Source organism: Neovison vison, chromosome 11 (assembly GCF_020171115.1).
Source record: "Neovison vison isolate M4711 chromosome 11, ASM_NN_V1, whole genome shotgun sequence".
Taxonomy (NCBI): Eukaryota; Metazoa; Chordata; class Mammalia; order Carnivora; family Mustelidae; genus Neogale; species Neogale vison.
In genome coordinates, this window is record NC_058101.1 from 179,031,785 (window position 1) to 179,103,873 (window position 72,089).

A 72,089-nucleotide genomic window follows, 5' to 3' on the forward strand; every position below is an offset into this window, starting at 1 on the left:
CACTTGGTTTTAAGTTTGCTTAATTTTTTATTGTGAGGTTGGGAGTGATGATTTCTGGCTCTCTACCCTCATTCAAAATTTACCACTACATCAAAAGCAAGGTCACTAGAAGAATTTGAAGCTTCTAGAAAGGACAACTACAACAAATATTAAGCATAGCTCACAAAGCCAGATTAACATAAAACACTATACAAAAAGTCTATTTACCTAAGTTTCTATTACCTGATACATCATGTCAGGCTTTCAACAAAAAATTAGAAATAATGCTAAAAGAAAAGCAAAAGTACAATGTGAAGAGGCAAAACAAGCCTCAGAACCAGACTCAGATATGGCATATATTTTGAAATTATCAAACAGGGAATTTAAAATACATATCATTAATATGTTAAGGGTTTAATGGAAAAAATAGACATATGCAAATATAAATAGGTAACATATAAGTGGATAAAGGAAAACTGTTAAGAAAACTCAAAAGGAAATGCTGCAAATCAAAAATTCAGTAATAGAAATGAAGAATGCCTTTCCTGGGCACCTCAGTAAAGAGACACATTCAAGGAGAGAATCAATGAGCCTGGTTATGTCAATAGAAACTTACCAAGCTGAAATGCAAAGAGAAAAGAAATGAAGAAAAGAAAAAAACAACATTCACGAGTTGGGATAAAATCAAAAGTATAACTTCCACATTATTGGAATATAAGAAGATGAGAATGGAACAGAAGAAATATCTTCAATAATAATAGAATTTTCAGAATTAATGACAACTATCAAACTGCAGATTGCAAAAGCTCAGAGCATATCTTATACCATGGATAAATAGGAAAAAATCTATACCTAAGCATATGATATTCAAAGAGAAAATAAACCAAAAATAACAAAAGAAGTCAGAGAAAAATACCTTATCTATTGAAGAACAAGAATAAGAATCATAGCAAATGTTTCAGAAATGATGCAAAAATCATAAATCTAGAATTTTATATTCATCAAGATTACTCTTGAAAGCAAAGGAGAAATAAAGACTTTTTTGGACAAATAAGAACTGAAGGAATTCATTACCAGCAGAATGGTCCTGTAAGAAATGTTACAAGAAATCCAGTAGAAGAGAAATAATATGTCAGAAACTGAAATCCATATAAAGAAAGTGGGAGCATCAGAGACGGATTAAAAGAAGGTAAAAAAACCTTTTATTTTTCCTATTTTAATTGCTCTAAAAGACAACTTTGTCTAAAATAATAATAGTTAACATGTATTCGGTGATTATAGCATATGGATAGTGAAATAATCAGCAGTATAATAACTGATGAGAGGGAAGAACTTGGAATACTTTGTTTTAGGGTACTTGACCATGTGCAGTGTTTTTGAAAGTGAACATTGCTTATTTGTAAATATATAGATCAAATGCAAGAGAAAGCACTAAAGATTTTAAAAAAGAACTATAACTGATATGCTAAGAGAAAATAAAATGGAATCACATAAAATGCTCAATTAAAACCGAAGAAGGGGGAAAGTGAAGGGGAAAAGAAAACAAACAAGTGCAACAAACAGAAAAGTTACAACTATGATAGATATTAATACAATTACAGCAACAATTCATATGTGAATTGTCTAAATATCCCAATTAAAGGATAGAGATTTTCAGAATTGGGGAGGGAGGAAGACCCAACTGTATATTGTTTGCAAGAAACCTATTTTAAATATAAAGACTCCATTTAAAAGTAAGTGGTAAATCCCCCAAATATGAAGCAATTGAACCACACACTTCTGAACAGCACATAACTCAAAGAAGAAATTTAAAGAGAAGTTCCAAAACAGTTTGAATTAAAGAAAATGGAGCACAGTTTTTCAAAATTAGTGGTATTCAGCAAAAGCAGTTATTAGAAGAAAATTTGTGTAATTGAATGCATATATCAGAGAAGAATGAAATCTAAGATCAATAACATAAATTCCCATGTGAGGAAATTACAAAAAAAAAAGGCAATATGAATCCAAACTAAACAAAAGAAAAGAAATAATGAGAATTAAAGCAAAAATCAATGAAATTGAAAATAGGAAATTAATATGAATAAGTCAACAAAACCAAAAGCTGGTCCTTTGGAAAAGATCTATGAAATTGACATGTCTGTGGCCAGGCTAAGTACAAAAGAGAGGTTGGGATGCCTGGCTGGCTTAATTAGCAGAGCTTGGGACTCTTTGTTTTGTTCTTGGGTTGTGAGTTCAAGCCCCACATTGGGCATGGAGCCTACTTTAAAAAGAAAAAAAAAAAAAAAAAAAAGAGTTAGGACAGAAATTACTACTGTCAGAAATGAAAAAGTAGACATCACAACAGATTTCATGGGCATTAAAAATGTAATAAAGGAATACTGTAGATGACTCAATCCCCACAAATATGAAAACTTAGTTGAAATGTATCAATTTTTGACAGATACAATCTGTCAACTCCTCATACAACAAACAGTCTGAATAGGCCTACACCTATTAAGTTTTTAAAAAATTGAATCAATAATTAATAGCCTTCCAAAGCAGAAAGCAGCAGGTCCAGATGAGTTTACTAGTAGATTCTACCAAATATTTAAGGAAAGAAATTAGAGCAATTCTTTACAATCTCTATGAGAGGATAGAAACAGAGGGGATATTTTCTAAGTCATTCTGTAAGGCCAGCATTTCCCTGGTACCAAAACCAGGCAGACATTAAAAGAAAATTAGAGGCCAATATTTCTCATGAGCATAGATGCAAAAATGCTCAACAAATGTTAGCAGTAGATATCTGATAATGTATAAAAAGAATTATACACCACATTTCCCCCAGTTATTCCAGGCTGGTTCAACATTTGACCATCAGGTACTATAATCCATCACATCAACAACAGAAAAGAAGAAAAAAAACTTGATATATCAATAGATGCTGAAAAAACATTTGGCAAAATTCAACACTGATTTGTGTTAAAAATGCTCAGCACTAGGAATAGAGGGAAATTTTAACTTGATAAAGAATCTCTACAAAAACCCTGTAGCTAACATCATCCTTAATGCTGAGAAACTTGTTGCTTTCCTTCCAAGATTAGGAACAAGACAAAGATGTTTCCTCCCATAACTCTTTTTCTAGTTCCTACTGGAGTCCTATTTAATGCAATAAAACAAAAAAATAAGAGTTACAGAGATTGGAAAAGAAGAAATAAAATGTCCACAGATGACATGAAAATCCCATGTATGTAGAAAATCCCAAAGAACTGACCAAAAACAAAAAACAAAAAACAAAAAAACCCCAAACCCTTCCTGAAACAAATAACTGAAGATAACAAGTTTACAGGATACAAGATCAATATTTAAAAATCAATTGCTTTTCTGTACACCAGCAATAAACACCTTGGATTTAAAATTAAAAACATACAATTTATTATGGTCCCCCCAAGTTGAAGCAAGATAAACCTCACAAAACAAACACAGAATTTAAATGTGAGAAACTACAAACTCTGGTGAGAGAACTCAAGAAGACTTAAATCAATGCAGAGATAGTCCATGTTCATGAACTAGAAAACTCAGTGTTGTTATCAGTTCTTCCCAACTTGATCCATAAGTTCAACCCAATTTCAATCAAAACCTCAGCAAATTATTTTGTAGATAGCAACAAACTGAGTCTGAAGACTATATGGAAAGCAAAAGACCAAGAATACCCAGAATAATACTGCAGCAACAGAACAAAGTTGGACACTCACTCACTCACTCACTCAGTTTCAAGACAATTGGCAAGCTACCGTAATTAAGATGCCACAGTATTGGCCAAGAATAGATACACTGAACAATGGAACAGAATTCAGAGCCTAGAAGTAGGACCATAAAATATAGTCAAGTTATGGTTGAAAAAGGAACAGTGGCAATTCAATGGAGAAAGAATAGCCTTTTCAACAATGATTATGGAACTATTGTCAAAAAAAAGAACCTAAACACAGACATTTACAAGTATCTCAAAATTAATTCAAAATGGATAGTAGACCTAAATTTAAAATGAAAACCTGTACAACTTCTTAAAGAAAATGTTGGAGAAGATCTAGCTGACCCTGGGTATAGTGATGAGTTTTTTAACAAACCCCCAAGGCATAATCTATGCATGAGAAAAATAATAAGATTGATAAATTGGGCTTTAGTAAAATTAAAAACTTCTGTACTCCAAGAGACAAAGTGTCTCTTTCTTGGTGATGGGAGGTGCCAGATTCAGTGTCTCTTACTTTTTTTATATCTCAGCACACACAGACCATAAAACCCTAATAACATTAGTAATGTGGTAGGGATTCAGAGTGTTTGTAGAGACTGTCTTCCTTCTTCTGAAACACACACTTACCAAGGTCTCCAATGTCAATGGCATTTTTTGCTCATTTTGAGAAATAGTGTTTTATCTATAGGATGGACCAATGTAGTATTCTGTTAAAAGGCCAGATAGTCCGAGGACATTTGGAGGGTGGAAGAGATTACAGGTGTGACTGTAAATGCATTCTGTTGTCATCGCCAGGTGAGCAAAAACTGCTTGGGAATCTCTTTTCTGAGAGAGAGGGGAAAAGAAAACATTTACCATGTTATCAAACATAAATGCTCTCTGGAGGAAGCCACAGGCCTCATTCTTTAAGGAGGCAGAAATCTTAGGTGTGGCAGTTCCTTAGACCAAGGGCAATGCCTTTAGAGGAACACAGGTGAGAGCAGTCAGAAGTAACACTCCCTCTGGCAGCTGCTGGGTTGAGTAATGAGTCCTGCCAAGGAGATGTGAGTGGAGACCATGGGAGCCATTACGGTAAGTAATGCCCATAATCTTATAGAGAATTAAACTATGTGAGGTATATGCAAACCAGAAAGCATTAGTAATATTTTAGTAGTATATTTAGTTACTGGAGTCGAAGGAGAAGGAATTTATTAAGTTACATATGTTTTGGGAAGTTCTGGTATTACTCTCAGTGGCTTTTTCCTTACGAAGTGGATTATGGAACTCATAATCCATAAAAGAGTTTAGCAAGTTCTTCATGTGATGTGTGTGTGTGTGTGTGTTCCTTCCCAGTTACTCTATGCTCTCAATGTGTCTGTGTTAAGTTAATTTGACTTTGTCGCTTCAAGAGGGTTTTCACTTGGCTCCCAGAATCAATTTATAGATGTGGATAGCCTTGTTCATACACAGAATACTGACACTTTCCAGAGGGGGGGAAGACTATTACAGTAAGAATTCAACACAAGGGACCTGGCAGACTTTTGCAGTTACAATGAGCAGAAACCAGAATTAAGGCTTGTCTATGATAGTGTTCCAGCCAAGACTAAATGCAATAACACACATATTGACTGATTTCGCTCCTTCAGCCTTGCGGTTTGTGTCACAGTATAGGTTAGAAACAATTTTATTTCTTCGTTTCTACCTTCCATAATTCAGACCTGTTCACTTGGCCTTTGGATAGCATGCTTGAGGGGAAAAACAGCTTATCTTAAAGACTTATCCCAGATTTTACCATGTGGTGAAAGAATGAATTCACTGCCCATCGTTCCCACATGCTTGGGATCTAAATGTTAGAGAAGCAACCCACAGCCTCTCTGGGTCTCAGTCCTACTGTTTTAAATTAAAGAGATTGGAATAAGTGATATTTGTGGACACTGCCACTCTGAAATTGCTCTCCATCTTCTGAGATCAACTTTCTGTACTCAGATTACCCTAAAATTAACAAAATGAAGATATTTGAAGATAGACAAAGATTTTAAAAAGTTAACCATTCATAAACTTTCACTGAAAGATATATATATTTTTTAAAGATTTTATTTATTTATTTGGCAGAGAGAGATCACAAGTAGGCAGAGAGGCAGGCAGAGAGAGAGAGGAGGAAGCAGGCTCCCTGCTGAGCAGAGAGCCCGATGCGGGACTCGATCCCAGGACCCTGAGATCATGACCTGAGCCGAAGGCAGCGGCTTAACCCACTGAGCCACCCAGGCGCCTCCACTGAAAGATATTTTTAAAATAAAACTTAAGCATGAAGAAAAGTGAATGCTGAGGAAAAAAGCAGGATGCAAGAGGTAACAGTAGCAGAGGCATTAACAGAATTGAATCATAAATTAACTAGTAAAAATTACTACTTTATTAGAAATTACCAGTGTAATCCCTAAACAACTAAAAAGATACAAGTGAAAGTGTCATTTGATTTAAAGGTCATTGAAGTATGCTCAAGTTCTTACCTTTACAGAGGTTGGCTAGAGATGCTCAGTAACCCTAGACTTTGTTAGGGAAATTATAGTTAATATACATATTAAAATAATATTCACTGTAGAAAATTTGGAAAATAAAAAGTATAGGTGAAGATAGAAATGAAAATCTCACATAGCATCATCCCCAGGGAGATAGCCATTATCAATATTTGATAAAATTCCTTCACGTATATATTTAATTCCTTTATGTATATATGTAAATCCCCTCATATATATATAGCCACACATATGTGTATGTATATATTCACATATATGTACATATTTACATACTCATACACACAATTGTACAATTTTGTTGTGAGCTGTGCCCCATCCTACCACCACTACCACCACCACCCAGATCCATGACACTGGGCCCAAATTCCCAAAGCAGAGCTGATCATCCTTCAGAGACCACTCACTATTTCTGTGCTTTTTGCAGTTTTCTATGTCCCTCTATTTCCCTCTCTTGCTCTCTGTCTGTCTCTGCTTCTGAGCTCTAACATTTTTGCCTTTAGAATTTGTAAGATTTGGCACTTCCGTGAATGCAAAATCAATGAATTACCTGATCTTTTAAATTTTATTTTATTTTATTTTTCAGTGTTCCAAAATTCATTATTTATGCACCATACGCAGTGCAATTACCTGATCTTGTTTAAAAAAAAAAAAAAAAAACTTTCACATGTTGTAATCTTTTATTTTTTTAAGATTTTTTTGTTAACTTATTTGAGAGAGAGAGTGAGTGCACAGTGAGGGCAGGGGCAAAAAGAGAGAGAGTAGGAGAAACAGACTCCCCTAACTCAGGGCTCAATCTCCTGACCCTAAGATTATGACTTGAGAGGAAACCAAGAGTCAGTTGCTCGATCAACTGAGCTACCCAAGTGCCCTAAATTTTGTGGTCCTTTTTTTTTTTTTTTTTTCCACTGTTCCAAGATTCATTGTTTATACACCACACCCAGTGCTCCAATGCAATACTTGCTGTCCTAATACCCCCCACCAGGCTCACTCAACCACCTTGCCTCCCAAACCCTCAGTTTGTTTCTCAGAGTCCACAGTCTCTCATGGTTCATGGTTTGTCTCCCCCTCCGATTTCCCCCAACTCATTTCTTCTCTCCTTCTCCCAATGTCCTCTGTGTTATTCCCTATGCTCCACAAGTAAGTGAAACCATATGATAATTTTGTGGTCTTTCATTGAAGATTGGGGTAGAAGATGATGGTGACGAGACAGTGTAATAATGCAGAATGTCAGACCTTCTCTTGTTTGCTGGCTTGCTTGTGGTTTGCTCCCTCTCAACTCTTCTTTCCCATACCTGACTTACAGTGTTATCCCTCCCTATGTCTCCCCAAGTATGCTGCCACCATCACTCCCATTTCCTCACTACAGATCTTTTCAATGCCAAGACTTGAAAGTATATGTTTCAGCAAAACGATTGACTTTTATACCATATAGTATTTTCTCACTTTGTTACCTTTTTAGTATCCCTCCCAGTACCTATTTTTTAACTTAATATATTAGAAAGAATATTACTTGAAATTGTTATTTTTGTTATTGGCCACATGATAATTGAATCAATATGCTGCATTTGATTTTATCCTTCACCATATACATGGGTCTTACTATAGTTCCTTAGAACATAGGACTTCTGATGCCTCCCTAGAAGAAATGTCAAGAATGTTTATGTTCTGTCACCAATAACCTCACTTCTAAGGCTTCTGCCACATCTCTGATGCTTTCCTTCTCAAGTAAGGATTCGTAGGCATCTAATTTAGAATTTAAACAAATCTCCACTCCTAAAAAGCAGTTAGCCTTATGATAACAGTGATCAGCTCTAACCCTGAGGAAACCATGTATATAAAGAATAAAAGGATAATTAACAAAATCTTCCATGTCCACTTGAGTAATAGTTAGTTTAAGTAGGAGTTCTGTTATCATCCCATATGTCTTAAAAGTCCCCAGGTCATTATTGTCAATGCATACCTGCAAATACACCTAAACTTACGTGCTATCCTAAGTTTATAAGAAATATGAATTCGCCTGGGTGGCTCAGTGGGTTAAGCTGCTGCCTTCGGCTCAGGTCATGATCTCAGGGTCCTGGGATCGAGTCCCGCATCGGGCTCTCTGCTCGGCGGGGAGCCTGCTTCCTCCTCTCTCTCTCTCTGCCTGCCTCTCTGCCTCCTTGTGATCTCTCTCTGTCAAATAAATAAATTAAAAAAAAATCTTTAAAAAAAAAAAAAAGAAATATGAATTCTGTCTCCGAGCAGCTTAATATAAAGGATAAATCTGAAGTAGATTTATCTGGAACCTCACAACTAGTATGTCTACTTCTAGGGGGGAGAAAAATCACAAGATAGTTTTATGAGCCTGTGGCCAAAATTTCATTTTATGATTCATCCAAAAGGAATGATAAACAATCTTGTCAACAAGTTAGTACAAATCACTTCTGAAACTTTATATAAACCTCGATTATATGATGTAGGGGAGCTTTAAAAATTATTCATTCCAAGAAACATTTGGCTTATTATTAATAAACAGATTGGCTTTCCAATATAGGTAATAAATACTAGAGTTGACTACTGTTCTCTGCTTTTTTTCACTCCTAAATCTTCCCCCCTCCCCAATCAGATTACCATGGAAGTTGTAATAAAATTTGTATCTGGTGCTTCATTCACATTTCAATATTATTTTGTTACTATTCAAACCAGTGAATAGAAAACAAATTTACATCATGATAAGAGTACAGGCAGATGCTATCCATAATGTTAACTACTTGTCATATGTGGAGATGTATTTTCTCTCCCTTGGGAATAGGATTTCTCATTTCTCCTTACTGTAGAGCAGTAACATTTATTGTCTCTCAGCAAAAGCTACAAGGCATTCATCGGATGATGTGTTTTCTCAGAATAGAGTTTTACAGTTTATAGTTTCTCTCACTGGTCTCATCTCTGCCTAAGGCTCATGTGACAGAGATTCTCTCTGGCAAGGAGTATGGAGAGGGAAGAGAGGTTAAATCATGCAGCTACAATCTCCTCTTTCCTGTGACAGCCTACAGGGACCCCATATGAAAGCTGTGGGTACCCTTAATAGAATTCCCCAGGGGACAGGGGAGTAAGCTGCTGAAAGTGCCAGAGGCCAAGAGATGGAAAGCACTAGCAAGTGAAGTTTTATCAGTCAAGCCTAATAGAATCCATGTACCTGAACTCTGTTCCCTGAAGTCAAGTTTAAACCTAGATAACAGTTTTTGGCACTTCCTGGAAATGCTCTTGCTGATGGCTTGGGAACTCTCATCCTCTACTCTCCATATTAACTCCCCTTAGTGACTACCAATGAGAGTCAAGAAAACTTTTGTAGAACTAATTAAAATATTGTTAAGGAACTATTGGAGACTAATGTCCATATTCTGTACTCTTTTATAATAGGGCTGACAAAATAGCTTCTTAAGGTTTGCAACCAGGTGAACAAAGTGGTTATGCAAGCACTGTTGACGATGTGGCACTGCTCCCTACTCCTGGCAGGTAGACTGTGAAGCAGTTTAAAAGGGCAGGAACACTGTTGTCCTGGAAAAAAGGACACCTTTGATTTGGTTCTGGCTCAACCATTCACTAGCAAAATAGCCTTGGATGAGCCACACAGCTTCTCTGAAATCTGTAGTTGTCTTACCTGCAAAATGTAAGGGTCAAAGATGCTTTGCTCATTCTAACTATGATTCTTCAGTTCTGTTCTCCCAGTGTGTGGTACATGGGTAGAAGTAGCATGGAGAAGGAGCAAATGAAAGAGAAAGAACACAGACTTCACATCCAGAGAAGTTTATCCTGTTTATTTTCAAATTCTAGTTCTACTACACACAAGTGCAATACATATAATCCCTTCATCTCTCTGTGCCTGTTTCTTCATTTGTAATACAGAAGAGATAGCAATGAATGCCTTCCAAAGTTGCTGGGAATATTAAATATAAAAACCTAAATAAAAAAAAAAAAAGAAAAAGCTTGACCATTTACTGGTACAAAATATGCAAATTAAAATGACAATTTTATTTACTTTTGTGTCCGAGTATTTTCACATAAAAGTCTGAATATCACTTATTTATAGATAACAAAGAAATAAATAGTATACTTTATACTTTTTGAAATAATTCTAGAATAGAATGAAAAATTCTGGATTTAAGTTCTGCTGTGTGGATGACAAGGAAAATATAACATACCAAGACTAGAGGAATGAAAGCTGTTGATAGAGTGCAATTCATGGGATATATATCTTTTAAAAGAAAGATCAATTAACTAAGACTCAAAATCAAAATGTTAGGAAGGGGCAATGTAATAAATACAAAGAAAGTAGAAAAATGAAATAATCAAAGTAAGTAGAAATTAATGAACTAGAAAAGAAATATACAAAAGAAAAAAATCGATAAATAAAATGTTGGTTCTTTACAAATAGTCATAGGATTGCTAAAGTCTTAGCAAGGCAGATCAAGAAGAAAAAAAAAGTACATCACCAATATCAGGAGTAGAAAGAGGGATATCATTACAGAACCTACAGATACTAAAAAATAATAAAATACTGTATGTTAACTATACTAGAATTAAAATTAGAAACTTAATAAAAAATATATCTTTTTAAGAACATAATGCTGACAAATTTAAAAATTTAAATGAAGTGGACAAAAAGCTTAAAAAACACAAAACTTACACTGATTCTTTCAGAGAATAGAATAAAAAGAAAACATCCATATGAAACTTGCATAATTTTGTTACCAAAATCTTGGTACAAAAACATTGTACCAAGGGCAATACTGAAAAAAAAAAAAAAATATATATATATATATATATATATATAGAGAGAGAGAGAGAGAGAGAGATCAGCAAATCATGAACATAGATGCAACATCTTAAATAAAATATTAGCCAACTGTATCTGACTTTATATAAGAATGCTTTTTTAAATTATTTATTTATTTTATTTAAAGATCTTATTTGAGAGAGAGAGAGACAGAGAGCATGGGAAGGGAAGGAGGGAGGTGAGTGGGAAGAGGGAGAAGCAGACTCCCCTCTGAGCAGGGAAACTGACAAGGAGCTTGATCCCAGGACCCAGAGACCATGATCTGAGCCGGAGACAGACATTTAACTGACCTAACCACCTAGGCACTCCAAGACTCTTCTTTTTTTTTTTTAAAGATTTTATTTTATTTATTTGAGAGAGAGAGACAGTGAGAGAGAGCACGAGGGAGGAGAAGGTCAGAGAGCGAAGCAGACTCCCCATGGAGCTGGGAGCCTGATGTGGGACTCGATCCCGGGACTCCAGGATCACGCCCTGAGCCGAAGGCAGTCGTCCAACCAACTGAGCCACCCAGGCGTCCCAAGACTCTTCTTTTTATAACACAACCTAATTGGATTTATTTTGTGATTGCATGTTTGATTTAACATCAAAAAGTCAGTCAATGGAATTCACTACATAAATAGAACAAAAGAAAAAAATAATGTACTAATTTAGAAAGACACAAAAAGAAGTATTTGATAAAAATCTAATTGCCATTCATAATAAAAACTACTCACAAATTAGTGATAGAAGTAAATATTATTCATGTTAAGATAGTATTTATTAAAAAATAATGTAAACAATAATATACATAACAGTGTCTTACTAACAGCTGAAAGTGTGAATGAGATAGGATTTATGCTATTTCTCCTTCTAGTCAATATTTAATAAAACCTCAGACAGTACACAAAGGCCAGAAAAGGAGATGAAATTGTAAGGATTTGGCAAAATTCATTAAATTCTTATTATCCATACAAGGCCTTAAGGTGTGAATAAGATAAACAAAGAAAGCTACAGAAAATTAAAAGAAGTAATAATTTAATGAGGCTACTGGATTCAAGGTTAACATACAAAAATCATTCATATTTCTATATATCATCTAAAATAATTTTTCTTTGAAATTTATTTAAAATTAGTATTTATAGTAGAATAAGTAATATCAACTATTTAGGAATATACATGATAAAATATGGGCAGGATTTCTATACTGAATTCTTCTTGTTGAGATAAATTTTAAAAGACCAAAACTAAAGGAAAGAATTATTATTTCCATAAAATAGAACACCCAATATTTCAAGATGTCAGTTCTTCCACAAATTGTTTTAATTCAAAGCTGTCTCAATCAATATCCCAGAAGGATTTTTGTTTTATTTGGTTTTGTGTTTTGGAAACTGATAATTTGTTTCTAAAATTCATTTTAAAAAGTTTAAGGCCCAAGAAGAGACAAGACAAACTTTAAAAGATTTAAAAAAAAATGTCAAGGACATTCTACAACAGATATTAGAACTTAGCATGAAGCTTCATAATTAAAATAGTGTGTTATTAGTGTGAGGAAAGACAGCAGGATGTCGAAATAAATTAAAGACCTATATGTAGTCACTAGATTTATTTAAAAATTGCCACTGCATAGAAATGGGAGAAAAGTGTTTTTTTCCCCAGTTAAGTGGTGTAAGGTTAATTGGATTTTCATATGGACAAAATGCATCTTAACCCCTACTACACACTCTACACAAAAATCAATTTTAGATGAATTGTACATCTGAATGTGAAAGATAAAATGATTAATCGTTTTGAAGAAAATGTAGGAGAATTATTTCATGATTTTAGGGTAGGCAAAGTTTTCTTAAACAAAACAAAGTGTACTTATTTTAAAAGAATTGATTTATAAAAGGAAACATTAAAAGTAAGAACTTTTATTTATCAAATATATATCTGAAAACAAAAGCACAAGCCACAGAGTAAGAGGAGATATTTGTAATACAAAATTCTATCAAAAGATAAATATCCAGAGTATATAAAAATCCCAGGCAAAGCAATAAGAAAAAAATTAATAGAGGAAAATATGGACATCATTCTTGAAGAGGCAGTTCACAAAAGGGCAATCCATGTGGTTAATAAATAAATCTAAAGGTGTTCAATTTTGTTAGCCATCATGGAGTGCAAATTACAACTACAATGAAGAACGATAGCACACTTTCCATAGTTGCTAAAATGAAATTTTCTAATAAATTGGAAGGGGAGGTGAACCATGAGAGACTATGGACTCCGAAAAACAATCTGAGGGTTTTGAAGTGGCGGGGGGGTGGGAGGTTGGGGTACCGGGTGGTGGGTATTATGGAGGGCACGGATTGCATGGAGCACTGGGTGTGGTGAAAAAATAATGAATACTGTTTTTCTGAAAATAAATAAATTAATTTATTAAAAAAAATAAAGACAATATTACTTGGGGGAATAATTTTACATAACATAAAATTATGCATATTTTATCCAGTCTTATATTTGTACATAGTTTATATGAAGATTTGTAACAAAAATAAGAGTAATTATATATAATATATAAGCAGTTTATATTATTACTTATAAACAAAATCAAATGTAAAAAATTAAAAAAAAATGCATCTTGCACATTTAAAAAAAAGACTGTGTAATAACTGGAACCCTCATATACTGCTGGTGGGAGTATAAAGTACAGCAATCATTTTAGGAAACTGTTTGACAAAGTCTGCTAAAACTGAATGTATGTGTATCTTCATACCTAGGTATATACCCGGTAGATAACACACATGTTCATGATTATTCATAGTAGCACGATATGTAATACCTTTAAACTGCAAAAAACCTAAATGTCTATCTAGAGTAAAACAGATAGATGAGTGGCGTTATATTTATAATATTATGCAACAAGCAGAGTGGACAAGCTATTACACAGACAACACATATGAATTTCACAAATATGATGTTGAGTGAACTAAGCCAGTCACAAAAAGAAACACACTGTATCATTCCTTTAGATGGAGTTCAAAAGCAAGCAAAACCAATGTACAATATTAGTTCTTAGAATAGTAGTTAATTTGTGGAAAAGTACTTAATGAGATGGGACATGGCAAGGCTTCTGGGGTGCACGAAATTTTCTTTTCTTTTCTTTTTTGATATGGGTGGCTGTAGTCACATAGAAGTATTCAATTTGTGAAAGTCTATCCAGCTGGATACATAGGACTCATGGGCACTTCTGTATGCTTGTTATATTTCAATAATGAATTTGCTTATAAAAATACTGGCTCTATGGCCTACTAGCTTTCTGTTCTTTGGAAAATCACTTATAGTCTGTATCTTAGTTCCTCATTTCTAAAAGAGAGGTGAATGAATAAATGTTTGAGATTATATAAAATAGGATTTTTAGGGGGGAGATTCTCTGTTTCTTTTTTAAGTAAGGTGTGGTCTATTGATCAATGTGTTCTCAGTGCAAGGGATAGGATGGTGAGCCAGATGGTTTCCCTGTCTTCAATGAAATTGCTTTTTGTCTATCTGTAGATATAAGGACAAGGATCACATTTGATCCAACCTGAGTTCAATCTTCTCTTTAAAACTCCACACAGAGCATTGCTTTTAAAAGGTGGCAAAAAGTGGTAAAATTCATTCTCGGTGAGGACAAAGATGACATGGATTTCACCTTTTATTCCCTGCTGTTCCTTCCTATTGATCAAGACAGTGGAGAGAGTATGGGTAAGGCAGCCAGGACAAAGTTGAGAGCAGACAATCTTGTCATTTAGTGTATGTAAGAAGCTTAGAAATGTGGATGGCACCAGCTTTCTTCAAGTCTAATCTTTATAGAGTTTTACTTTCTCCCTTTTCTTTCTTTCTCTCTCTCTCTCTCTCTTTCTTTCTTTCTTTCTTTCTTATCATTCAGTGAGGACTTAACTCTCAAATGCAGTCACTTTTACATTCCCACCCAAGACACAGCTTACAACCACTTTGCCACTGACTCTCCTGGCGAGTCCCCAGTGCTCATAATACATGTCTTTTCTTGCTGTGACTCCAACCTAAAGAGAAACTTGTATATTGTTACATTTCCAAGGCCACTTTTTATAGGACTTTGGGGTCTCAACAAGGAATCTGTACATCATGAACGTGAACTAGCTACCTAGCAGTGATAATAGAACACCATGGTGTGGGAGTAAAGAAATGAAAATAAAATACTTTTTTTTAATACCTGGGAAATTGGCATAACTGCCAAAGCATGTGGATTTTTTTTTTTTTTTAAGAGAGAGAACAAGCAGGTGTGGGAGGGGTAGAGGGGAGGGAGAGAGACTCTTAAGCAGACTCCACCCTGAGCACCAGCCAACAAGCACTTGATCTCATGACACTGAGATCACAACCTCAAAACCAAGAGTCAGAGGCTTAACCGACTATGCCACCCAGGTGCTCCCCAAAACATGTGGATTCTGATTAATCTTAGAATGGGGCTAGCTTTACTTCTGGTTCCCTAAGAAACAGTGGAACATTTGGGAGCTTTTGAATTCCATTCAGCATTCAGGGTAGTTAGAAGATGGTTGGCAGAGAACTTAAACTCCTGAGCTCAGTAATGCTGAATTATCGTGTCTCATTAAAGGTTATCAAAAGCCTTTCTTAGGAGAAACAATTTGAACTCTCGAAGAATACATTCTATTTTCTTAATATACCTCTCATATTGTGACATGTGGACATGAGAAAATGTCCTTTGGTTAGAGTTAGCCTTACAGCTTTGCCCTATCAACTTTTTGTCAACTACAACTTTTTGTCAACTCTGTTGTAGTTCAGCAGTGTCATACAAAGGCAATTGCTACAAAACATAACCACAATGAGATACCACCATATACAAGTTAAAATGGCCAAAATTAACAAAACAGGAAACAAGTGTTGGTGAGGTTGTGGAGAAAGGGAAACCCTCCCACACTACTGGTGGGAGTGCAAGCTGGTATAACCACTTTGGAAAACAGTATGGAGGTTCCTCAAAAAGTTAAAAGTAGAGCTACCCTACAACTCAGCGATTACACTACTAGGTATTTACCCCCAAGAAAGAAGGGGCACGTGCACCCCCAATGTTCATAGCAGCAATGTCCACAATAGCCAAACTGTGAAAGGAACCAAGATATCCCATTGACAGATGAATAAATAAAGAAGATGTGGTTCATATATACAATGGACTATTACTCAGACATCAGAAAGGATGAATACCCATCATTTGCATCAACATGGTTGGAACTGGAGAGAATTATACTAAGTGAAATAAGTCAAACAGAGAAAGACAATTATCATACGGTTTCACTCATATATGGAACGTAAGAAATAGACTGGAGGACCATAGGGGAAGGGAGAGAAAACTGAATGGGAAGAAATCAGAGAGGGAGACAAACCATGATAGAGTCCAGACTCCAGGAAACAAACTGAGGGTTACAGAAGGGAGGTCATGGGGAGATGGGGTGATTGGGTGATGGGTATTAAGGAAGGCACATGATGAGATGACCACTGGGTGTAATATGCAACTAATGAATCATTGAACACTGCAACAGAAACTTATGATGTACTATATGCTGGCTAACTGAACATAAAAAAAAAAGATCTTTTCAGATTATACTTAATGCCAGCAGTGATTCTGCAGCATCCCTCTTAATAACAATAATAGTAAGATCTTAATATGTATTGAGTGCTTGCAATGTGTCAGATGCTGTCTGACACATTGTTGGACACATTCATGTCCGAGATCATTTGTTCTTCACAATGTACCTATACGATGCACTTAAAAATATTTTATTTTTTGTTTATTTACTTATTTATTTAAGGGAGAGAGAGAGAGAGGATGAGCAGGGGACCAGCAGAGGAAGAGGGACAAACAAACTCCACACTGAGCGCAGAGCCCAGTTCTGGGCTTGATCTTGCAACCCTGAGATCATGACCTGAACCAAAGATGGTTGGTTAGTTAGATGAGATGCTCAACTGACTGAGACACCCAGGTGCCCCTATACTGTACTTTTTTTTTTTTTTTAATTTCTAAAATGGGTTTCTTTTTTTTCTTTCCCAATTTATTTATTTTCAGAAAAACAGTATTCATTATTTATACTGTACTTTTTAACAAAGTTTTCTTGTGATGTAAGTGACATACAGTAAATTGTACATACTTCAAGGGTATAACTTAATTTTTTATGACATAAATGAACATTCATGAATGCATCATCCCAATCAAAAATTTTAAAAAATTGATCACTTCTAAAAGTTTTCTCAAGTTCTTTGTAGTTCCTCTGTCTTATGTCTCCTACTTTCCATCCCTGTCCAACCACTGATCTGCTTTTCTGTCGCTATAAATCAGTTTGCATTTTCTAGAATTTTATATGAATTCTATAGTTTCACATGAATCATATAACATTTTGGAATGGTCTGGCTTATTTTATGCAGCACAAATATGAAATTCATTCATGTTGTTGTGAGTATTTGCAGATCATTTTTATCACTGGGTAGTGCTCCGTTAACACCTTACTTATGCATGTGTCTATTGATGGATATTTGTGTTGTTTCCAGTTTTGGGTTGTAACAAATCAGGCTGGTATGAACATTTGTGTATAAGTATTTTCATACACATTTATTTCTATTTTTCTTAGGTAAATATCTAGAAGTCAAATTGTTGGGTCATATGGTTTATTTACCATTTTAGAACACCTCCAAATTGTTTTATGAAGTAGGTGTACAGTTTGTTACAGAATTTTACTCTGTATCTGTGTATAATAGCTCTAATCACCCTACATCATTGTTAATACTTATTATTGTCTGTCTGGTTTTGTTTTTGTTTTAGTTTAGCCATTTTGTTAGATAGGTTGTGGTATCTCACTGCGGTTTTAATTTGCATTTTCCTAATGTTTAGTGATATTGGGTATGTTTCCATGTGCTTATTTGGTGAACTGATTACTCACGTCTTTTGATAACTTTTAGGGGGTTGTTCATTGCGTGGAGTGTAAGGTACATAGAGGGCTCTGGAAAATAAGAAAACAAACCCTAGTTATAAACAATAACTTACATTAGAGGTCTTTTACACCAGCCTCCCTTATCCAGGTTAATATATTCTTGTTTTACCCTCTTTCTTCTCCAAATTCAGTAACATTTGACAGATTTCATAATATAGATGACAGCATTTCTTAGTTGCTGTTTCCTTCAGACAAGGTTGAGCCTGGAACTTTTGCTGTAGAAAAATACTGAGTAGAAAGAAAAGCTTTTCTCGTATAGGACTAAGTTCAGGTTTTCGTTCTATTTCATGCTTATTGTGTCACACTTGTCTCTGAGTCTTAGTTCCCTTATCTGGACAAGTGGGGGTGAACACGACGGTGGTAATATTCCCTTCAGAGCTGTCATGAGGATCAAAGGCGTTAGGGAAAAGTAAGCACCCAGGACTATGCTGGACTTAGTTTATATTTCTTTGTCTTTTTTTCACTCTGTAACTTAAGTTAGAGACAGCCAGAAATGTGTATAGAGCTTGAGAAAACAAATATACGACATTCTTTGGTTGTTTCTTTTAAACACTCTTTAAGTAGATGCCTTTATAATTATACACATAAGAGTAAAACTTCTACCACTTAGAACGAAAGGTTAGCAATGAGAAAAAGGTATCTGGCACGTCTATGTGTCAGATTTTGCGTAAGTCAGCACAGGGAATATAGTAATGGAATATCTTCCCTCAAGTGCTTGAAGCCTACCTGGGGACCCAGACTATGTCCCCATAACTCTTCTTTTTTATCATTTTAAGTTATATGAAACATTTACTGGGAAAGAAGTGATCTCGTCTGTCTAATGCTGAGTGATGTTGATGTTTTTATGAAATATGGAGATGAGATTTTTTGCTAGATTTGGATAGGGAGTAGACTGGGAAACTGGGATTTGAGGATCCTCAATAGTGGTGAGTATTTGTAATGCATTTAAATCTATTCCAGAGTACCTTGTGGTAGACTATATTATTGTCTCAAAAGTATTTTTTTATTCCTTAAGCCTTGTTTCTCTATGATTAGAATACCTTTCTGTGCAGTGTTTTCTGACACCAAATATGTCATTTCAGGTCTCTAATTCTTCAACACTGACTGGGTGTCCAACAATTCAATTCAATTCTGACAGTAACAACCCATAATTATTGCTGACCTTGTAGAATTCAGTCCCTCAAAACTCTCTCCATTTCAGATGTCAGAAGCAAATGGGTCCCCAGGCTACCCACACTCCTGGCTGCTAACTACCAATTCAGGGGTTCAAACACTTCCCACCCCAAGTTTTAATAATATGCTAGAATGACTCATAGACCTCAGAAAAGTGCTTCAGTTATATTACTGGTTTATTATAATGATAAAATTCAGGAACAGACCACTGGAAGAGATGTCTAGGTCAAGGTGGGAGTGGGGAGACCCAGGACTTGGTGCCTCATAGCACATCAATGTAATCATCAACACAGAAGCTTTATAAATGCCATCATAAGAATTTTTGTGGAGGTTTCATCATACAGGCACTAATGACTACATTATTGGACATTTGTGATTGGACTCAATCACCAGTCCCTCTTCCCTCGGGAGAATAGGCTGAATGTTCTACCCTGTATTCTCACTGTTGGTTTTTCATGTGACCAAGACCCATCTTGAAATTACCTAGAACTCTCCGCCTCATTAATCCTCTCAGTAGTATACAAAAGACAGTAAATTCTGACAGTTTGAAGACCTCTATAGGAAGAACCAGGAACCAGGACCAATTTTTTTTTTTAATTTATTATACCATATTTTCCATGCCCTATTGACAATGGGTTTGGTCATATGACTTGCTTAGAACAAGGAAATATGGGTAGGAGTGACATTATGCCTGCTCCAAGTGCAGCATTTAAGATGAAATCTGTGTTTCTGCTCATCTCTTCAACTTGTGCCAGAACACCATACCCCAGAGAGTGGTTGCTCCCTGAGTGCTCCTTCTCAGACGTTCCCTGAATACGGGTGGCAGAACAGACTTGAAGCCAAATAGCTGCCTGGAGCAAGCCCAGCTGAGCCCGGCAGAGCCACACTCAGTTCATAGACCTGTGAGTAAGCAATAGATGTTTGTATCATTAATCACTGAGATCTTGAGTTTGCTGCTCTCTCAGCAAAAGCTGGCAAATACATACATCGACATGTGTTACTTCATTTTTATCCTTCACTTACTGTTGGATTTTGAGCACAGTTGTACAACATATTAGAAATAAACCATTTTTCACTAAGTTCGGAATTGATATCCATTTAGATTTTCTTTGTATCTTGGGTTTTAAGCAGAACTTTAGAAGTCTTCTTCATTGTAATTTGCTCCTGTAGATTCAGGCCCTCTTAAATCCACAAAGACCTGGAAATTAAAGGAATAAATAAGTAGTATACCTGTGGGGTAAAGTCCAATGTGGACTTTGCAAAATCCAATATGTCTGAAAAATATGTTCCTTAGGCAGCTCAGTCCAAATGCCACTGCTTCCTCCATCCCTGGTTGATAGTACATTATGTTCAGGACTTATCAAAAATGCATTCAACCTGCAACTCAAACCTGCTCACTTGGAGGCCAGGTTCCCAGTGGGAAATGCCTCACAGAACTTAGTCATCTCCTGACTAACAATGGCTGGCCAGGGATGACAGCTTTAAAAAAGGAAAATGGGATGGATGGTGACATAAATGCTGAAGAAACGTATATAAGAAAGACACAAGAAGACAGCAGACAGGAAAAAAAGGAGAAAAAAAAGATCCTGAGTTAAAAACAACTGAAGTGGGGGCGGGGTACCTGTGTAGCTCAGTTGGTTAAGCCACTGCCTTCGGCTCAGGTCATGATCCCAGAGTCCTGGAATCAAGTCCCACAGCAGGCTGCCAGCTCCATGGGGAGTCCGCTTTTCCCTCTGACCTCCCCTCTCATGCTCTCTCATTCTGTCTCACTCTGTCTCTCTCTCAAATAAATAAATAAAATCTTTAAAAAAAAAAAAACAACAAAAAAAAACCCCAACTGATGTTTGCCCTGCAGAAATTCAACTTGATGTACGTACTTGTGCAGTAAAAGACTTCAAAGCCCAGGGAATCAAAGCTAAGAAGATGTTAGCTTATAGTAAGAGGCGAGCACACAGCTCTACTGCTGTCTCGGTGCTAGTGCGGGTGCGACTTGGACTCCAGAAGGGGGAAAAATAAACTAGAGCTTCTTCTCAAAGCCTTCCCTGGAATTGCCTGCTTAGGCTTTTGTTGTTTTGCTTTCCTCTTGTTTTTTCTTTTCTTTCTTTCTTTCTTTTTTTTTTTTTTTTTGCTTTGTTTTGTTTTGTTTTTGTTTTTCTGGCAACCAGGCCACTGCAAATCAGAGCTTGAAAGCAAACCTGACTCTGTCATGTCGATAGGACAATGAGCAGAGCAAAGCCCATGTCTTTGATTTGTGCTCTCTTTGCCATTGATCTTTTTTCTCCCACAACCATGAAAAAAAAGATCTTACAATATCAAGAACATGAAATAAATTTCCGACCCGGATCATCCTGAATTATGGTTTTTATTAACTCATTTGTGGATCTCTGGGCCTGGGCCTGTGAGTCGTGGGACTTGTTGTTTAGTCTCAAAGGTAAAAGCAAAACTATTGACAAATTCAGGAGACTTGGGTCCATAAATACCCCAGTTTTAATATACCCAGTCTCTTAGTGTTTTCTTCAAAACCCATTTTGTTGTTTAATGTAATACAACATTTTAATTTGTCTTATATCTAGTATCTCTGTGGCTATTGGGTGAAATTGATTTTCACCAGTTTTAACCTGAGCCACTACCATTCAATTTTTTTGTTTTGTTTTGTTTTGTTTTCAATTTTGGAGTTTGGGTCACTGAAATAATTGCTGGAGCTTGGTAGTTTCAGGTGGACTGATTTTTATGATCTATAATATATCTGGTTCTAAGTAAATGGCCACAGTTGGGATGGAGAGACATCCCATTTTTACTGTTGTTTGCCTTTCTGAGTAAATTTTGAAAAATATGCTCTAAGAAAGTAAAGTGTACTTATCATTGGCATTGCATCTATGCATTAAATAAAAAAATTCTTTAGTTACTGGGCATAAGTGAAAGGAGCTTTCTTCCTGAAGGTGAATATACTCCATGTAGAGAGTTCATCATTGCAACACTGGGCTCCTGTTTGTACTTTAGTTTCAAGTTTCTCCCTCTAGAAACTGGGGTTCAGTGAAAGCAGGTTCCAAGGGAGTTTGGATCCTGTTTAAAACACACTATTCTTTAAACATTACCTCCCCATGGACAAGCCAGGAGAGCCTGCATTCTGTAAAACAAGCCCTCCGTTTACACACATGCACTCATCATTGAGGCTCATTCCCCTGAAGATCTCAACCTGAACTCACAAAGGAGCACACAGTGGCTAAGTGTTGGCGCGTCTGTTAAGGAGTGGAATGTACAGGAGATTTTCCTATAGTCTGACAAGTTCCCTAACTGGAGAGAAGGATGACAACGGAAAAGCAGGCCTCGCCTTGCTCCTATGCAACCAGAAGAAAAGAGAAGAAAATGAAAGCTTTCCCTGGGCACTCCCAGACTCCGCTCCCAGCTTCTTCCTCTGGCAGCAAGCACAGATCATTAACATTGGTAATGTCCTTACTAAATCTGCTTGGAGAAAGTGACAAGTCTAATTTGTTACTGACAGACTGACGGCTGGGAATATGTTTAAAATGCATCGCTCTTGCTCTTGGACCCTTTGAACTGCTGTGTGGTTTCTGTCAGGTAAGCTTGGTATTTGGTTAAAGACTATCTGTGATTTCATCAATCTCCCCATCAGCCTCCCCGAGGAAAGGCCCGCTGCTTCAGTTCCCTCCTTCTTTCCTCAGTCCCAGGAACAGCCTCTGCAGCAAGCCCGAAGGTGCTGTGATTCGAAATTCAGAACCTGGGGAGGAATTCCTTAAGCGAGTAATTACCATTAATAGTCAGTGGCTCTCCGGCTGACAAATAATAGTGACAGATCGGGATAAGATTAAATGTGTTCTTTGAGACATAGGGATGTGGCAATGATATGGGCTTTCATTAACTGGGAAACATAAGCAGGGCCCCATTTTGATATGCTGTAGACTGATTTTACATTAAACTAAGTGGAGTTTAAAAACATGATGCAAATGGGGTCTGTGAGGCATGGAGATGAGTTAGCTTCATGAAGGAAAAGTTTAAATCATGGCCTGTGACCTAAAATTATAATACAGTGAATTTTATGTGGAAGAGGATGATAGTCTTATCCCAATCTCAACTAAATTCAGGGCAATGATCATGAATTTTAAATGCCATATGAAATATTTAGACTATACATTAGGAAGATTTCCTCCATAACACAGGTATTTAGCTTGGGCAAGAAGTCATAAAGGGAAATGGGATCAAGAGTAAACCAGCTGTTTACCCCTGTATTATTGGCCTCACTTCTAGATAGAATTAAGGGTAGTGAGTCCTTGAAAAAAACCAATGGAATTCTGAAATTTTCCACCTAAAATAAGTTCTAAAAACATCAAAAGAACAACTATCTGCTATGATAGATGTGAGTCACAATTTAGTTATGTTTTTATTTTGTTCAGTTAGCCACTGTATAATACATCATTAATCCTTGATGCAGTATTCAGTAATTCATTAGTTAAGTGCAACACTCAGTGCTCATCACAGCACGTGCCCTCCTCAGTACCCATCACCCTGTCACTTCCTTCCCCCACCTGCCTCTCCTCTGAAACCCCCAGATTGGTTCTCAGGGTCCATAATTTCTCATGGTTCATCTCCCTCTCTGATTTCGTTCCCTTTCGATTTCCCTCCCTTCCCCTATGGTCCTCCGTGCTATTGTTTATGTTCTACATATGAGTGAAACCATATGAGAATTGTCTTTCTCTGTTTGACTTACTTCACTTAATATAAGCCCTTCCAGTTCCATCCATGTTGATGCAAATGGTGGGTATTCATCATTTCTGCTGGCTTAATAATATTTCATTGTGACCATGAGTGAACTGAGGGTTTTGGAGTGGAGGGGGATGGGGGGTTGGGTGAGCCTGGTGGTGGGTATTAAGGAGGGCACGTGTTGCATGGAGCACTGGGTATGTTGCATAAACAATGAATTTTGGAACACACAAATTTAATTTAATTTAAAAAATATTCCATTGTGTATATGTAGCACATCTTCTTTATCCATTCATCTGTTGAAGGGCATCTCAGCTCCTTCCACAGTTTGGCTATTATGAACATTGCTGCTATGAACATTGGAATGCACATACCCCTTCTTTTCACTACATCTGTACCTTTGGGGTAAATACCCAGTACTGCAATTGCTGGATTATAGGATAGCTCTATTCTTAACATCTTGAGGAACCTCCATATTGTTTTCCAGAGTGGCTGTACCAACTTGCATTCCCACCAACAGTGCAGGAGGGTTCCCCTTTCTCCACATCTTCACCAACATTTACTACTTCCAGTTTTGTTAGTTTGTGCCATTCTAACTGGTGTAAGGTGGTATCTCATTGTGGTTTTGATTTGTATTTCCCTGATGGCTAGTGATGTTGAACATTTTTTCATGTGTCTGTTAGCCATTTGTATATCTTTTTTGGAGAAGTGTCTTTTCATGTCTTTTTGTGGGTCATATTTTAAAACATAAGTAATGTTCTTAGATTTTACATCTATTTTCCTTTTTGTTAATGTCAGTGGTTTTCAAATTTAGTTTTAGAAGCTTAGTCTTTACTATTTAGTAAAACCCCATTTACTATATTCACTAAGAATGGAATATAAACCAATAATGTGCATCTAGGCATTGTATATGATTACCTCATTTAATCTTCTAAACCTATGAGATATCTACATCATCATTTCAATTTTCAATAAAGAAATTGAAGTTCTAAAGATCACATACATTTGGAATTTTAAGAATTTGAGAAGAAAACAAGCGGAAGACAGTATAGGAAAATTAGAGTCCCATAAAAGCAAAGTCCATTGAAGGACCATTTCAATTGGCCCTGATCTGGAAACAGATACAATGAGATATTCATTTATCCATTCTAAATATCAAGGGCACAGAAATATTTAAAATTAAATAAGAAAGAGTCTCCATCTTTAAGACCTGAGTGTTATGGAAATAGCTCGGGGAGGGCATGTTCCCAAAGGGGATAACTGCTGAGCTGGGTCAGGATTTTGGATGGAAGCATACCAAAGCAATTCCACAGGAGAAGCTAGACAAGTTGGAAGAATCAGTTTAGTGTAGAGGGATAACAGGCCAAAGAGGCAGATGTTTCTGCAATGGCAAGAAGCACAGTGTGGCTGGAATACAGATGTTTGGTGAAGAGGTGTAGTGAGGAAAGTTAGGGAGGGGGGTCTACATGGCAGGAAATGAAGCCTGGAAGTTAGGTCAGGTCTTGATACTCAAGGAACTGGTATGTTATGGCATTAGGAGAAACTCCAGGATTGTAGACTTTTAGCAATACAATCTTCACTTTCATCTTTGAGAATGTGTAATCAAAGTCCCCAGGTACTATTTCATTTCATCTTTAAAAGGGTCTAGAAACTCTGGCTTTTGTTGAGTGCAGAAGGTCAGTGATGGTGCAAGACTAAAGTGTTGGTTCATCTACTTATCACCAGAGAAATCCCTTCTGGGCTTCAATACTCAGATCTGTACACTTCTCTTACAGACTTCTTGTCAGTTCTCCCCTAGCCTCTGGAAGCATTATACATACTGCAATGAAGGACTTCTAGCCAAGACTGTGTCTGTGTAAACTGGAAGATGCTGGATTTCCTTCCCTCTCCCCCTCCCAACTGCTGACAGCTCTGCTGATACCTAGCTTGGCAGACAGATGCTTTTGTACAAAGAATGCTCCTTCCTCTAGGTAGACACAATCACTTCCAGAGTGCAGGACTACTATATTTGCCTTGCTGCTCTTTTTGCTCAGCAGGACATTGTTGTACACATCAAAATGGTTGCATAAACAACTATAACTTTGTAATTTCTGATCACCAATTTCCAGAGAAACAGCACAATGGGGTGGAACACACTGCTTCAGAATACAGCAAACTTCTGCCCCTGGGAGTTCTAGGACAAAAGCTGAATCAACTGTTAGTAATATTGCTGGGAAGATTTCTGCAATGGGTAGGACACTGGAATCGATGGCCTCTCAGATCCTTCCTGACCCAGAAGTTCTGTCCCTGCCTTTTGACTTCCCAGAGCACTGGGCAGACCAGTGGCCCGTTACCGTAGACGTAAGCCCTGTGAGTATGTGGAGTTGGGTGTGAACAGCTTTTGGAGCAGATGGAAAGGACAGATTTCTTAATGGTAATTGGCCCCCTGGATATTAATACTCACTTTCTGCCTCATTTTTTGAAGGTCAGTGTGCCAGTGTAAGAAAAAAAAAAAAAAAAAAGGATTTTTCAGGTATGAATTATTTTGCAGCTTCATTAATTGACTATAAGTTGAGTATCTTTAATACTTACCTATGCTCCACATACCAAACATGTAGAGGCAGGAAATTCAGAGGTTTGGATAAGGTCCTGGCTTTGCCATTGACTACTTGTGTGATCCTAAGTAAACCACACTGCTTTTCTGTATCTCCAATTGCACATCTGTAAAATGAAGATATTTTAGGACATTGCCTCAGTTTTCCATCACTGTTCCCTACCACATTGTGAGGATAGGCATGAGTGTTCTCCTCAATTGCCAAAGGTCTTCTCCTGCAGAACACTGGACTCCAAGGCCACTCATAAATGTTCTTGGCTCCTTTTCTGCTAGGAGAGGTAGCATGCTGGGACTCTGACCATTTAGCTTTTTTTCTCAGCAAGTGGCAGATCGAGCTGCAAAAAGAAGTTCTGCCTTAAAAGATTATTTAAATTGTTATGGCTTTACTCTGATTTAAAACTAAAACTAAAAATCAGTTATAGCCCTCTGGAGGTTTGGATAGTGACTCGTTCAAATCATTGGCTCCTAAGACTGTTATCCATTAGCTTTTCACACATTGCCCTGTATAATAACACAACAAGATGTTTCCCACTCTGTAGACTTTTACTGCAGAGAACTCCCATCACTCATGTTGCTACATGCTTAATATTGTCTCCATCACAAATGTCTTTTTTTAGTACATTCTGCATACTCAGCATTCAGCTACAGATTATGCACATCACTCTAGTTTTGGTTGCGTCAATTGCTGTTTATTTTGGAGAATAAGTACAAATGTAGGTACACTATGTGGAGAATGTATTTATATTCACAGGGCAAATTTGTGTGACTGTGCATATTAATTACGGCATTATTCAAGTGGTGCTTGTAGAGATGGGGAACTACACTGTATACAAGTCATTTAAAGTTCATTTGAGTGGAAAATATTTAGATAAACCAAAAGCAGCATTCCAGTAAATGCAACATTGACTCTTAAATTTTTCTAGTATTTACTTTACGTTTTGAGCTTGGTAGCTCTCAACATGAAAACTGTACTGTAAATTGCTAAGCAAGAAAAATTGAACAAAAGACATTCAATTTGTATGGACAAGAGTCAGTATTAGATTCTCAACCTTGATCTTTTGTGAATGATATGATAGGGGCAAGAGTCAGGCAAGAGGCCGCTCTTATCCAGAAGGAAGCAAATATTCTGTATTGGAGTACAGCAGTATAAACTTCTCTAAAGTCTAAACCAGATGCTTTGTCTCTTTATTCCTAATTTTTGCTCTTAAGTAATTCCTGGATATCTAAACCACATTTGAAATTTACTGTTTTAATTGGGTGCCAAATTTTTCTGTGGAAAGCAGGAAACAGGAAGCAGGGGATAGGGTGTTTTTTGGGTGAAAGGGGAAAGGGTAGAGCTCAGATAATGACAATATGTGCCACATCAGATGGAATTTGGGGCAAGTCACTGAGCTTTAATTTTCTCACTAGTAGAACTGGTAGAAGATACGAAGGAAAATGGGGCTAATATCTGTCATAAGTCCTTCCCAGTGGGGACTTTAGGCTGAATGAACTTCTGTTGTGAAGAGATATTGTAGTGCAGTTGTTGAAAACAAGTCTTTTGGTAAGAGTGAGAGAGAGGCTACAGTCCCAGAGGGGCTGGGAGATTGGCAGTTTACCAGGACTGGGACTCAGTTATCAGAACTTAAGACCAAGGAAGGCAAAGAGGCTAATTGGATGTTGTTGTTGTTTTTTCCACTCTTAACCTAGAGTTCATTAAATTCTCTCTGTTGGGGAGAGGATATGTTCTGGTGTCTACAAGAACTGAAGCCTCCTGATGAGGTCAGGCTAAGGCTAGAGCTGGTGCTCTATGGCTCTAATCCTTGACGAGGCACCCTTGCAATCCTTCTTGGATTGGTTCCCCTGAACTAAATACTTAGAGACGCATCAATAAGTAAGAATTTAAGGGAGTTTGAAAAATACAATCCACAATGAAAGAAAAATGACTAAAGACCAGAGCCAATGAATATTCTGAATCATGCCTTCTCTCAATGACTTAAACTTAACACCTTTTGAAAACTAATCCTATTCAAGAGTAGTTAAGATACTAGCTGTATTCAAGCTTCTTACAATAAATAATGTCTGAAGTCTAATTGCATTTTAAATATAAAACAAGCTGGACTGAGACAATTAGAAAGAGTAGCACCGAGAATCTTATGATGGGTCCATTCTTCTGAGATCCATAATTAAAAATTACAAAATAGTAATACCAAGATGTAAAATAAAAGTAAGGAAGTCCATTAAGATGGAATATTTTCCCCAAAGAGGCTTGTTTAATGCTTTTCTGGAGAGATGTCATTATTAAACGTAAAACTCTTTCAAACATCTTTTTGATGATCCTGCCTTGCAGAGTGCCCTAAGCATATGCTTTTTCTGCCTGTTGGGATGTTCAGAACTGACTGAACACAGCATAGGATGTCTCCAGGGCAGCAGCATCTCTCTTGTATTCTAGACTGGGGAAAAGAATGAAGGTTCAGATTCAACAAACACTTGGAGCAAAAGAACAGAGGTAGGACTCCTACAGCAGAAAGGGTTAGTCAGGGACAAATGTTGCTGCCACCACACCTCTGTGTAAGAAAACCTCCAAAGAGCTTCTCTGGAGTTCTGTGGCTGCACCATCACTGAGCAGTGTGTCTGTAGGTAATGATAAGATTAGTAGCTTTTCCTTTTTTAAGGATGGTGGAAATGAAAGAACAGATATATTCATTCCCTCCCAGTTATTAAGTGTGATGAATCAGCAGCAAGTTTAAAAGGAACAAAATTGATAATATACTTCTAACCCTTCATGGAAATAGATACAGCCTGGCCTTTTTGTCTCCCTTCTCATTTTTGGCTGTGGCAGTATGTTGGCTGGGTAAGACCTCCCAGCATCTGGTCCGGGGTGGAAAAGCCATACATGATCACTTTCACATCTTTCCCTTGAACTCCCTTTTTTGGTCTCAAGATCAAAAGCCAGAAGGGTTTGTTGATGCCGGGATTCTTGGAGGTGGGTATCTCTGGAGAGCAGTGGGGACATGATTGCCCCTGAGGCATGAAAAAGGGATAGGTCTAAAGGATAGCGACGGGAAAAAATAAATAAATTATAAAAATGAAATAGGAAGGGATGGAAAAATAGTAGATGAATAATTAGAGAAGAAAAGAGGGGAAACAGTTATGGGCTGATTTGTGTCCTTTCAATATCATACATTGAAATCCTAGCCCCAAGCGCCTCAGAAATGTGACCATATTTGGAGATAAGGCCTTTAAAGTGGTGATTAAGGTAAAATGAGGTCACATGGATAAATCCTGGTTCAGTATAACTGGTATCTTCATAAGAATAAAAGATTAGGGCACAGACACACACAGAAGGAACAGCATGTGAAGATACAGAGAGAAGACAAGCTTCCAAAGAAACCAACCCTGCTGACACCTTATCTCAAATTTCTAGCCTCCAGAACAGTGAGGAAAATAAAATTCTGTTGTTTAAGGCATTCAGTCTGTCAGAACCAAAAAAATAAAATAAAATAAAATCCTCCAAGGCTACATAGAAAGAATAGAGAAAAGTAGCAGATAGCTAGAAATCTACAAGAAAATAAGATGAAAATAAATGAGTAACAGCATGCAGATAAGAAAGGAAGAGGGGAAATGGGGAGGGGAAAATCAAAGGATATGGTGGCCTTTGCAGCTGAATTTGTGTGGAGAAGAGAAAATGAGGCCTAGAAGACTAATAGGTATGGAATGAGGGAAGACAATAGGAGAAAGTAAACATTAGGTGTTGTGTGTGCATGATTAAGGTAAAATGTGAGCGTTCAGTTAAACTTCCTTACCTTTTGAAACACTGACCCCAGGGAGAGACTGCAGTTCTTTCCAGGAAGCTTCCATTATTTGGGAAAATAAATATGTGAATGAAGTAATCTTGATTGTATGTAAGAAACAATTTCAAATGAAGAATGACAGTGGGGAAAATACCACCAGATTATTATTTCTGAAAGAACAGATTTATCCATAGGTTGAGCAGGTAATTAAGATTCTGTTAATGATGATGTTAATCTGGCTAATTTTCTATTCATATTGGCACTCTCCAAAACAGAAGTGTTGCTGATGGTTTGCTCAATAATATGTCACAGAAACTATGGAAGAATGTCTGACATGTGAGGCTTGAAGTCAAGTACTGAGAAGGGGAAAAATGTGTTCCAGATTTTTTGCAGATGTTCTCAAATCAAATTATGGTGTTGAAAAATTGTATAGTGTGTTCAGTGGAGCATCCAAGATGAAAAGACAGTTCATTGGCTTTGTAATCTAGATTAAAAAATAAAAAAAGAATCCTGGAGCCATGCTTATGTAAGGTGTAATTCACAAATTCAGAGCTGTCAATGGCAGAAGTAATGACAAGGAAGCTAAAGAATCTGACTTTTTAAATCACTTTCACATAAATTTCCCATAAAAACTTTTATATAAAAGCCCAGATAACAGAACTTCCTGATTCCTTATTTTCCATATTTATGGAGCAAGTGTTCTATTTTTCCAGATTTTTTAATGAACCAGTGTATTTTCTATACACACAAAATGCTTAAAACATTGGATAGAAGAAAAAAAATACCATAGAAATCACAGGAAGAATCATAGAATTTCAGAGTATGGAACAAAACCAAGCATCATTTAGTTTATGTTCTTTAATTTTCATCTGCATAAAACCAAAGTTCCGAGAATCTAAATGATTTGGACAAGGTCACCCTGCTGGAGGCCATGATGGATCAAGACTAGGACACAAATCACTGCAACTTTTGACGTTCCTGGACTTTTGAGATCTTTGAAAAAATGTGTTGAATGTTCCAAACAGGATTTTTATTATTGTTTGAAAAAGAAAATAAACCTCTTAGTAGACAGTATCCCTTATGAGAAGTTCTATTTATATAAATTTGGGACGTTATAGGATATACCAAAAGTGTTTCAAACTTATGTTTCGGAGATGTCATGCTCTCATTCATTCAACAAATACTTATGGAGCATCCGCTATGGGCCAGGCACTGTTCTAGGCTACTGGGGATATAGCAGCGAGCAAAACATTCAAAACTCTCTGCCCTTCTGGAATTTACATGTTAGTGTGGGGAGACACAAAAAACAAGAAACATGTATAGAAAATTAGGTGTAATCGTGCTATTGAGAAATAGCATTCAAGAATGAGATAGGCAGTGCAGTTGTAGGTTAAAATGAGCGGATCGGAGGAAGCCTCACAGATAAAGCAATGTTTGTGCAAAGCTCTGAAAGAGAAAAGGGAATGAGTTGTGCAGGCCTGGGGGAGGAGCATCCCAGAAAGGCTGTGCAGCTGTGGAGCTGTTCCCAGTATCTCGTCATTTTGGAGGCTGAACAACCAAGATGACTTGCCAGTATTTATGAAATGAAAGGAGTGATTGGGGTAAGTGCCACTTAACCTCTTCACTGTGTAAGGTGAACATCTTCTTGGGCTTCCCAGCTGGCCTGGGGAAGTGGGCACATGCAATGAGCCAGCTGGGTGAAGGTGGTGGAAGAGACTCTTTGTTAAATTCAGTCAAGAGCTCATTGGATTCTTCTGTGTCAGCGTTTATCTGCAGACACAGTGTGATTGTTCGGTTTAAGGAGGCTCAATTGGAATACTACTTTCTGATGAAAATATGATGGATTTGTGCAGTGTGCCACAGCCAGAAGCAAACCCTTGGAAGGAAATGAACAATGTGGCATTTCCAGGCCACAAGAGACTGTGAATTCCACCCCTTCCACCTCTGAAGATGATACTTCAGGCATGTTTCCTATAAATGCAAATCTTACCAAAGAGTAGCTTGTCAGCAGGATTTGGAATGACTCTTTTCCTTAAAAAGCAATCCTAAGAATTGATCTTTCCCAAACATTCAATTATTCTGCTATGCCAACCTTTACAACAATTTGATATATGAAAAATTAAAAATCTAGTGCAGACACACTTGAAAGAGGAAAAAAAAAAGTCTGCATTTTTAAAAAATTTATTTATTTATTTATTTATTTATTTTTAGGATTTTACTTATTCACTTCAGAGAGGGAGAGAGAGAGCAAGCATGAGTGGGGAGAGGGGCAGATGGAGAAGCATCTCTGCAGAGCAGAGAGCCTGATGTGGGGCTTGATCCCAGGACCTTGGGATCAAGACCTGAGGCAAAGGCTGACGCTTAACTGACTGAACCACATAGGTACCCCGAGTCTCTGCTTTTTATCCATACATTTACATCTTGGTTTCTGTACATTAAAATACATATTGGCATATATCCAATTTCCATGTCATTTATTAAATACTCAGCGGCTGAAAATAGTGAAGTCTTTGATATTGAAGAGGATGCACACCAATGTATTAAAGTCATCAGGGACCTCTCACAGGTTCACTGTGGAATGGAAACAGATTAGGGATGAGGGCAGCTGGCAGAGCAGTAGCTGATGGTCCCTGGAAATGTTTTTGAGCACTTAAGTATGAGAAAACAGAAATTTGAACAAATAACTCTGTTTTTGAATATGACTGGAAGTAGGATCCACAATGAGACCAACACCAAAAGATGTTTTTTCTTCTGGTTACAATACAGTAACTCAGCTTTGTAAACATTTTCTCTATTTGCTGAAGAAAGAGCTTCAGTTTCAAATCCAGGGGTGTCTTGTGTAGAGAAATTCTGGGCGAGCAAGCTATGACATCAGATGTAGGGATTCAAATCTGAACTCTTGGACTCACTTGCTATGGGATTTGACCTCTTTACCCAGTTCTTCTCAGTTTCCCCTTAGGATTGCACTAAACCAAAATGAAATAACACACATAAAGTGCTTAGAACAGTGTTTGAGACAGGGGAAAGGCTCAAATATATTAGGTAACCCTGTTCGGTTTCAGTGGCTTCTGGAATAAAAGGTTAGGATTTATAAATGACTACCAGACTCATTGCTTCAGATTCATTCTACTATGATGTGAAAACCTTGGGCTTTGTAGATCTGGCCCCACCTCTTACTAGACCATGTGGCAAAGTAAATTTATCTTCTTCCAGTTCCTGTTTCCTCATCTGTAAAGTGAAGGTACCTATGCCTTGCTGGCAAGGATGTGACAAAGTTACAAGGATTAAATGCTAATGCTCAGTAGGAATGGCCTTCCTCATATTTACCTTATGGTTATATAATTCATTTTATCTTATTATATATCCACTTAACAAAAGTTTATTGAATGCTTACCATGTGCCAAACACTGAGTAACATATGGAGAAGAGAAAGAGCATAGAGACATTATTCAAGCATGGAGACATTACTCAATTATTTGGTTATTATAAGGTATGTAGACAATGTTTACTGAAATTGTTTGTTTGTTTGTTTGTTTCTGTCTTGCTTCAAGATCAGAAAGGAAATTAGGTGAAGCTCTGAGAGAGGTTACTCCCAGTGTTCATATTCTGTGGCTTTCTTTTGTTCCTGATTATTACTGGTGAAAGGTGAATTAAGCTTCTCTTCAAATGAGTACATTGGTTAGATACCAGGTAGGATTTCTCATTAGATAAATGTATCAAGCCATAGCATCATTGCTTGTGGGAACCATTAGAAACCTTATCTGTGGAGTCCTATTTATTTATTTATTTATTTGACAGCTCACAAGTAGGCAGAGAGGCAGGCAGAGAGAGAGGAGGAAGCAGGCTCCCCACCGAGCAGAGAGCCGGATGCAGGACTCAGTCCCAGGACCCTGAGATCATGACCTGAGCCAAAGGCAGAGGCTTAACCCACTGAGCAACCCAGGCACCCCTGTGGAGTTCTTAAAGAGAAAAATGGACAGGATGATGGTGCATTATTGTAAATAACTTGGACTCTGATTCTGTCCAACTCTTTGCTCTATAAAGAGCCTAGTGCATTTTGGGACTTAATAAATGCTGAATTATAAGTAGCATTCTCACATAGCCTCTGGGGATGGAGTCTCAGTCCTAATAAGACTTTTCCAGCTCTAATTTTCATGATTTGCTGCTGTATAGGTAATACTCATGAATTCGGCAAGATCTATAAATGCAAAGTATTTTGTAGTCCCAATATGTCAAAGATAAGATTTCATTGAAAGTAGCATTATAATGAACACTATTGAGTACATTTAAAATGTGGATCTAAGAACAATCTATAGAATTTCATATAGGGTGAGCATCATATGAAGTGGTAACCGAGTTTAATTTTAAGGTGAGATTGATTGGGAAATAAGATTAAATAGAAATGAGAAGAAAGATCATTATCCTCCAAAATGAAAGCTGCTGGAGGATTTATAGTGGAACAAAAGCAGAAAGGACCAGAACTAGTGAATTAGGTAAAAGTTCAGTATATATCAAACCAGTCATTCTGGTACTAATACATTTCTGAAAGAATCCTGCTTTAGACAATCTATGAAACAGCATAATGTGTATATATGGGTGGTGAAATGTGAAGTACGTGTGTGTGGGGGGGTGAGGATTCAGAGAAATTGAAGTAGAGGTGAGGTTAATGCATCTTTTGGATTAATGTAGTCATAATGTAACTGATGCAAAAAGAGAGTAGGTCATAAATTGCTTCAAGGGAATCAGAGGGCAATAGGGGGTCCGGGAAGACTCTCTGAATAATAGTTTCAGAGCATCTGCTATGCAATATGGTTAGAACCTTTTGAAGCCCCATTGTATAACTCACTTGTCACTAGGCTTGAGGAAGAGATGACAGATCTGCCAGGAACATTCAGGAAGACTTTTTTTTTTTTTCCTAGGGAAAAGAACAAGCCAGATGTTCATGTTGCATTGATATTTTAACAAATGCATTGATTTAGCATTCTGAATTTACCTGGGATTTTAATATTTCATGTATAATATGTTGAGGAAAGATACTGCCTTAGCACCTAGGAAGTGCTCTGAAGAGACAAGATGAAACCTGGCAGAGGAATTTACTTAGGTAGCACAAAGTCATTTTAAAGATTAAGAAATACCTTGTTTAATTTCCTGTAATATGCTTCATTATATTCTCTTGGAGTTGCCCTTCACCTTACGGAATTAATTCAGGAATTTGACCTTTTCAAACTGAGCAGAAGAATAAGATTGCTAAGGTGCCACTCACGACAAAAGCCAGGATTTGGAAAAATACAGATTGTACCTCAGCTCGTCTCTTTCCGCACATCCACCTGCCACACACACACGGCCTCCTCCCTCCCCCAGCACACACACTCCCTCATCTGCTTGAGTCAGCCATTTGTGTTTTCAGTCACCCAAAGACCCCTGGATTGTTGCCTTAGCCTTCCTCTAAGCACCCCCTCCTCTAATCGCTCTACTTTCCGGTCAGTTGGAGGGTTGTGCTAAAAGTTGCAACTGATTTGTTACTAATTTCCCTTAAAAAGTTGGTGTTTTCTTGGTGGCTTTAGTCAGCATGGTGGTTGCGGTCCAAGTTTTACTCGCATTTCAGCCTCATCATCCACCACCACTCTCCATGAACTTTATGACTCTTTTCATGGGTATGTTTGCCATTCCTGAACATCCCATGCTTTTCCTTGATTCTTGCCTTGTGATTGTTGTTTTCCCCGCCCAGAATTTCCCAAAGTTCCCCTACCTCTCTTCTTTGCCAGGTTAAATCCTAGTCATCTGTCCTTCACGGCTTAGTTTAGTTGTCATCCCTTCTAGGAAGTCACCCTGGAAAGCAGTTGGTAGGTCTCTTCTGTATTCAGTGTCAGTATTTTCTTCATTCCTGGCTTTTGTGCTTACCATTTCAGTGCAGTGGCTCCTTGTTGTTGGTGGCAGTGGTTTTCACTCAATGTTTTGAGCTCATTAAATCAAGAACTTTGGCTTACCTATTTCTGAATCCTCAGGACACAGCATAGCCCAAGCTTGTGGAAGGTATTCGTAGAGTGTTTATTGCTTGAGCATGATCCCCACTAAAGGCTTAGGGCTTACATTTGTGAGTCCCTGTTACTTTTTAAGTTTTTCCTTTCTAACATTTACTTTTCCGTATCAGTCCCCAATGTCTAGTTAAAAAATGCAACTTGGTTTCACATTTATATGGTGAACTCTAGCAATCTTTAAATCTTGCATATCTTGTCTTACATGGTTTGCAGGGCTCACACTTCAAATGGTATTAAGTGATCCCTTTTATGCTAGAACCAGATACCCTCTCTTTGCCTATTTTTAGTTTCTTCTTTTTATATACTTCAAATGTCACCTATCTAAAGATTACTAAAACACATTCTCCTTTGTTCTCTAGGGCCGATTCATTTGCTCATTCATTAGGAATTCTTTACCAAATGTCAAGGACAATGCCAAGAGCTAGGGATATAATAGATTTCCATCTTTTTCCAGCTTACACTCTAAATGGGAGATAAAAAAGGTAAACAGACAATGGCAATAGAATTGGATAAGCACTTATGTATAGAAAGACAGACTGGCTGTGGAAACACATGAATGGGAAATTTACCAAGCCCTGGTGAATTAGGAAACATTTCCTGTAGGAAGTAATAGGTACATTGAGATTTCAAGACCAAGTCATAGTTAATTAAATAAAGAACTAGAAAAAGGCCATTCCAGCTAAAGGCTGGTGTAACACATCCAAAGGCCATAAAATGAGGAGAATGTATAAATTCAAATTTTGACAGATTACTGAGAGATGAGGTTTTAGAGCTAAACTAGAATAATCTTATACACTATCTTATAAGTCATGTTAAAGTGTTTGAGTTTACAAAGAAAAGTGGGGCACAATGAATGGTGTTAAAGCATAGGTCTAATTACCTTTGTGTTTTAGAAAGATCAATTTGCCTGAAGTATGGAGATTGGATTTAAGAAAGCATAACTGACTGTTGGGAGACCAAGTAGAAGGTCATTGCTGCCATTCAGACAATAGAAGAAAGTGGGCTAAACTAAGACCTGGAAGTGGGGAAGAAGGAAAGCACTAAGGTATGAGAAATACTTAGGAATCAAATGGTGCCCCCATGATTAACAAAACATGAGGGAGGAGGAGAGGGAAGTGACAATTGGGGATTCTAGAGTCAAGAACGGTGCTCAGTTTCTGGCTTGGGCAACTATGCAGATGGTGGTAGTGATGAATATGTTAAAAATGTAGGGTTAGGTTAAAGGGAAGATGATGGAATAGACTTTGGCAACTTTGAAATTGAAGTGTCTGTGAGAATTGCAAATGGAGATTTGTGGATCTACAGCTGAGGGTTGGAAGAAACATTTTAGAGTCATTTGCACTTGGATGTAATTAAAATCATGGCAGTGAATGAGTTCCCCCAAAGGAGACAGAATTCTGATACAGTAGAACCCAGATAGTATAGATGGGATGGGCTAAGAAGGAATCCTTAAGGAAGATGGATCAGAGGCAGAAGATTAACAAAATCATCTACTTGGGACCATGAAGTGTAGTGGATCGGCATGGTTTCAAAAAAGAAGTAGTCATCAGTGTCAAATTCTGCTGTGAGATATCGAGTGAGATAAGGACTAAAAATTCTTATTTCATTTAATTATAAGGAGGTCTTTGGTTTTAGTGGTATAATGAAGACAGAAGTCAAGTAAGAGTGGGTTAAGTTGTGAATGAGGGAGGAGGAAGTGATGATAGTGACGAATACTGTGTTTCTGAGGTGTGTTGTGAAGAAAAAGACGGAAAGCAGTGGTTTGTTACCATAAATTTTCTAGTTCAAGGACCCCTCCAAGTTCTGACCACTTTCATTCTTTTCCCTGAACATCCTTGCATTTTTGTAGCTATTTAAGTTACTGATTGTCAAGAATCACGAATGCATCCTGTCTGGGGAGATCGGAGTTTTCCACATAAAGCCCTAAAGGCACCACTTGAGATGTGTTCAAATGTCTTTTTAGTAATGCAACTGTTTTCTTAAAAATCTCATGAATAATTCTAATATGTTAAAAATAGATTAACTCTGAGCTGCTCTGATTTAAGTATGGAGGGCCTGAACTCATGTCCTTTACATCGTTTTCTGAAGTGGCCCTTCACAGGCATTCCTATAGAACTCTTCAGATCCAAGGAACTCAAGTCTAAAATCACCCCTAATTCACAGATTATTTGGATTGAAAGAGACAGTAGGCCTCCTTGTTCTGAAGTTTTCCCCACAGCTTCCTCTTAAACAGTTGCTGAGAAATGTCATTTGCTGTCCTCACATGTCCTAGGAGAGAAACAAACAAACAAACAAACACAATGGGTTTTTAAGATAGCAGAGACCCTAGTGAAGTTTGAATTCAGCCAAACACTATTTAAATGGCACCTTGGTTTAAAAAATATCATCTTGGTAAACAGTTCCTTTGCTTACCATATTTCTCTGGGCAGTTCTAACTATCCTGTCTGTTACTCTGTAGAACCTTGGGAGACCAAGGCAGAGAATAGAATGACAAAGATGAGGGAGATGTCTGCTCAGTCCTTTGTGAATAGCCCAGTACATTACCTCCCAACTTCTCAGAGGATGCCAAAACATGTCAGCAGATGAAATCTGAATGGTGTCCTTGATTTGACAAAGCATAAGCTATGTGGTGTCTTATAGAAATGACAGAAGCAGAGATAACAGAAAATAACAGATATTTGTGCAGCACAAAGTGTATGAAAGAGCTGCCCAAGGTGAATAGAATGGAGTATCCAGTTTCTAGGGAATAGATCCTTTACCTCTTTGGTTAGGTTTATTCCAAGGTATCTTATGGTTTTTGGTGCTATTATAAATGGAATCGATTCTCTTAATTTCTCTTTCTACAGTTACATTGTTAGTGTATAGAAAAGCAACTGTCTTCTGTGCATTGATTTTATATCCTACCACATTACTGAATTGCTGTATGAGGTCTAATAATTTGGGGATGGAGGAATCTTTTGGGTTTTCCACATAAAGTACCATGTCATCTGCAAAGAGAGAGAGTTTGACTTCTTCTTTGCCTATATGAATACCTTTTGTTTCTTTTTGTTGTCTTATTGCTGATGCTAGGACTTCTAGTACTATGTTGAAAAATAGAGTGGGCATCCTTGTTGTATTCCCGATCCTGATCCCATTGAGAATGATACTTGCTGTGGGCTTTGCATAGATGGCTTTTATTAATTTGAGGAATGTTCTCTCTATCCCTACACTCTGAAGAGTTTTTGTTTGTTTGTTTGTTTTTGAAGATTTATTTATTTATTTATTTGTCAGAGAGGGAGAGAGACAGACAGAAACAGAGAGCAAAAGCAGGAGGAACAGCAGGCTCCACCGAGCAAGGAGCCCAACATGAGACTTGATCCCAGGACCCCAGGGCTATGACCAGAGCCAAGGCAGACACTCAACCGACTGAGTCATTCAGGCATCCCCACTCCGAGCAGTTTTAATCAGGAAAGGATCCTGTATTTTGCTGTATTTTGAAGCTTTTTCTTCATCATTTGAGAAGATCATATGGTTCTTGTCTCTTCTCTTATTAATGTGTTCTATCACATTGATAGATTTGAGAATGTTGAACCACTCTTTCTTCCCAGGAATAAATCCCACTTGGTCATGATGGATCATCCTTTTAATGTACTATTAGATTCTATTGGCTAGGATCTTGTTGAGAATTTTGGCATCTATATCCAGCAGGGTTACTTGCCTATAATTCTTTTTGAGGAGGTCTTTGCTTGGTTTTGGGATCAAGGTAATGCTGGCCTCATAGAATGAGTCTGGAAGTTTTCTATCTGTTGCTCTTTTTTGAAACACCTTCAGGAGAAAAGGTATTATTTCTTCTCTAAATGTTTGATAGAATTCCCCAGCAAATCTTGCTTTTTGGAAGGTTTTGGTCACTGTTTCAAATTCATTACTGGTTATTGGTCTATTCAGTTTCTATTGTCAGTTTCTTCCTGTTTCAGTCTTGGCAGTTTGTAGGTTTCCAGGAAGGAATCTCTTTCTTTCTTTCTTTAAAGATTTTTTTTTATTTATTTGTCAGAGAGAGGGAGAACAAGAGAGCAAGCATAAGCAGGGGGAACAGCAGGCAGAGGAAGAAGCAAGCTCCCCACTGACCAAAGAGCCTACTGTGGGACTCAGTCGCAGGATCCTGGGATCATGGCCTGAGCCAAAGGCAGACATTTAAACACTGAGCCACCCAGGTGTCCCAGGAATCCATTTCCTTCAGGTTGCTTAATTTATTGGCATATACTTGTTGATAGTAATTTCTAAAAATTGTTTCTATTTCCTCGGCATTAGACATAATCCCTCACCTTTCATTCATAATTTTATTAATTTGGGTCCTTTCTCTTTTCTTTTGGAAAGTCTGGCCAGTGGTTTATTGATCTAATTTTATTCAAAGAACCAGCTTCTAGTTTAGTTGATCTGCTCTACTATATTTCTGGTTTCTAATTCATTGATCTCTGCTCTAATCTTTATTATTTCTCTTCTCCTACTTGGCTTAGGCTTTATTTCTTATTCATTATCCAGTTCTTTAAGGTATAAAGTTAGCTTGTATATTTGGGATTTTTCTGTTTTTTTTTTTTTTTAAGTGAGGCTTAGATGGCTATGTATTTCCCCCTGGACCGCCTGTGTAGTATCCCATAGGTTTTGGACAAATGTGTTTTCGTTCTCACTGGTTTCCCTGAATTGCCTAAGTTCTTCTTCAGTTTCCTGGTTGACCCAAATATTCTTAAGCCGATGGTCTTTAGCTTCCAAGTGTTTGAATTCCTTCAAATTTTTTTCTTGTGATTGAGTTCCAGTTTCAAAGCATTGTGGCCTGAGAATATGCAGGAGACAATCTCAATCTTTTGCTATAGGTTGAGACCTGATTTGTGATCTATTCTGGAAAAAGTTCCATGTGTGTTCGAGAAGAATGAGTATTTTGTTATTTTAAAGTGGAATGTTCTGTATATATCTGTGAAGTCCATCTGGTCCAGTGTGTCATTCAAAGCTCTTGTTTCTTTGTTGATCTTCTGCTTAGAAGATCTGTCTATTGCTGAGAATGAGGTGTTGAGGTCTCCTACTATTAAAGTATTATCATCAATATGTTTATTTTGGTTAACACTTGGCTTATGTAGTTGGCTGCTCCCATGTTGGGGGAATAGATATTTACAATTGTTAGATCTTATTGTTGGATAGATCCTTTAAGAACAATATAGTGTCCTTCTGTATCTCCTGTGAAAGAAATAAAAGGAGACACTAAAAGATGGAAAAACATTCCTTGCTTATGGATTGGAAGAATAATAATTTTTAAAATGTCTGTGCTGCCTAGAGCAATCTGTACTTTCAATGCCATCCCAATCAAAATACCAATGGTGTTTTTTGAAGAGCTGGAACAAACAATCCTAAAATCTATATGGAACCAGAAAAGACCCCAAATTACTAAGGAAATGTTGAAAAAGAAAAAGTGGCTCAGTGGGTTAAGCCGCTGCCTTCGGCTCAGGTCATGATCCCAGGGTCCTGGGATCGAGTCCCACATTGGGCTCTCTGCTCAGCGGGGAGCCTGCTTCCCTCTCTCTCTCTCTCTCTCTCTGCCTCTCTGTCTACTTGTGATCTCTCTCTGTAAAATAAATAAATAAAATATTTAAAAAAAATAAAAAGAAAAACAAAGATGGGGGCATCACATTGCCTGACTTCAAGTTATTACATACTACATATTACATTAACATTACATATAATATAGATTGTAATATTATGTATTACATATTACAAAGCTGTGATCACCAAGACAGCATGGTACCAGCACAAAACAAGACACATAGATCAATGGAACAGAATAGAGAGTCCAGATAGGGACCCTCAACTCTATGGTCAAATAATCTTCAGCAAAGCAGGAAAAAATATCCAATGGAAAAAAGATCGTCTTCAATAAAATTCAATAAATTTTCCAATGGGAAAATTGGGCAGCTACATATAGAAGAATGAAACTCGACCATTGTCTTATACCCTACACAAAGATAAACTCTAAATGGATGAAAGACCTCCATGTAAGACAGGAATCCTGCAAAATCCTAGAGGAGAACATAGGCAGTTAATTGCTTCAATATCAACTACAGCAACTTCTTCCAATTCACGTCTCCAGAGGCAAGGAAAACAAAAATGAAATAAGATGGGGTTGGGAGGGAGACAAACCATAAGTGACTCTTAATCCCACAAAACAAACTGAGGGTTGCTGGGGGGAGGGGGGTTGGGAGAAGGGGGGTGGGGCTATGGACATTGGGGAGGGTATGTGCTTCGGTGAGTGCTGTGAAGTGTGTAAACCTGGTGATTCACAGACCTGTACCCCTGGGGATAAAAATATATTATATGTTTATAAAAAATTTAAAATTAAAAATTAAAAAAAAAAGTGAAGATGAACTTTTGGGACTTCATGAAGATAAAAAGCTTCTGCACACCAAACATAACAGTCAACAAAACAGTCAACAAAACTCACAGAATGGGTGAAGATATTTGCAAATGACACTACCAATAAAGTGCTGGTATCCAAGATCTGTAAAGAACTTCTCAAACTCAACACTCAAAACAATCAATAATCAAGTCAAAAAATGGGCAGAAACATAAACAGACACTTCTCCAAAGAAGACATACAAATGGCTAATAGACATATGAAAAAATGTTCATCATTATTAGCCATCAGGGTGACTCAAATCAAAACCACATTGAGATACCACCTTTCACCAGTTAGAAAAGTTAAATCATCGGGAAAAAGAAAATGTTGGTGAGGATGTGGAGAAAGGGGAACCCTCTTTAACTGTTGGTGCGAATGCAAGTTGGTACAGCTACTTTGGAAAACAGTATCGGAAGTTCCTCAAAAAGTTAAAAATAGAGCTACCCTATGACCCAGATTTTGCACTACTGGGTATTTACCCCAAAGATAGAAATGTAGTGAAAAGAAGGGATACACCCATCCCAATGTTCATAGTAGCAATGTCTACAATAGCCAAACTGTGGAAGGAGCTGAGATGCCTTTCAACAGATGAATGCCTAAAGAAGATGTTGTCCATGTATGCTTTGGAATATTACTCAGCCATCAGAAAGGACGAATACCCATCATGCATCGACATGGATGGAAGTGGAGGGGATTATGACAAGTGAACTAAGTCAAGCAGAGAAAGACAATTATCATATGGTTTTACTTATATGTGGAACATAAGGAATAGCATGGAGAACATTAGGAGAAGGAAGGGAAAACTGAAGGGGGGGATATCAGAGAGGGAGATGAACCATGAGAGACTCTGGACTCTGAGAAACAAACTGAGGGTTTTGGAGGGGTGAGGGTGGGGGATTGGGTGAGCCTGGTGGTGCGTATTAAGGAGGGCACCTATTGCGTGGAGCATTGGGTGTGGTACATAAACAATGAATCTTGGACCACTAAAAAAAAATAAATAAAATTACAAAAAGAAAATTAACAAATGATCTATTTAAAATAGAATCCTGATCATTTTGCTTATGTGATGCATATTAAATATTGAAATGAAATCTTAGAAAAGTTTAAAGAAAAAGAATGGAGTACTCAGAACTACTTTCTGTTTGTAACTCTTGGCGGGCAACAGAGAAAATCAATCTACTGGGTGAATAAATGTAGCCATGAATAAACAGAAAGGGAGAGAAACCACCTTACTGGAATAATATCATATGCAATGTTCTTAAGCAGTTTATACCATTCTTGGTAAGCACAGAAAAGCCCAGAAGGAAAAAGAGGAGAAGATAAATCACATTACCCTTAAGCAACTCTCCAATATGGGTATTATTATTCTCATTTATGGAGGAGAAAACAGGTTCAAAGAAATGGAGTGACATGTCTTAAGTCACAGAGCTGGTAAGGGGAGAAGCTAGTATTTTTCCGTATCATTTCCAAAATGTTCTCATTACAACAGTAAGTTTCAAAACCAACATTCTTCAAAAACGTGACTAAGTACTTACCATGAGGAAAATAAAAAGTTGCCTTTCCTTATATTTACTCTTCACAGTAAGCCATAGAAATAGTACTTTTCATGTTTGCTTGTATTTGTTGATCAATACTTAAGTCAGCTTCAGAGTTACATTTTTTCCTTTTCTTTTTAAAAAATTGACAGAGGGGAGCCTGCTTCCCTCTCTCTCTCTGCCTGCCTCTCCATCTATTTGTGATTTCTCTCTGTCAAATAAATAAATAAAATCTTAAAAAAAAAAATTGACATATAATGTATTATTTGCCCCAGGGATACAGGTCTGTGAATCATCAGGTTTACACAATTCACAGCACTCACCATAGCACATATTGTCCCTAAGGTCCATAACCCAACCACCCCTTACCCCCCAACCCCCCTAGCAAACCTCAGTTTGTTTTGTGAGATTAAGAGTCAGAGTTACATTTTTATTATGTAATCTCATCTAATGAATAGGAAGACCAGGGTGACAGCTTTAAGGTAAAATCTAAAGTGTTGATAAGAAGAGTACCCTCAGTATATCCAACTACAGGCTAAGAATTCCAAAGTCACTGACTGTGATTCTACCATTAGAAATTTTTTAAATTCCCATTTGCAATGATGTGGATGAAACGTGAGTGTATTATGCTAAGCGAAATAAGTCAGTCAGAGAAAGGCAAATACCATATGATTTCACTCATATGTGGAATTTAAGAAACTAAATTTAAGAAACAAAACAGAAGAGCATAGGGAAAAGGAAGGAAAAAATAAAAGATGAAAACAGGGAAGTAAACTGCCTCTTAAGTATAGGAAACAAACTGAGGGTTGCTGGAGGGGAGGTGGGAGGGGAAATCAGGTAATTGGGTGATGGGTATTAAGGAAGGCACTCGATAATGAATACTGGGTGTTGTATGCAAATGACGAATCACTAAATTCTACCCCTGAAAGTAATAATACATTATATGTTAACTAAATTGAATTTAAATAAGATTAAATTTAAATTTAAAAATTATAAAAAAAATTCTTAACTTAATTTTTCACCTCTTGTCCTTTTAAATATGCAAAGGTCCTTCAGTGAATCCAAGTAATTCACCATTTCTTCAGACTTTACCTATCTGTAATCTTTTATTGGGTACAGTTGCAGAATTATCTAAGGCCAAGAACTATGTCTTCATTGTTTGTAGTAATGGCAGACGGGAAGTTTGGAAAGGAGCCTCCCCTATTACTAATTTAAAAAAAAAAACTAGAGTTCACATTTGATAAATCTATTAAAACACCTGGACCCTGGCAAATTTGAGATGACCTCCCTCCTTTCCCACATAGTTCCTTTCAAAGTGTTTGTTTTGTTTTGTTTAATGGATATTTCTCTGAAGAAAACACTTTCAATGACCATTTTAACTGAATTTTTATTAGGGCAAAAATGTTGGAAGTTGGCTCCACATAGACTAATTGTCCTAGGCTTGCCTCTGGTCCTCGGTTAACTCTAGGGGAAAGATTTATGCTACTGTTTCAGTTGCTCTGATCACTGTCCAAGGTTATGATACACTCTGTATGGACAGGCAAGAATGTTAAAGAAAACACCTCAGGAAATTCTGCCCTAATGATCATTCAGCTGAGAATAACTGTTCTAGTCTGAGTTCCTTCTCTTACAATATCATTTATTTAGCATTTTGCTTAAATTGTGATTGGGACATATTGTCCTAACAAGGGGGGTGATCTTTTTCTTTAAATTTTAAATGATTCTCTTCAGAGGTTATTTGGCAACCTCTGTAAACATTTTTGGTTGACAGAAATGAGGATGGAGGAAAGGAACAGAAGTATTACTGGCACCTAGTGGGTAGAGATTATATATATATATATAAGACTGACCCCACAATGAAGACTAATGCAGCCAAAAATATCAGTAGTGCTAAGGTTGATTTATTTGTTTTAAATAAATCTCCAGAGAAGGGAACATTACCACTCTCCCTCTTCTACTTACGGTAAGGTAGCTGGGTTCTGATGTCTGACTGAAAAGCTTCTTCTTCTTCTTTTTCTTTTTTTTTTTTTTCCCAGAAAATCTTCTAAAGACAGGAGCATCCTAGTTAAGAGTTTGAGCTTTGAGTCAGACAGACATGGATTTTACTCCCAGATCTACCACTTAGTTCTGTGATCTTAGATAAGTTACATAACCTCTCTACAAAGGGTTTTCTCAGGTGTAAAATTAGCAATGGTATTTTTTTATTGGGTTGCTATGAAGAATCAGCAAATGCATAGAAGATGCTTGGCACAGACCCTGGTAAACACAAACATATGTTAGCTATGATGATTGTTATTCTTCAGTGAGAGTTTTATCAACTCTCATTTCTTTTTTTTTTTATTATTATGTTCAGTTAGCGAACATATAGTACATCATTAGTTTTTCACGTAGTGTTCAACTATTCTTTAGTTGTCTATTACACCCAGTGCTCATCACAACACATGCCATCCTTAATACCCATCACTTGGTTACCCGATTCCCCCCCCCTCCCATCTGTAACCCTCAGTTTGTTTCTCGGGGTCCAGAGTCTCTTGTGGCTTGTGTCCCTCTCTGATTTCTTCCCATTTGGTTTTCACTCCCTTCTCCTGTGGTCCTTCATGCTATTCCTTATGTTCCATGTATGAGTGAAACCATATGATAATTGTCTTTCTCTGCTGGACTTATTTCACTTAGTATAATCCCCTCTGGTTCCATCCATGCTGATGCAAATGGTAGGTATTCATCCTTTGCGATGGCTGAGTGATATTCCATTGCATACATGGACAACATCTTCTTTAGGGATTCAGCTGTTGAAAGGCATCTCACTCTTTCCATAGTTTGGCTATTGTAGACATTGCTACTATGAACATTGGGATGTGTGTGCCCCTTCTTTTCACTACATTTCTGTCTTTGGGGTAAATGCCTCATAGTGTGATTGCTGGGTCGCAGGATAGCTCTTTTTTTAACATCTTGAGGCACAGCAAATACTTTCAAGACACATCTCTAAAGGCAAGGGAAACAAAAACAAGAGTGAACTTTTGGGGCTTCATCAAGATAAAAAGCTTCTGCACAGAAAAGGAAACAGTCAACAAAACTAAGAGGGAACCTACAGAAGGGGAGGAGATGTTTTCAAATGACATTACAGGTAAAGGGCTAGTATCCAAGATCTATAAAGAACTTCCCAAACTTAACTCTCATTTCAGTACATTCAGACCAGACAGAGCTAAGTCTTGGTGTAAACCAGACCTAGAAACATGCCAAAGGACACTCTTCAGTCACTTTTCTAGTATTAACTATTTCTTAGCCCCCTCTTGCTGTCGTGAACCATTCCTTTGCAAAAGGGGAATATGAGACTGAGAATGGTGTGAACATGGCTATTCACAAATATGGTTTCATTCATTCACTACACCTGCCTGGGCTTGAGGGCAGGAAGAAAATAAGGAGGAGTAGACTAGCTATGAAAGTGAAATGAAGATGACTAAAATGTGATCTCTAAGGAAAGACTCAAGGTACTAATTTAGAATGGGGAAACTAAGACATGGACACAGAGGAGTCTGATACAAAGAAAAGGATAAACTGCCAAGGAGATGAGGTCCAACTTCAGAGGGCTTTATAGGATTCCGTGGAGAAGAACCTACTTCTGAGCAGAGAAAATTTTGAGGGGGTGGTGATATTTGGGCTAGACCTGAAAATATAGGAATTGTGTTGGTAAGTAAAAGCTATCCAGATAGAAGGAATGGTCTAATCAATTAATCACACAGAAGCAATGAATCATGAAACATACTGAGGGTGTGATTTAGTATAATATGGCAGGCACATCAGTTATGTGTGGGGAGATAAGGTTACAAATACAGGTGGGGACTGGAATTCAGAGGCCCTGAATCTTACATAGTCACTGCTCTTTGGAGCCCAGAGGCCTCCCTTCAGATAACTGTCATGCAAGAGGTTAATTTCTATTACAGAGGAAAGCATAGCAACCGTGAGAGACTAGAGAAGGAAGGATTGAAGTGACCGTTCAAGTTGAGATCTGAAATACGGGTAAGAGTTTTCTCGGAAGGGAAAGAGCTGAACATGGGTGTGGGAAGATATTCCAAGCAGAAGGGACAGATAAACAATGATTAAGAGAGCAGAATAAGTCACTTGATATAACTGAGCCAGGAGTAGGTGTGGAGAGTATGGAAGACGATGAGATTAAAAGGGTAGACTGAAGCAAGTTTCCAGAAGATTCTGTAGGTCACATTAAAGAATTTGAATCTATGCCTGCAGTGATGAAGACTCTGAGCAGGCTTAATACAGGGAGCAATCAGGAGGGGGCAGTTGTTCAGTACGATCACTCTGGAAGCACTGGGAAGAACGGTAGTTAGGTCGATGAGGAAAGACTAGGAAAGAAGCTAGTTAGGCAGGTACCAGTTGTGAAATCCCATGTGAGAAGCTGAGTCTAACAGTGCTAGTGAGAATGTGCAGGAGGAGCTGAGCTCTCGGGAAGCAGAATGTTCATGACTTGATGACTAACAGAACCTGGGTGGTGGGAGGAGTGAGGGTAGACTCTGGAGGATAAAATTGGAAGTGACTAAGGCTCACGCTGCAATGACTGCTAAGAACACAAGCTCTAGCGTCAGACTGTCTGGGTTTGAATACTGGCTCTATCACTTGGTAGCTCAGACAAGTTACTAAGCATAACTTTTCTCATTTTTAAATTGGGAGTGATAAAAAGTGTACCAGCTTCATAAGGTTGTAGCATCTCCTGAAACCCAAGAGAAACAATTAGCATAGTGCTTGGCACTAGATGGGTTCCATAAATATTAGTATATTAGAATATTAGTTCCTCTTTCCTTTTCTCTGCCCCTCTTCCTCCTCCTCTCCTTCCTCCTCTCTTCTTCTTCTTCCTTTTTCTCTGTATTATTTTTTCATCTTCATCAATTCATCTTCAATTCATCTTCGTTATTATTTCTAAATAATTCTGGCTGAAATGATGGTAAAGCTATTTTCGAATTTAATAAAGACAGTAGGATGCACAGTAGAGAACCATTATCTAACCTTCTCAATATAATCTGATCATTTATCAAAATGAGGTTGTAGTGCACTCACCAGCTGGTTTCTTGCTTGTGTAGTAGGTAGGAATCAACAAAGTAGAGTGAGCTAACTTTATATGTTCTTTAAAAAAAAAATAGCCTTTACTTTTTAAGAGCAGTTTTAGGTTCACAGGATAATTGAGATACAGAGATTTCCTATATGCGCCTTATCCCCATTCACACATAACCTCTCCTATTGTTAACATTCTTCATCAGAGTGGCCTATCTGCTAAAAATGATGAACCGACATTGACACGGTATTATCATCCAAAGTCCATAATTTACATTAGGTTCCCTGTTGGTGTTGTACATTCTGTGGGTTTGGGCAAATGTATAATAATATGTATCCATAATTGTAGTGTAATACAGAGTTGTTTTCACTGCCCTAAAAACTCTCTGTGCTCCACCTATTCATCTCACCCCCCACAAACAACTGATTGCTTTACTATCTCCATAGTTTTGCTTTTTCCAAAATGTCATATAGTTGTAACCATATAATATGTGGCCTTTATAGATTGACTTCTTTCCTGGAGTAACATACATTTCAGACATTTCAGTTTCCTCCATGTCTTTTCATGGCTCCAAAGTACATTTCTTTTTAGTGCCGAATTTCATCTCATCAACTGGAGGTACCACAGTTTTCTTTATCTATCCTTTATCCATTCACCTACTGTAGGTCATCTCTTGGTTGCTTATACGTTTTGGCAATCATGAATAAAGCCTCTATAAACATCCATGTGCAGGTTTTCATATGGACATAAGTTTTCCGCTCCATTGGATAAATACCAAGGGAGCAACTGCTGGATCATATGGTCAGAGCATGTTTACTTTTGTAAGAAACCGCCAAATTGTCTTCCAAGGGGCTGTACCATTTTGCCTTCCTACCAGCAATGAATGAGTGTCCCTGTTGCTCCACATACTCACCAGCATTTGGTGTCAGTGTTTTGGACTTTGGTCGTTCTAATAGGTGCATAGTAGTATCTCATTGTTGTCTTAATTTTCATTTCCCTAATGGCATATGATATGGGACATCTTTTCATATGTTCATTTGCCATCTATATATCTTCTCTGGTGAGATGTCTCCTAAGGTATTTGGCCACTTTTTAATCAGGTATTCATATGCACTTTTATTTATTTATTTTTTAAAGATTTTATTTATTTATTTGACAGAGATCGCAGGCAGAGAGAGAGGAGGAAGCAGGCTCCCCGCTGAGCAGAAAGCCCGCTACAGAGGGCTTGATCTCAAGACCCTGGGATCATGACCTGAGCCGAAGGCAGAGGCTTTAACTCCCTGAGCCACTTTTAATCGCTTCTCGGCCTTTTGGCTAAGATCAAGTGTCATATGCAACTTTTAACTTGAATGAACTTGATTCAACACCCTTGGCTGAAGGAGCTAAAAAGCGAAGGGGGCGATGAAAGTGGGGAGGAGGCAGGAAGAGACAGGAGAATTTAAATAGTGGAACTAAAATAACTTACTCAGTAAGCATTTGCCTCAGAGTTAAGGACAGGAAAGGACTATTAGGCACGCTGAGTGCTATTCTATTGTTTAGAGGTATACACTTCTTAAACAACACTTTTCCACACATAGGCTAACCATGTCCTCTGTTCCTGAATGAAGACAAGAGCTGTCTCAGCCAATGCTGGTGTATTAGACTCATGAGATGGTTAGTTTCCAATGTACCATTTTCCCAAGAAAGTTTTATAGGTAATTTTCAGTGTATATGATTTTTGTTTTATGAGATGACATCAGAAACCAACTTGTATGTAAAATGTTATTCTACTCTGTATACATTCCTTGTTTCACCTTAGAAATAACTTGTATCCTGAATGTCCTATGTAAATTCTTCCCCTATAAAACAATGCTTGATGCATAGCCATCATGTTAAAAGTATTCATGTTCATTTCATTGATTTCATTGATAGGCCAGATTTTCATTATAGAATGTGAGACTCTACAGATATTTCCTTAGCAAAAACAGATATGAGAATTTCAGTTTTTGATGGAAGACTTGGGAAGAAGAAGGTTACATTAATGACACTAGTGTCTCAACTTTATTTTGGGGGACCTCAGATGAGATCAATACTATTTCTCTTTATGTTTATACTTTGGATTAAGGAACTGTTGGTGACTACCCTATTATAGGTGTAGCTCTATAAAATGAAGGATTTTTTTTTTCCCTCTCAGTAGTGACCTTGCCTAGTTTCAGAGAGTTTTTTTTAATGGGTATAGAGTTTCAGATCTGCAAGGTGAAAAAATTCTAGAGACCTGTTTTCCAACAATGTGAATATACTTAATACTGCTAAATTGTACACTTAAAGAGAGTTAAATTGTAAATTTTATGTTATGTCCTGTTTACCACAATTTTTTTAAAAAGTGATACTAATTATATTTCTATTTCTAAGTTAAAAAAAAAAAAAAGACTGAATTCAAATTCTGTCCCTACCCATTCCTAGTTGTGGGACCTTAGGGGATTAGGTGATAACTCAAAAAGTCAAATTAAAAAAAAGAGTCAAATAACATAATACATGCAAATACCATGTGTGATAAATAGAAAGCTTTAATCAGTCATTAGCTACCGCTGCAGTGCTGCGCATTGATGTTATTCTTCCCTGAGCACAAGTCAGGAGGTTTTAGTGACGTGTAGGGCAGCTCACAAGGCAACCTGTGGTACGTACAGCTGGGTCTGTGAAGAGCTGTTAATGCTCTGGCTCTCACTTTGATTCAGTTCACTGTAGAGAAATAAAAGCTGCCCCAAATATGTGTGATCATTTCCCTAATAAACTCAAAGTTGATCTCTTGGGTCCTTTCTAGCATCTCACGATAAGGGAGAGAGTTTTCAACATCTGGTTAATCCAAAGTGCCAACTAGATTAGTGGGTCATTCAAGCTGAAATGTACAGGTTGGGGATGGAGCTTTCTGGTTTAGTTACGTCTGTTGGTCAAATGCACTGCGTAATTAGAAAATTCTGTCTTTCACCTCACACTCTAGATGCAAACTTGAACTGTGGGATTTTGATTAGCATCAAAGCCATTAGCACATGCTTGCCATAGAAGTTGCTTACAGCAGAAATGAGATGGTCCCCTCTTTACAAAGGCCTTTGAAACCCCCAGACTGCATTGCCATCTCTTTTACCAAAAACAGATGACTAGAGTCAGTTTTGTTTACTTTTAAAAATAAAACAAAACAACACAAAACAAAGCAAATGACTCAAAGATATGTCAGATGTTCTCCAGATTAAGGGCTTGTATCAATTTGCTAAATAGCAAACATTTTTTCTCTGTCGATCTTTCTTTCTTACCAAGTTTAGAGGGGTTTTATTCATTCCAAACCAAGTGATTAATTAAAATGATTCCTGGAGTCCTCCCCTTTTCCTTTCAGCTTTGGTGGTAATTAATCATGGCTATTCCTGGCTTTTAATAGCATTCTGATTGTGCCTTGCTATATTATTTTGGCTTGTCTCTTAGAAATTCAACTGTGTCAGCCTACAACAATGCAGAGAATAGGTTCAGAAATGTAAATTACCTTGATTCACCCCATCCCTGTGAGGGAGTTCCTGAGTCTTTCAGGAGAATGCTCCCCATCACTTCATGTGAAGTTATCCATTAGGAACAACGTGTCTGGAGTTTTTCACAGTGTTTTAACAGGCCAGATTATTTGGGCCAAGAGAAGCATGTTCTTGAGCAATACTGGGCCATTTCCCTATTTAAATAGGATTAAAGTGGTTCAGATCAAGGGGAAATAACATTGAAGAGGGGATATTGTAAGGGTCTTCAATAATAATAATTTATGTTGTGTTCAACATATCACACATTTTAAGCCCTCTTTCAAAATAAAGAATTAAATCTCTTGCTTAAGATGGTCAATTTTGCCATTCTCAACTCCCTTCAAATTCCTATAAATATTAGGAGAGACCAAGTATATATATATATATATATATATATATATATATATAGTTAACTATATATAGTTATATAACTATAGTTATAACTATATATAACTATAACTATATATATGTGTGTGTAGTAACTATATATAACTATATATATAGTTATATATATATATATATAGTATATATATATATACTAACAGGATGTAATTTCCCAGTGATTGGATAGTTTGTGGTGACAAACAGAGGCTATGATTTGTGGCAAATACTGATACACACTTGAAGAACAAACTTCCTTTCCTAAAGAATTTGAAGGAAGCGATCTTATCCCTCCTCCGCTTCTGAACAGAGATCCAAGGTCTGCAACAACAGAAAACATTGAGGCCAACCCAGTATTATTGTCTAGAAGGTAAAAAGACAGGCCGTGGGGGCATCTTGGTGGCTCAGTGGGTTAAAGCCTCTGCCTTTGCCTCAGGTCATGATCTCAGGGTCCTGGGATCAAGCCCAGCATCGGGCTCTCTGCTCAGCGGGGAGCCTGCTTCCCCCTCTCTCTCTGCCTGCCTCTCTGCCTACTTGTGATCTCTCTCTCTGTCAAATAAATAAATAAAATCTTAAAAAAAAAAAGAAAAAGAAAAAAGACAGGCCGTGGGGAAGGCTGGTGGTGGAGTACTGAGTTTTGGGAGTTATAACCGTGGGGTGTGGTAGAGATAGGAGGGGCAGGAGCGTTGGTGCAGGCAGGAGACCTTAGTGCTCCCGTATTTCAGCTTATCTGCATGGCAGAGAAGAGGAATAGAGGTAGGAAAAGATGGCTCAACTCAATCCTGCTGTGTGTGGAAAGTATCTTAGGTTCACAAGATAGAAGCTAGTAGCCAGGCACTTTAATTTGTTCTCCAACTGTATAAGCGAAGAGGGATTTCCATTAATATCTGAGGATATATTTGCCAGCTGCTCTGTTTAATATGCCCACCTATTATTTACATGGTATAAATTTAACTGTAGGCTGGGTCACCTGGGTGGCTCAGGTCATGATCTCAGGGTCCTGGGATCGAGCCCTGCCTTGGGGCTCCCTGCTCAGAAGGAGTCTGTTTCTCCCTCTTCTTCTGCCCCTCTTCCCTTCTTGTGCTCTCTCTCTTTCTAAAATAAATACATAAGATCTTAAAAATGAAAAATTAAATTAATTGTAGGCTTCTGATTTGACTGAGTAAAGCTCACTTTTCCTTTTGGTACACAAAGGGCTTTGCTTCTGTAAATGGATTCCTTATGATCGGGGAAATGGGCTATCAAGCTACATTAAAGTTTAAAAATCAGTAACCATGACAATATAAAGCCACTTGTAGCATGATATAAGGCAGGCCTCCTCTATTCATGCTAAAACCTTTTCCCCATTGTATATATTCCCTTCTCTTATTTACTGGGATGTTTTCTAGTCTAACCAAGAGAACACTGCCTTTTCTTTTTTTCCCCCGTTATTTTTTCTCCCCAGTTGAGAAGCTGATTACCAATAAGTTTAACAAGTCCTCAGTTGTAAGATAAGTATAATTATGGGACTATATTGCAGTTTGGTTTGGAGTATGGAATGTGATAATGCATGCAAAACACTTACTACAGTGCCTCACACATAAAAACACAATATAAAAACCTAGAAAATACCATGACCCAAATATCCTTATTTGGAGACAGGTAACACACACTGCCATGCCAAAAGAGGCCTGGCCTGTAGTCAGCCAGAAATAGAAAAATCCGGGCCCAAAGACAACTCAGTAGCAGGGGCAGGGGAAGTAGCCTCCAGGAGGTCTAGGGTCACCTTGCCCACAGTTCGCAGGTGTTGCATTTTACTACATTATAGCCTTTTGGTTCAGCTATCAAGTATCCCTGCTCTCTCATTAAAGGAAATTGGGCTTGCTTCTCTTTCCTTCAGAAACCAAAGTAGAAATTAGTTCACGTGGTCCACAGGAACGTTAGTAACCTGATCACTGGGAGTTAGGAATGAATTCTCTAGCAATCTGTGCTAGAACATGCTTGAACAGTATCTTTCTTGACATTCCTGTGAGGATCTAACTGGCGGAATGTCTCAATCTGCTACTGTAGCAAATGGGTGCTTTGGAATGAAAATTAATAATCTTTATCTTATATAAATTTAGAGCCGTGTCAAGGCAACACTACCTGCTCTAATAGATAACCCTCAGACCTCAGTGGTTTAACACAGTAGAAGGTTGTTTCTCACTTGCCCCAAGTCCCAATCAGGTGTTTATAGTCATAGGCAATTCCTTTCTAGCAGAGATTCAGGAACCCAGCTCCCTTCCATCTTGAGCAAGTGGCTTGGGTTTTTGTCAAGCCATTGCAGCCAGAAAGAGCAGGGAGCCTTTGATGGGACAGGCTTTAGATAACAGACTTTACCTCCGCTTGCACTTCACTTGCTAGAATTCAGTCACTGCCTGCACCTAACAGGGTAGTCTGGGAAATGCAGCCCAATCATGGGACCAGAGAGGGGATGGTCAGTTATACGGACCAAGACAAGGCACTCCATGAGCTGTGCTGGCAAATGCATAGTCGAGAGAGGGCTCTCCTCAATCTTGAATGAACATCCAGGACACACACACACACACACACAAACCTGCAATGAAGATTATGGAAAATACTTTGAGGCAGGGAAATCCACCATACTTTAAGACTCTGTGGGGCACCCCACCCCCAAAATTATTTAATCCAAGAAACGGAAAAATATGTCACTTTCAAGACCAGAGGAAGGCAGGGTCTCTTCGAAGCCTCTGTGGAAACCCCAAGGAGAGACAGGCTGAGAATGGGGCCGTGCTGCAGAGTAGCCTTAAGAAACGGTACCTCATAGAAAATACTACATCTGGCTCTTTCCCATAAATATGTATGACAAATAATTTTCTAAGCCATTCCATCCACTCTCGCCGCTTTTGAAGGTTCATATTATACATCCAAATATTCATGATTGACACTTCTCAGACACCTTAATTTTTTCCTTCTGCAGATGTGTGGAGGTAGGCTTTCTTATTTTTTTTTTTAATAAACTTTAGAATTTAACATATACATGTATATTGGGAAAACTGATATGGTCTGATATTGAATCTTCCCATCCAGAAATATAATATCTTCCTCAATGTATTCAGACTTTCTTTCAGGCCTCTCAGTAACATTTTAAAGTTATTTTCAATAACTGCACATTTACTTACTAGTAAACTTAAGCAAGTCACTTAAGCTTCCAAAGTTTAAGTTTTCTTAATAGCATAAATAATAGTAGCTACCTTGTAGAAGAATATTGAGTATTAAACAAGATAATATATATAAAAGCACTTATCATAGTGCCTGGCATAGTAAAAACTATTCAATAAGTGGGAATAATTATTGTAATTATTGCTAGATTTATTATAACATATTTACTAACATGTCAATTTTATGACTGGCATCAAAACCCGTGTTTTCTAATTGGCTTTGTATATATGTAAGAAATAGTGTTTTTTTTGTATATCTACTAGATTCCAATTTACTAAATTCTCATTGTTTCTAATGGTTTTTTAGTACATTATCTTGATTTTTTAAAACATTTTTTATTTTTTAATATAAACATATAATGTAATATTAGCTCCAAGGGTACAGGTCTATGAATTGCCAGGTTTACACACTTCACAGCACTCACCCTAGCACATACCCTCCCCAATGTCATTACCTTGATTTTTCATGGTTTTCATTATTACATTATTATTTTATTGCATTATAATAATAAACATTTTGAATCTAATACCTAATGGTCATTTTAGTCCTTATATTATTATATGGGTTAGAACTTTAAGGACAAAGCAAATTAACAGTAACAATAATCAATGTGCCTGTCTTATTGGTAGGTTATAAAAGATGAAAAATATTTCTGTTAACATGGGGTGCATGATCTGCTTGTTGTTATTATAATAACATAATATTTATGCTGTTAAAATAGTAAACTTTTTTACTTCACTCCTTTTTTGGGGGGAATGCAGTTTTTTAATTTAAAAATTATGTAAAGTCATCTTGCCTTTATCAAATATCTTATAGGTATAGGCCTGATCTAATACTGTTTTGAATTAAATTAATCTGTGTTGGTGAACTATTTTTATATTACTAGGATAAATCTTACTTGCTTTTGAGATGTTCTTCATTAATTTCTGGGCTTTATTTCATAATATTATTTATTTATTTTTAAGATTTTATTATTTGACAGAGAATAAAAGAGGGAACACAAGCGGGGGAGAGGAAGAGGAAGAAGCAGGCTTCCTGCTGAGCAGGGAGCTGGTGCAGGGCTTCATCCCAGGACTCTGGGATCATGACCTGACCTGAAGGCAGACATTTAATGACTGAGCCACCCAGGTGCTCTGATTTCATAATATTTATTAAAGATATCTAGATCCACTTTTAATTTCCTCTTAGCTTATTGTTTTATTTATATTTCCATCTTTGATCTTCAGTCCATGTTTAAGTTATATTTTCCTAGAAAATCATCTGCTTCAGTAGGATTTTCTTATAAAAGAGGTAAGTAGACATTCAGTGTATTTTTAATTAAAATGCTTTCTTAATTTGGACCCCAATTTCTCTATCTGTAAAATGAACAGTTTGGATGGGAGAAATTTTAGAGAAATTTTCAACTAACACTTTATAACTAATTCTTTAATCAAACCAAATCAATTATGAATTTAAGTGGGGGAAAAAAAGTAACTTTCTTGTGATGTATTCATCTATAGCTTTGCATCTGACACCCTCTCTCTGGTTCTCCCCATCTTCTTGGATCCTTTTTCTTTCAGTGTTGCCCTCTCAGAACTATGATCAGTGTTAAGGCCAGATTTCGCTTCCTAAAACTACTTTGCTTATAATCCCTTTTAGTGCATTGGTGATGCTTTCCTGTGATTATGCTCTAGGTCACACATACTGTCCGTTTCATTACATTTGCACACGGCCTGACAGCCTTTTAGGATATGATGCTCTCTTTCCTCTCTCACTTTCTCTCCTACTTCCTCGTGCAGCTCACTCCGTTGGAGCCATTCTGGCCCCCTTGCTTTTATTCCGACAATGCAACTTTCTTTCTGCCTCAAAGGCTTTCACTTTAGTCCTTGTTCAAAATTCAGGGGTACCTGGGTGGCTCAGTCAGTTGAGCATCTGCCTTCAGCTCAGGTCATGATCCTGAGGTTGTAGGATCTGAGGTTGTCAGGCTCCCTGCTCAGGAGCAAACCCTGCATCGGGCTCCCTCTGCCCGCGAACCGCGCCCCCCCCCCCGCCACTTGTGTGCTCGCTTTCTCTCTCTCTCTCTCTCTCTCTCTCTCAAATAAATCAAATCTTTTGAAAAAATTCACTGCCTCACAATATTCATCCCTAGTCATCAGTATATATAATATCAACTCTCAGGACAATCTATCCTCTTACCTTACCTTGCCTTTATTTGTCATGACCTGACAGTTTTATTAATTTATTTGTTTATTTAAATTTTATATATCTTCTCCACTAAAATGTGAGCTATGTGAAAGCCGGAACATTGCCCTGAAGTCTGCAAAAGATTGGTGCAATAATATTCCCTGTAGTCTCCCTACTGATGCCACCAGTTTCTTCTTCCAATTCATATGTACTTCAACGTAGTGAAATTAACATTTCTAAAGCCAACTTGCAATCACATGACTAACTCACATTAAGTTGTGCAGTAAGTTGTTGCTTATTACTCACAGGATTAAGACAAAATTTCTCACTATGGCAATTCCATGTAATTTTAACTTAGATTTTAGATCATTATCTCTCACGGTTCCTCTACTATTTATTTCAACCATATTAGACTGCAGTGCACTAAAAAAATATGCCCTCATCTCCACCTCCATATTGCTGTACCTCCAAAATTTTATCCATCTTAGAAGATGGATACCTTGAATCATTCCCTCTTCATGAAGAAATTTCCAATTCTCTTTGATTGAATGTGACTTTTCCCCTAATCTTTGAAGAAGTTGGTCTGCACCTCTTTCTTGTACTTACCTTCTCTTTTTTTCTGTCCTCCATTTCATTACAAGGCCAAGACCATGTTTTTACCCATCTCCACACGACCCCAGAGAAGCAGTGCACCTTCACCCCACTGACATTCATTTGCTGAGTACCTGCTGACTGCAGACAGGCTGAATGGCCTCTGGTCCAGAAACAAAATAACTACCCGAGTTAGAAAATATTATTAATTCCATTCTACATCTGTGGTTAGGTAACGTATCCAAGGTCACTGTGATGAAACTAGAGCTCCAACTCAATCATCCGATCTCCAGGGTATACTGTATGGCAAGGACATTCCCAAGGTACATGATGTGAAAGAAGATCACAGGAAGACTTACTTGCAATGAAACCACAGAATCTAGAGAATATAACATCTGGTTACATTGGGTGAATTTTAGGGTTTCTGTTATTCCTGGCTCATAGCTGGCAGCAAGGGTTTATTTCTGACATATCTCTTTGCTGTTTCATCTTTTTTTTTTTTTTAAAGATTTTATTTATTTATTTGCCAGAGAGAGAGGAGCAAGAGCAAGCACAGGCAGACAGAGTGGCAGGCAGAGGCAGAGGGAGAAGCAGGCTCCCTGCCAAGCAAGGAGCCGGATGTGGGACTCGATCCCAGGATACTGGGATCGTGACCTGAGCTGAAAGCAGCTGCTTAACCAACTGAGCCACCCAAGCGTCCCTGTTTTATCTTTTTGAGGGAAATGATGTACTCTCCAGGTTTACAAGACTGTTGTGAAAAATGTGCATCCTACGTTGCAACTCAGTCAAGTCACCTGATAGTTTAAGCCAGTCAACATTGCTCATTCAAAACAATCAAGGGACCAGGGAGCAATTAGTCAGGAGGCCTTGACAGCCGGAGAGTAAATTACATTTATGAGCATACTGTGGAGCCATCACAAAAAGCTCTTTAATGAGAACATGGGCTATTTGTTCTTCTCCATTAAACACTATCTATATGGAGGTTGGTTGTTCATTTGTACACCCCCCAGCTTTTGTTTTTATAGGTCAGAGTGGAGATTCCTCACACATATTGCTGTCTGGGCCACTTGCAAGGGAAGATGAGCTGTATTGGTCAGGGTATCAACATTTCTTGGGCTTTGAATCCATACTAATCTTTTGAAGTCACTTTAGCACATTTTTATTGGCTATTTGGCCATATGGTATAATGGAAAGTATGCTTTTTTTCCCCTGAGATTTAATTAATTCACTTACTTGAAAGAGAGAGACAACACAAGAGAGAGCAGGAGTGGGGGTGGGGAGCAGAGGGAGAAGCAGACTCCTGGTCAAGCAGAGAGCCTGACTTGGGGCTCCACCCCAGGACCCTGAGATCACGACCTGAGCTGGATACAGTCACTTAACTGACTGAGCCACCCAGGTGCTCCTAATGGAAAGTATGTTAAGCTTGACTTTGGGAGTCTACATCTTCCTCTGAGACTACTTCATGGTCTGGACAGTCATTTTACCTCTGGTGTAAAAAAGGGGATGGCAGATTAAGGTTCCTTCCCACTTAAAAATCCTGATTGTTTTTTGGGCATGTCTTGATATGAAGATGCAAAACTCTATAGTTTATAAGAATCTAGCATAATTTAGAGATAAATCTTTCTTATAATTTCTGGTAAGAAAGTTTCCTCAGCTTCAGGAAGCGATATTAAAATATGTGAGGGGTGCCTGGGTGGGTCAGTGGGCTGAGCACCTGACTCTTGATTTCAGCTCAGGTCATGATCTCAGGGTCATGAGATTGAGCCCCCTGTGGGGCTCTACAATGAGTCTGGAACCTGCTTAAGATTCTTTCTCTCCCCCTGCCCCTCTCGCATGTCTACATGCACTCTCCCTCCCTCTCTCTTTCTCTTTAAAAAAATTTTTTTTAATTATAAAATATGTGAAGCAATGTCTTGATACTTAGGAAAGGAACTAAATTAGATGTTATTGGTCAAAACCAAGCTCCAGAGTCATGTAATGGGGTGAATTAAGGTAAGTCCCTGGCTTTTGTTCCTTAGGTTATGTGGCTCTTCTAGGAGAAAATACATATAGTACCTCTGGGTGTGGAGAAATAGAGAGTAATGTGGCTCCTCGGTTATTCTCAAGTATTCAGTCTCATGGAGCATATCATTAAAATGTGTTCCATTGGAACTAAAAGAAAATCCAACTTAAACCACTATTAAAATAGATAAATTTATTTAAAATGTTGTTTACCTTCTTCCCTATTTTAAAATATATATTTATCATATATATGCATGCATATGTATGTATGCATATAGCATATCTGTATAAGATGTATAAATATATAATTTATGTGTTAAATGATTTAATACATACACAGCATATAAAATGTTTATATTTTAACCTTTTTAACCTTTTTCCTCATTTAATATACTTGAAATTATAACATTATATATATCACATTACACACCGTAGCATTATGTATGTTTGATATGTGAAACGATTTCAATCATTTTAACCATCATACAGTAGTTGTCCATTTAAACCTGTCCCTGTACTTACAGACATTTAAATTGTCTAGTCATTTTCTAAAAAACAACACGTCCAGTGAATTATCTGCCCATGAGGGCAAAGAGGCTTCCTAGTCCAGGCCATGTGTAGTGCCAGAGTCCCTCTTGCTGGTTCTGCCTGGCCAGGTTTTTGTGTGAACATAAGTTTTTATGTCTCTGGGGGAAATACCCAGGAGTAAAATGTTGCTTGTGGTCTAATTGGAAAGATATATTGTGATTTTCTTTAAGGCCCAATATATAGTCATATGTAATCATACAGAAGGGTTATCTCTGTTTTCAAATGATAAAATTTGATAAATTTCAATTACAAATAGATTGTTGTGTCATTTAGATTTTTGATTCATACTTATTGTTATCTATTTCATCTGTTCTGGGTTGAAAAATATGGATTAATAATGCATAAGAGACTTTAATCTATATTTTTCAACCAAGGACAGATAGTTTCTATTTATTTTACAAAAACTTCACTATAATTAACTGTTTTTTATCCTCCATGAGCTCTTATTCTATGCTTTTAGGTTAGTAGTTATTCATCATTGTCATATTTTTAGTGTTGATTATCCCTCTTATTATTATAATAGGTGCTTTTGTTTTATTTAATGCCTTTACTCCTAAATTCCACATATTTTAAAAGTAAGAGCATATAACTTGTCTTAATTTTATTGCATTTCCTTGGTATGCCATTGTTAGTCTTTATATATTTTTCTACTGCTCTACTTTACTCTTTTGTGACTATGGCTGTTGGATACAGCATATAATTATACATTGGTTTGTGATCAGATCTGAGAGTTTTAAACTTTCAGTTGAGTGACCCTATCCCGCTTGTGTATGTTAGTAAAATAGATATGTGGACTTAATTCTGTCATATTTTAATTTGTGCTTTATGTAATTTTCCTTTTTAAACAATATTTTACTGAGTGGTACAGATTTGCTTTGTTTAGTTGTGTGTATGTATTCCCTCGGGTAATTTGGAAAGTTAGTTTTCTACTACCTTTATTTTTATCTGCTAATGTAAACATTTAGAACATCCGGCAATTTCTTCATTGGTATCCCATTGGAAGCATATATGAAATTAAAATAACTCCACCTGTGCTATTCTTTCCCTTCTTCCCTCCTCCACCTGATTTAAGCTCCTGTGTTAGTTTTTCTTAGTTTAATAATGATTAAATTTGTGTCTGGAAATACAATTTTGTAGCTATTACATTATTTATCAACTTTAATATAATTTGTTTGCTGTATTTATTTTCTCTTCCATTTCTTGCCACTTCCCTTCCAAGTTATATTAATTCTTTTATTTTTACATATGTATTGTGTGTCACCTTTATACTCTCTGCTTTGGCCACTTCTCCCATTGCTATTTTAGCTCCGTGTGTTTAGCTCTTATCACCAAAACTTTTGCAAAGATGTCTGCACTCATGTCTTAGTTGACAAAAGTCAGTCCTTGAAAAGTTGCACGATAAGGCTCAACCTTTTTCTCTGAAGAGTTAGTAGGCAATGCTTCAGTTTATAGTTTTGTGTGTAGTTCTTATGATGATGTTTCTTATCACAGGTAATGTCATCCTTTTGCCTGCATACTCAAAATATTCTTTGTTTCTCTCTCACATCAGAAACTTTATTAGCATGTGTCTTAATGGTGATCCTCCTGTATCTTTTTATCTCTAACACAATATGCCCTCTCTTTACTAAGATGTGTCTTTAGTCACATCTCCTCTTTGGAGGTAAACTTTTGGTGGGTAGGACTCCATCTGTTTCACACACTGTCGTGTCCCCTGAATATAGAACTGCCTAGCATATAGATGATGCTCAATGTCTGAATTTTTTTCTACAGTTGTAACTTTGAATCCTTTAAATGTGTTTTAAATGTGATCCATTATGCATTTATATTTGAGGGGACAGTAATTTTGCATAAGTTATTTCCTTCATTTTCCACATTAATTTTTCTCTCCAATCCTTTTCAATTCTGCTCATTTCAATTTGTTCCTGTTGCTCAATTCTGTCCATTATTTATTTTGCTGCATTTTCACAAATGTCTCTTCTCCAGCTCCCAAAGAGACCCTTGTTTCCATGATAGTTTTATTTTTTAGTTCCCACTTCTTTTCTTAACTCCACTAGCTCACTTTTTTCTCCTAATATCCTTCTCCTGAAGTTTTTCTAAATGCTGGCATTTCTGCTTCAAAAGTATTTTTAAAAGGTGATAATTTCATCACACTTTTGATTTAATAGTTACTAGTTTTAATGACTTTTATCTACTGTATGGCAACCTTTTAAGGGTGTACTTGTTGTCAGACATTTATTCTTTTTCTTACTGTTGACTTTTTAAAAATCTTCTTAGTTTCTACTTTGTCATCGCATTTTATTTTATAATTTTTAAATTTATTTTTTAAACAAGATTTTACTACCTGTTATAGATTTACTTTGCTTAACTGTTTGTTGGAGTCACATTATTAACTATTCTATGTTTGAGCTATGTTCTAACTAGCTCAGCTATTTCAGGTGTGGAGGAGTCTGACCACTATTCCGGGACAACAGGAACTTTCTTTGATTTCAAGAGAAGTCATTAATGACAGGGCGTTATCTGTGAAATGTTTAATTTTGCTTCTCCCATCCAATGGATGTCAGCAGCTGCAATATTGCTTCAATTCGTATTTCATTTCCCCCACCTTGGCTTACCTGAAAACTGTTTGCTATAGCCCCCTGGAGAAATGATACGAAAATGAGAGACAGAAGCTCCTACCTTTGAGCCTATTTTCCCCCCAAAACAGGACTGCTGTGTTTGCTTCTTAACATATCCACCAACTTTGGAATACTGAGCTCTGTAAACCTTTTTGGAGCTCTGAAGCCCCAAGTGTCTGGATCTCTTCCCATACACGCATGTGATACTACCTTTCTTGATATATGGAGATCAACTCACGTATAGCAAATACAGAGTTTCTGTTGTGTTTATCCTTTGGCTTGGGAATGGTTCTGAGAAAAGGGAGGCAAAAGTCTCATTTTTCTGCCATCTTTACACCAGAAATCCATTGCACTACCATACCCTAAAAATAATGGCTGGTAGTAATGGGTTTTGCTGGCCCAAGGTCCTGGAATCAGAGAGATTTGGAAGACTTTACCTTCAATATCTGATCAACAAATTCATATCACACATATCTTTGTTGGGATTCAAGGCCTGTGACAATGGGAAGCATGGCTGTATGCTGCCTCTGCTTTTCTAAGGAGAGCAATCAGTGTCCATATGAACCAAAGAGAATCTTTTCAGTTGGAATTTTGCTGTCCTAGATTGGGAGGAGCTACCTATCAGATCTGGGCAGTTAATCCCTATAGAAAATTACTAATGTATGCCTAACTTTGTGTATTAGTCTACAGAGGCTGTTGTAGCAAACCACCACAAACTTGGGGACTTCAGACAACAGAGATTTATTGTCTCACAGTGTTAGAGGCCAAAAGTCTGCCATGAGTGTCACTGGGCCAAAACCCAAGTGTGGACAGGGCCACACTGGAGTCCCTGCCGAGACTCTGAAGGAGAATCTGTTCTGTGGCTACTCTAGCTGCAGAAGGCCAGCATCCATTCTTGGTTCCTCATTGCATCACTCCAATCCTTGCCCCCATCTTTCCAGGCCTTCCCTTCTGCATCTAAGCTCCTCTCTTATAAGGACACTTGAGATTACATTTAGGGTCTGCACAGTTAATTCAGGGTGATTTCCAATGTCAAGATCCTTTCCAAATAAGGTAACATTTATATGTTCCAGGAATGAGGGCCTGGTATCTCTGGGGGGTCACTTTTAGCCTACCACACTATGAAAAACCCATTTCTAAAATCCCAGCATTTAATACATCATCCACATCATTCCCACACACTCTCTAGACTTGGCACTCATTTGTCTACTTCTATAAGTGGCTCTCACACAGGTTCTCAACTGAAAGCACTGCTCATTTTAATAGAGACATATTGGATTACATGAGCTAAAATGGAAAAAAGAAACTTTGGAAACAACAAACAATCTTTCTTCCATGACCTTTATCCATTAAGATTTCATTTTTATCTGAGCTGGTCTACAGGATGGTAGAAGCAAACTCAAACGAACTGATCCATCAAGAAGCACGTGTGTGGGCACTTGCTGAAAGTCATCTAAAGTCCATGCCCTGAGTCTAGGAGACAAACTGCTGTAACCAGCAGAAACAATTAGGCAGTTGAAAGGATTATTAGTTACAATAAGATAGTTCCCTCTGTCTTCTAAATGTTATCAAAGTCAAAATTAAAATATGGCAGAAGGCATATAACACAATGTAACTGGTCCAGTGACTCAGATGAGTGAGACTTCAATATATTTTATACTGAAAATTATAACCAAAACAACAAATCAACTCATTGAACATGAGCAAAATGTAACTAAAAGCATGTTTTCCTTTTGTATAAAGCCAAGCGGAAATGTAAGTGTATGGGGAGGGGGTGGGGAGTAGATGAAAGGTGGTGGGCATGAATTCCCATTAAACAGATGTAAGACTTCACTTCTCTGGAAGACCTTTTTATATCTAACTTGGTGTGGGATTGAGGATAGGGAAATGAGGAGGGAGTTAAATTTATGATGTCCAGTAATTCTTCAAGTCCTAACAAAGTTGATGTTGTGATACCATGCCTTCCAAATTATCTTTCCCAAGAGTATAAACTTCTGGGTTTCAGAACGTAAACATCGTTAGGATATTCCAATTGGGAATAACCAGAGAGAGGACAATCGGATTAATTACAGCTTTTATTTCTGCAGTTGGTTAAAGTGTGTTGCTAATTGAGGTCAATGATATGGGTTCAATTCCTCCTACGGCCAGATGGCTTTGCTCAGTTCTGGGGCAAAAAGCTGCTACACTGGTCCTCCACCAGTCACCTCGCTAATGTGTATCATTGGTCCTGGAGGACAAGGAAATAAATCAGAATCCATGCCCTGTGGACAAATAGGTCAGCATCATTATAGAACCCAGCATTTACAGAATCTTGGGGTTGAATGGAATAGTGTGACCTTCCTGAGAAGAAAGGAGAAGTTAGTATCACAATTATTACGCTATTTTGAAACCTAGTACTTTCAGCTGTTAATTTTTGGTTTTCCTTTCTCTGAATAGGAAATTTCTTAGATTGGGATGATGTATCACTTCTGGTTCCATAGAAAATCAGACTCACTCTTTCTGATGTAGACTAGGGTATTGGTTATAAGCATTTCACCTCATAAGACTCTGAGAACTGGTCAAAGAGTTCATGTGAGGAAGTTACTTTTATGTCTGTGGCTGGTCCTGACCTCAGCAGGGCTGGCAGCTGGGAAGGAGAGATGGATGGAAAGTGGGGAGGCAGGGTGAACAGGAACTCACAAGGTGAACTGCAACTCAGAGGACGTACTGGAAGCCACATCTGCCCCTCACTGCCACCTGGCCTGCAGCTTACGTGGTGTGAATGAACTGCTGAGAGAGAAGTTGGTATTCTTGTCCACAGAGCTCCACATAAGCCTGCTCAGGATTTGGAAAAATTGAAGGAGGTGGTCTGGCAGGAGCTCAAAGAGCTGAGGACTCAGCCACTGCCTCACCATAAGGTAAACCAGCATATCAGCTGTCCCTATGGGCTGCACCAACATTGAGAGTGTAAAAAACTGGTTGCATCAAGTCTGCCTTCTTCTAAATGCAAAATGTGACTTGTGACCCTTGCAAACCTGAAAATACACAAAGACAAAAGTTCTGGGAGACATAGGTCTGGCTTAGCTGAAATGACACCATAAATCTACCATAGATGAAAAGATTATAATTTAAAGACTCTTGTAAACAAAGTTTTAGCAGTTCCATATGTGTATATATAAACATTCATATACATCTCTGTGTGTGTATGTATATATATGTATACATTGTGTATGTGTGTGTGTGTATTTTTTTTCAAAGTCTCTTCTTTCAAAGGGAATGATTTTGTTATTTATTTCAAGTGTCTATATGTTGAATCTCTCAGCTGAGCCAGAAGGATGATTGGTACCTTCCTCGAATTAATAGGAAACAGAGGTCAACAAACTATAGATTGTGGGTCAAATTTGGACCACATCTTATTTTTGTAAAAATCATTTTTCTTGGAAGTTAGGCACTTCCACTTAAGTATTATCAATGGTACTGTCCCATTATAGCAGCAGAGCTGGGTAGTGGCAACAGAGACCGTATGTCCTGCAAAGCCTCGAACACTTGCTATCTGTCTGTTTGCAGCAGAAGTGTGCTGACCCCCGGTGTAAAGCCCTACTTTAGGCTGTTCTCTTGACTGTACAACTCTGTACCATCCTCAGATGGCTTTCAACTCACTGTTCTGGTGATCAGAGGTGGACAACAAAACAAAACCCTCTAACTCCAAGTAGCTCCCCCATTAAACTGATTGTTCTGCCACAATTCTGAAAACTCCATGTTAAGAGTAAGGTAGGCTTCCAGGAAGCATCTTCTAAAACTGCCAATATACCACCTGGTTTTACACATTTACATTAAAATGTGATTGTTAAGCTAATTAATTTAACAAACACAGTCCTGTAGAAACAGAATGCAGAATGGGAAGTTGGTGTTGGAGGTTCAGGATTGTCAGCAAGTCAGTTTAAATCTCAGGGCTCGTGGTGCCTGGGTGGCTCAGTGGGTTGAGCCGCTGCCTTCGGCTCAGGTCATGATCTCGGGGTCCTGGGATCGAGTCCCGCATCGGGTTCTCTGCTCAGCGGAGAGCCTGCTTCTCTCTCTCTCTCTCTCTCTGCCTGCCTCTCCACCTACTTGTGATCTCTCTCTGTCAAATAAATAAATAAAAATCTTTAAAAATCAATCAATCAATCAATCAATCAATCTCAGGGCTCTGTCTGGGTTGGACAGACCTCTCCAGGCCTTAAGAAAAAAAAAAAAAAAGAACTGAGGATACCTGTGCATGGTGGCCAGCTTATGAGAGGAGCAAAAATAGGATACAAGCTCTACTTCCCCATGTCCTTAATTTTGCTAAGGACCCACTCTGTCAACAAGAGAGACTGTTTTCTCTCCCAGGGTGGGCCAGCTACAAAAATCAATCCAGGAAGACTCAGAATTTTAAAAGAATACTTCCAGCTTAAATTAGAGCCGTTGGTCAGAATGTCTGCACCCATCTGGATGCCCATGTACCTGACAGGTGATCCTTGACTCCATCAAGCCCACAGTGTAACTGAGGCTCCTGCTGTGTCCGTTCTGGCTAGCTCAGTGAGGAAGTTAATGGTCACTCATTTTTTCTTTTTCTTTTGTGATAAATCTCTGCCACAGGCATCCCCCTAGACTTCTCCTTTTCATCTCCTATTGCATATGCAGCATGGTTCCTTATTTAGATGCCTGAGTTTCTTTCTGCAAATGGAAAACTTTATTAATAAGACACAGGTAAAATCTCCGGAGTGTTTCCTCCTGGGAAGTGACTTTCAACTCAGTATGAGGCTAACAACATGGTAAATAAAGGTTATTCTTCAAGGTCTCATGGGTTAGAAAGTCGGCAGGAAAGAGAGCAAAGGGAAAGTCTTGAGTTAACTATTACAGGGGCTGCTTAGCATGGTTGTATAGCTTATTAAGTACACAAAGTCACTTTTTAAGCAAAAAATGATTGTTCTGTGGGGCTCAGTGTGTATTTTGAGGTTGCTGTAATGACGCTGTTTGCCCAACCTTTCCAAATCAGCCAGAACATTTTGACCTTAATCCTTGCTCTCCTTGTTGATGCCCTATTTTTTAATGCTATGATTCCCAGTCCTAGAAACAAAAGCACAGTAAGAAGGTAGCCAAAGCCTAGGAGAGAATGCTCATAGCCTATAACAGTGGAAACTCACGGTTTCCAAGGAAATGAAATCGCTAAGCTTTCAAGAATGCAACACTTAATCCAAATAATCCAAAAGCAATCTACTTGGCAATCTAATTATATTTCCTTAGGAGGAAAGTGCGATAGTGTTTGTTTGCATTTAATTGCCTCACTTTAATATGTTTGTGTTGTACTCATTTCTGACTCCGTTCCCAATCTAAATGTCCCTTGTAATATTTGACTAAGCTTTCCAGACTAACCCAGAGGATTACACTTGGATTCATACATAATAGGACAAGGAAGTTCTTATTTTGTGTATGTCAGATCTGATGTCAGTTTCTAGAAACAATCACTTTTCTTAGACAGGTAGAAAGGAAAACTATAGATTCAAATCAACTCATCTCTTTTGTTCCACTTATGCATTGAAGCACCAGCAACACATGGAAGATTCTATGCTTCTCTTTCTCCCGTTCATATTTAATGGTGAGGATGGAGGGTACTAAGACAATGACTCATCTTCGGCCATATGTAATGAAGCAATACCCGTTTAATAATTAGATTCTGATGTGAGTCCCATTTCTTGATAGAAGGGACAGTGCTGTTTATACTTAATTGGAAACACCACATTTGCATGTCCTGCCCAAGTGTTTTCTGAGATCTCAAAGGAGCTAGGTGAAAGTTGAGGTCCAAATTACTCCTGACTATCAAGAAAGTCACACCACACTCTTGAATTCAAATAGCCTTGCTGATACGTAGAAAGGCAGGCATTGCTTTGGATCCCAGCAAGTGGACTCTCAGTCCTCACTCCAGCTGTGATAGCTTTTCATATGCTCTTCTTTGGCCTGGAATGTCCACCCCAGGACTGCTCTTTGTTCTCCTCTTTTCTCCAACGCAGTGCTGCAGAGGACAGAAGGCAAGCTTCCCTCATTAATAAAATCCTACTTGATAAAATCTGGCTCCCATATTATCTCCTCTCTGAAGTTGATCCCTGTATCACTCCTGACTCTGGGACCCTAACGTTTTGACATGAACTAGTTTAATATAATATAATAAATACTGCAGCACAATAGCCTTCAATATAGTGTCTAAGGTCATATTTGTATCTCCAACTTCTAATCACAGTGTTGAACATACTGTAAAGGTCCAGTCATATTTGTTGAATGAATGAATGGATATCAATATTGTGATATGCGGTGAAAAACTATATTCTGTCACAGTCAGGAAAAGAGAATGTTGCGCAAGGTTTATTCACGTCCTTTTAGATCCCACCCTTGGGGTGGGGGGAAGATGTATAATGAAAGTTTCTCTTGACTCAACTAGGCATACTGATAAAACCTAGAGCTCCTGATAGTGATTAAGGCGTCTTGGGTGCACCAGGCCAAACCAATCTTTTATGTCGGAGGGTCCATCTGGGTTGAAAATTTCTACTTGTTAGCTTTCAAATTTTTCCCTTTAAGTGAACCATCTTTATGCTCCAGTAAAAATATTAAGAAAGTAAGTGAATAAAAAGAAAATGAACGAATGAGTGAATAAAACGAACAGAGAGTGCTAATTAAAACGCATAAAACTAAAAGTGTTAGTGGCTAAAGAGTATAAGGCAGTAATAAGAAATGCCAGGCCTTGCAAGGACAATTTAAACTTGGCTTTGCACTGTACCCTTGAGGTCCGCCAGTGAGCCTCTACCAGAAGGAATAGAGTAATTCCAGGAAAAGGTCCTCTGTTTTTCTCTCCCTACCTTCCACTCCTGGTAAAATCTTGGGTCTCAGGTTCTGCGCATGGATACTGGAAATCTTAAAGAGGCTGTTGTGAATATAGGGCAGAATTTTTCTACTTAATAGGATAAGAATCAATATATCAAACCAAAATAATTTTTGTCAGCCATCATCCCTCAATGTCCAACTGAGATAGAAAATACACTCATAGTGCCGTCACTTGAAAGATATCCCAGCAAGGGAATAATGGCAGAGACTGCAAAGATTTTGAGTTAGTGTATGTTTTCTAAGATATGTCCTTGTAATGATCAAACTTATATTCATTCATTCATCTAATAAATATTGAATACCAACTAAATATTCCAAGAGTGAGAGAGCAGTGAACAAAAATAGTCTCTGCTCTCATACAACTTACATTTTGGTGGGCAAGGATAAAGAGGCAGTAGCCAAACAAAATTAGCTGATAGCGTGTCAAATGGTAAGAAGTGGTATGAAGGAATATAAACAGAATAAGGGGATATGGACTGTTAGGAGGATGAACTTAAATTGGCTGATCAGGAAGCACCTTACCAACAAGGTAACTAACATTTCTCACTTAGTGGTGTAGAGAGAAGAGAAGGGATCTCAAGGCTGCATCCATAACATTCCAACATTGGGAAGTCACGAAGACAGGGAAGGACAAGCTGAGGAATGTGACAGTGAGTGGCCAGTCAGGGAGGGATGCCCTACATGAGCCCGGAGTCCCAAGTAACTTGACTGTACATACGTGCATGAGACTGATATGTGGTGGCACAATGACTGGGCCTGCCATGTGACTGTCCCAACAGAATGTCTATGTTCTGGCAGTGCTCTAGGAGTAATATTGATCTAGCCTATA